The sequence below is a fragment of the Saccoglossus kowalevskii genome, chromosome 19 (assembly GCF_978046115.1).
Source record: "Saccoglossus kowalevskii chromosome 19, keSacKowa6.1, whole genome shotgun sequence".
Lineage (NCBI taxonomy): Eukaryota > Metazoa > Hemichordata > Enteropneusta > Harrimaniidae > Saccoglossus > Saccoglossus kowalevskii.
Window position 1 is genome coordinate 32,053,081 of NC_140659.1, and position 61,886 is coordinate 32,114,966.

At 36.6% G+C, this 61,886-nt stretch overlaps 1 protein-coding gene across 1 annotated transcript; it reads right to left on the reverse strand.

Moving 5' to 3' along the window:
- Positions 1–999: 999 nt before the first annotated feature.
- Positions 1,000–41,020, reverse strand: LOC100374272 (uncharacterized). The gene is made up of 18 exons (XM_002734970.4): positions 40,734–41,020; positions 39,711–40,001; positions 37,510–37,638; positions 36,815–36,981; positions 34,064–34,900; positions 28,467–28,622; positions 27,222–27,815; positions 25,471–25,723; positions 23,868–24,038; positions 22,328–22,629; positions 21,915–22,095; positions 18,150–19,414; positions 9,712–10,227; positions 8,933–9,098; positions 7,852–8,591; positions 5,782–6,619; positions 3,902–4,156; positions 1,000–2,557 (listed from the first exon to the last, which is right to left on the reverse strand). The coding sequence occupies exons 2-18, from the start codon at positions 39,967–39,969 to the stop codon at positions 2,478–2,480; spliced, it is 6,909 nt and encodes a 2,302-aa protein (XP_002735016.2). The 5' UTR covers positions 39,970–40,001; positions 40,734–41,020; the 3' UTR covers positions 1,000–2,477.
- Positions 41,021–61,886: the final 20,866 nt, after the last annotated feature.

Genomic DNA, 61,886 nt, shown 5'->3' on the forward strand with positions numbered 1-61,886 from the left:
GGACAAGCTGCAGAAACTTGCATGCAATGTAGACACATACCACAAATCAGTTCTAGGGACAAGCTACAGAAACTTGCATGCAATGTAGACATACCACAAATCAGTTCTAGGGACAAGCTACAGAAACTTGCATGGAATGTAGACATACCACAAATCAGTTCTAGGGACAAGCTACAGAAACTTGCATGCAATGTAGACATACCACAAATCAGTTCTAGAGACAAGCTATAGAAACTTGCATGGAATGTAGACATACCACAAATCAGTTCTAGGGACAAGCTACAGAAACTTGCATGGAATGTAGACATACCACAAATCAGTTCTAGGGACAAGCTGCAGAAACTTGTATGGAATGTAGAAATACCACAAATCAGTTCCAGGGACAAGCTACAGAAACTTGCATGCAATGTTGACATACCACAAATCAGTTCTAGGGACAAGCTACAGAAACTTGCATGCAATGTAGACACATACCACAAATCGGTTCTAGAGACAAGCTACAGAAACTTGCATGCAATGTAGACACATACCACAAATCAGTTCTAGGGACAAGCTGCAGAAACTTGCATGCAATGTAGACACATACCACAAATCAATTCTAGGGACAAGCTGCAGAAACTTGTATGGAATGTAGAAATACCACAAATCAGTTCTAGGGACAAGCTGCAGAAACGTGCATGCAATGTAGACACATACCACAAATCAGTTCCAGGGACAAGCTGCAGAAACTTGTATTGAATGTAGACACATACCACAAATCAGTTCTAGGGACAAGCTGCAGAAACTTGCATGCACTGTAGACACATACCACAAATCAGTTCTAGGGACAAGCTGCAGAAACTTGCATGCAATGTCGACACATACCACAAATCAGTTCTAGGGACAAGCTGCAGAAACTTGCATGGAATGTAGACATACCACAAATCAGTTCTAGGGACAAGCTGCAGAAACTTGCATGGAATGTAGACATACCACAAATCGCCAATAGAGAATATGATATTACTAGTAATACATTAAATTTTAACTATAAATGTACCAATTAATATAAACAAGTACACATATTTAGTTCTTCAGTACCATGCATGTCTGTTATATATAGGGTCCTAGTATTGTTAATAACATTTGCAACATAGTGCAAAAATCAAATCTATAAAAATATTGGAATTCATAAATTTTTGAATAAGTTGACAATAAAAAAATAGCCTCTCAGCTGAAATAGCTCTGCTGTTAGCAATGCATGTTGTAATCATAGAACTAAAGATATCATCATGAAATGAACGAATCTAAAAGAAGTCCATCTGAGGTACGTATAGTATCAAAGCATCAGACTTGCTGTTGTTAACAAGAAGTCAAAAATATCAAGTTTTATCAGAAATTATTATCATGAAATGAAGAAATCTAAGTCAGGTCTACCCAAGATACATATACACCAAGTATCAAAGCAGACTTCAAGAAGAAGTTAAAGAAAAAAAGGAAAAGTTTGATGCAAGCAAGGATGGAAAATCAGTAATATGATTAGCTCTGCTTGACGATGTACTGTAAAAGCACTTGTGCATTGAGACTAAATTTTCACCCAGTCTGGGGGTTTTATTAGCTAAATTGAATTTGAACTTGTGATATACCAAAGATTTATGAGATACAGATATGGTTACACAATCAAAGTATTCCAAAGGTCTAAAGTTAGAGGATTAGCATGATTGACTACTCAATCCTAACGCTGTTAGTTTTTTAATTTCTACATTACCTTAATTCCACATTTTGCTGAAAATACGTTGAGGGAGGGCATTTCAATTCCACATTTTGACTAAAAATATTAACAACATTTTGAATACATTGTAGCATAAAATCTCAACATTTTGGATACATTGTAGCGTAAAATCTAAACATTTTGAATACATTGTAGGGTAAAATCTAAACATTTTGAATACATTGTAGTGTAAAATCTAAACATTTTGGATACATTGTAGCGTAAAATCTCAACATTTTGAATACATAGTGTAAAATCTAAACATTTTGAATACATTGTAGCATAAAATCTCAACATTTTGGATACATTGTAGCGTAAAATCTCAACATTTTGAATACATTGTAGTGTAAAATCTCAACATTTTGAATACATTGTAGTGTAAAATCTAAACATTTTGAATACATTGTAGCATAAAATCTCAACATTTTGAATACATTGTAGTGTAAAATCTAAACATTTTGAATACATTGTAGTGTAAAATCTAAACATTTTGAATACATTGTAGTGTAAAATCTCAACATTTTGAAAACATTGTAGCGTAAAATCTCAACATTTTGAATACATTGTAGTGTAAAATCTCAACATTTTGAATACATTATAGCGCAAAATCTCAACAATTAGAATACATTGTAATGTAAAATCTCAACATTTCGCAAAAAATGTCAAAACCGGTTCATAAGATGGTTTATTTGTTGACTGCTTAGGATGTTCAGTTCAGTAATTTGTTTACTCAGAATGCTGTTGTAGTTTCTGATGACAGTTGTGGTCTTGAATCTTTCATCATCTCTGGAGCAGCATCTTCTGGAACATCTGAAAAAAGATGTAATTAAAAATAGGAATGTGTTGAAACACCACATTGATGGACTTATAGTGGAAACTATGGTTGCAAATATACTTATTTTTCCTCTCATATGTCTTAATATAACATCAATTCTGTATCATCAATGTACATAAAATTCTGTGCATATTTTATTTTGGTATTCCAGCCTAACTTAACTAAGCCACTCAAATTAATCCTTTTTCAAAGTAAAAATATACATAACGTATTTTTCAAAAAATTTGAAAATTAATGTTAATTTGATCCAAAATTTACATAAAATACATAAATATATGCATAATGCGTCACACGATGGTTGCCAAAATAATCAGAGTGCGTCACACGATGGTTACCAAAATAATCAGAGTGCGTCACACGATTGTTGCCAAAATAATCAGAGTGCGTCACACGATGGTTGCCAAAATAATAAGAGTGCGTCACACGATGGTTGCCAAAATAATCAGAGTGCGTCACACGATGGTTGCCAAAATAATCAGAGTGCGTCACACGATGGTTGCCAAAATAATCAGAGTGCGTCACACGATGGTTGCCAAAATAATCAGAGTGCGTCACACGATGGTTGCCAAAATAATCAGAGTGCGTCACACGATGGTTGCCAAAATAATCAGAGTGCGTCACACGATGGTTGCCAAAATAATCAGAGTGCGTCACACGATGGTTGCCAAAATAATCAGAGTGCGTCACACGATGGTTGCCAAAATAATCAGAGTGCGTCACACGATAGTTGCCAAAATAATCAGAGTGCGTCACACGATGGTTGCCAAAATAATCAGAGTGCGTCACACGATGGTTGCCAAAATAATCAGAGTGCGTCACACGATTGTTGCCAAAATAATCAGAGTGCGTCACACGATGGTTGCCAAAATAATCAGAGTGCGTCACACGATGGTTGCCAAAATAATCAGAGTGCGTCACACGATGGTTGCCAAAATAATCAGAGTGCGTCACACGATGGTTGCCAAAATAATCAGAGTGCGTCACACGATGGGTGCCAAAATAATCAGAGTGCGTCACACGATGGTTGCCAAAATAATCAGAGTGCGTCACACGATTGTTGCCAAAATAATCAGAGTGCGTCACACGATGGTTGCCAAAATAATCAGAGTGCGTCACACGATGGTTGCCAAAATAATCAGAGTGCGTCACACGATGGTTGCCAAAATAATTAGAGGGCATCATACGATGGTTGCCAAAATAATCAGAGTGCATCACACGATGGTTGCCAAAATAATCAGAGTGCGTCACACGATTGTTGCCAAAATAATCAGAGTGCATAACACGATGGTTGCCAAAATAATCAGAGTGCATATACGTACCACACTCCTCCCCATATACGTTATATGCAGGGTTTTGAAATTCACGAGATTTGTCAGCCGTCTTTGCATCAGAAGTCACAGATGCATTTTCAAAGAAGTCATGTTTGGATAAAATAAGCTTGATTTTTGGTAGGTACATGAGTATGAGAATAAGTACGCTATTGAGGAGTATTCCAAAACACAGGGCTGGTTTCTGATATTCTGTAGGTCCAACAGTCGCAGCAACCGCCCATACAATCATAGTTAAGATAGAACCTGAAATATACAAACCAAACAAACTTTAATGTGCTTATCAAGAATAAAATCAAATCAGGATTTTACATTACATTTATCAGGAAGTTGAGATGACAGGGAAATAGACATAATATGGCCGATCACATCAGGGTAGTTATACACAAAATTCTAAACTGGCCCAAACATGTCAATTTTTTTGTTTTAAAATAATAAGAATAATAACTTTATTGACATTATTCATTTTAAATAAAACATGGTTGAATGCTATTCTAAAATAGAATAAAGTAATTTTATATGATGACAATGAATGTCTTTTGAGAAAAAATATGTGAAATGTGTATCGATGATTTCCATGACTACCCGGTAGTTTATTCCGCGACCTAATTAGCAAACTAGATAACTGATTTGCAATAAGTTTGGCATGTACGCTTAGAAATTGTGGTGGTATAGTTATCTGAGAAGAGGAGGAAAACGAGCATAAATAAATAAACATGGTGTATTATGTTGACTATCACAAGAGAAACCCTGGAATTCAAAAGATAAACTTCTATTCAGTAGTTTTAGGTAGGCTTATAGCTGTAAAAATATCAGTAAAAATGGGTCTTGCAGAAAACGAGAAGGTGTGATTTCATTGTTCTCAAGTAAACAAAGTCTCACAAAATTGTGACATGATAAACATTTCTAAAACAACCACTGTTGCCGGTAATACAACAAACTATCAGAATCTAGCACACATGAGGTTTCTTCCACACCAAAGATGTCTGTCATCATATTTCACTGTAACTCAATCATCAGTGATTTGTGGAAGCTGAAATTATGAAATTTCTTACTTTAATACCAAGGGATGTTATCAGAATATACAGTGATTCGTGGAAGCTGAAATTATGAAATTTCTTACTTACCAAGGGATGTTATCAGAATATACAGTGATTCGTGGAAGCTGAAATTATGAAAATTCTTACTTATCAAAGGATGTTATCAGAATATACAGTGATTCGTGGAAGCTGAAATTATGAAATTTCTTACTTACCAAGGGATGTTATCAGAATATACAGTGATTCGTGGAAGCTGAAATTATGAAAATTCTTACTTACCAAGGGATGTTATCAGAATATACAGTGATTCGTGGAAGCTGAAATTATGAAAATTCTTACTTACCAAGGGATGTTATCAGAATATACAGTGATTCGTGGAAGCTGTAATTATGAAATTTCTTACTTACCAAGGGATGTTATCAGAATATACAGTGATTCGTGGAAGCTGAAATTATGAAATTTCTTACTTACCAAGGGATGTTATCAGAATATACAGTGATTCGTGGAAGCTGAAATTATGAAAATTCTTACTTACCAAGGGATGTTATCAGAATATACAGTGATTCGTGGAAGCTGAAATTATGAAAATTCTTACTTACCAAGGGATGTTATCAGAATATACAGTGATTCGTGGCAGCTGAAATTATGAAATTTCTTACTTACCAAGGGATGTTATCAGAATATACAGTGATTCGTGGAAGCTGAAATTTCTTACTTACCAAGGGATGTTATCAGAATATACAGTGATTCGTGGAAGCTGAAATTTCTTACTTACCAAGGGATGTTATCAGAATATACAGTGATTCGTGGAAGCTGAAATTTCTTACTTACCAAGGGATGTTATCAGAATATACAGTGATTCGTGGAAGACATTATGAAAGTTTCTAGCTTTGAAAGCTATCACAGTAGTTACTAATAACAGTAGATAAACGTAAAGTAACGACATCACCATCGCTTCCATTGGTTGGCCACACATCTGTTGTCCTTTCTCATCAATGTACGTAGCTGGTGGATCAATTAACAACCATTCAACAGCTAGAAGAAGTTCACTTAACATGACACCACAGTAAAAGATAGTCTGTGACATAGGACTGATAAATTTAGCCTTTGGTCCTGAAATACGCATTTGACGTTTTCCAATACGGTAGACACGCACTGCTTTGACAAACAATGCTGCATAACACATGGCATACAGAAATCCAAGTCCAAAACGTTGTATACCACAGATTACTGGAGTATTCTGTAGTACAAATGCAATGTTCAATGAAACCAAGAGGATAACACCAATAAGAAGTAGGATGTTAAGGCTGGATGATGAGTCTTGAAAGACGATATGTTTTATATGACATGAAACGAATATCAATGTTATTACAGCTAGGATGAAAACCACAATTGTTAGGCATAACACCAATATTCTCCATGTTTTATTCTCCCCACTAAAAGTCAAGAGTTTGCTACTCTTAGGGGTTATCAGTGGCTTGGTGGTCATTTTGTCTGAAGGCTCAGTTTTGCTGACAGTTGGAACTGAGATAGTGGTTGATTCCATCATTTGCATAACACAAAGTGGACAATCCACTTTGCTACAGTCAGCCCATGGTACATCTGGCGGTGTTAGTATTTGTAGCTTGTCTTGGTCAAAAGATAGAGCACCATTATTCCAGTCCCCAACCTAGGAGTAAACACATTATCTATAAGTGTCATCATACGTTTCAGAATAAGCTGTCATGTATTAGAAATTGAGAAGGGTAGACATACCCAACCCAAAATACCTTTAGAAGACAGAATCTGTAAGCAATGTTCCCAGGTCAAATTTGAAAACTAAGAACATTTCTTCATGGAATGTCTTAGGTACCAAACAGAAAGACAAAAGCTATTTAATAATATCAGTATTCCAGAAGAATTGAAAAGTGATAACCAGATATTTAAATATATTATGAGTTCAAGAGAAGACGTACTAATAAGACAAGTTGGTGAATACTTATACAAAATATTTGAAATCAGAAATAACTGACATTTTACTTTTACTTTAGTTTTATATGTATTGTACTTTATTACTAACATTTTATTGCTGTCAACCAAGGATTTCTAAGGATGCAATAAATTCATTATTATTATTATTATTATTATATTATTACGGATTTGAACCTTGAGTTATTCTTATGTTGTTACATTAATGCCTAACACAAGAAAAAATCCAATTTACAAAGTCCCGACGTTGAGTCATAATTGATCAAAACACTAATATTAGACCCTAGACTTGCAGACAGTCTTTTGTTCATTTTTGGCATAATGGCAAGGCAGCACTGAAGGTCCACTACAGATACTAGACTATACATCACTTGGAGAATACCAACAAGAGGTAGTTGAGGCATACACTTCTGACTGAGATGTTTGTGCGAATGTGCAACTGCCAACTCAACGGACAGTCATCTTCTGGCCAGCTTTGAACAGTCTTCTATGGTCATCTGATTTTTCTATATTCAACAACGCAAATGCATTCCTGAGTCTTCAGCGATGTATCAGTTGTGTGATACTTGTTTTTGTTGACATACTAGTGATCGCTATTCACGACCATCTTGAAAGAGTGTTAATTTATATGTATGTATGCTCCGCTCATCAAACCAGGTGATATCCAAATTACGCCAATTTGTGGCGGCATTGAAATTCTCATTAATAGTAACAGCAATGAAGCACTTGCATCACAAATCTCGGCTTTTGCGGTAACCCAGCTTTTGCGGTAACCCAGCTTTTGCGGTAACCCTGCTTCCTCAGTTATACACTCACATGATATTATACTTAAAAAGAACCAAATATTAAACAAGAGATTGTATGCAAGACTACATTCTAAGATTCTAATAATGACCACTTTATTAACATCATATACACAACTAATTATCTTACGTTTATAAACTGCAATCCATTATCTGTAGTCTGCTGATAGCTTTCCATCTTATAGCTGCCTGGTCCACTACCTTCACTGAACTGGAAGCTGGCACCTTCTAAAGTAAAGTTCACACTTTGGATTGCAGATATGAACTCTTCTGGAGTAGCTGAAACAAACTCAGTACACAACCCTTCTGACTGACCAACACATTTCTCATTGATCAAATTATGAATGCCATTTGCGATGGCATAAACAGAGTTAATGACATCCCCAACAAAATTACCAATTCCATTTTGCAATGGTCTCGGGAGAGTCAAAGTATTGGAACAGTTTCTGAGATATTTTGCATTGTTAGGTAGATTGCATTGGAAAGTCTCTTGCCAGTACTCTTGAAACCATGGGTTACGCACGTTATTGTCAGGATTTAAAGTAACAAAATAATTATCAAATGATGAAAGCTCAGCCGTTTTCCTGGAAATGATGATAAACCCACCAGCAACATTGTCCAGATTTGTTAGAGTGTCATTTTGTATCTTGCCATTGGTTAATACCCATTGATATGATTGGGAAGCTTGGAACGCGGCGTTAATCATCCCACGAGTGTCTTCAGGATCAGTAAAAAGTATGACTACACCTCGAGTACCAAATAGAGACAGTCTTTCACTGGCTTGTTGATAGTCAGCGGGTAAGTCAAGTCTCACAATAGTTGCTATACAGATCCCTCTACGTGGTGCCACATTTGTAAACGCCCTCATAGCTATAAAAAAAATAATTATATTTATATATTCATTGACTTAATAATAATAATCGTCAATCAATTGGGTAGAAGAAATTCATGAGTGAAAAAATAAAAATAACAATAACATAAACATAAGTGAAAATTACACATATCATTAACTTCATATAGTATTATAATATAGGGATTGGATATACGAGTAAAATGTTACCATGGAAACTCAATTTGGTAATATTATTATTCACCATTGAATTTGGTTCTACTGCTTGCAATAAAATAAAAGTACAATTGCAGACTTGAAATGCCAAAAGAAAAAATCTAGATCTGTAATTCTGCTGTTACCATGACAATGATCAACTCACCTGCTTTACTGAAACCATCTCGAGACACGACAACTGAAACATGTGTCCAGTGCAGTTGTTGTAAAAGGGCAAATAACGCCGCTGCTTGTTTATCGTCGCTTGGTACAGCACTTACAAAATAAGGATGTAAAATATTTATCAATGATGATGATGCTCCATAACTAACCTGAAATTCAAAGATACTGGTGATTATCCCATCATGCATTGCTGTAAGTATATCACATGATTTGCTTCAGCCAATTAGAGCCTAGCATTGGAGAAAAGGGCTGAATTAAAGTATAACTACAAATTTAGCTTTATTCGTCAACAAATTCAAGTAAAGTTAATCAAAAATATATTTTCAGTAATTTGAATATTTACGAATACAAATATTTTATACTTTATATACTTTAATTTAGCTGGAATTAATTTTCGCTGAAAAGGCTTTTTGGGTGTTTTGTATGGAATTTATTTTCACTGATTTTTGATGAGTTGAACGTGAGACATAAGAAAAAAAAGTATATTCGCTGGATTTTATTTTCACTGATACATTCCTTCAGTGAAAATAGCGAAAATAAATTCCAAGCGAAAATAAAGTATTCTACAGTATTCCATTTAAAATCAGCTGATTTTCCCATTACTTCAAAAACTGACTAAATTTCTGTATTTCAAATTTTTTTAACAATATTAGGATTGATATCAATTATAATAAATATAAATATAATGTCATTGAGAAAATTTTGAGTTAATAAATAATTTCACCATAACATTTTTTTAAAAATGAATAATAGTTTTATTACCAAGGTATATTTATATTGATTGGTCATAGTGATGACATCTGTGGTAATCACATCAGTTTCAGCTCCAATAACACCAGCAATAAGTGGAAAAGATGACGGTGAATACTTCTTATCCTTGTAAAATAATCCACTAAGTAGTTGTGATAAATCACGAACACCACGCATTCCACTCATACACGTATCAAACATCACTGTTCCCAGTTGAATGCCAGGTAGAAGTTTATCATCTTTGTTGATTTCATCAATTGCATACAACATAGCCTCAGTATAGACGAAACCGTTCTCTCGTAAATCACCACATTCAACCAAGTGGTTATTCTGATTATGCACTGAAAACAATGCAGGAATATGTATCTGTCCAGGTAACTCAATATATTGTTCATTTTTGAGTTTTACACACTCTTGACATCTGCCAAGGCATTCAGAATTCATCAAAGCTACAGGTTCATCATTATCATTGTATGACAGAATGTCCGTGGGATCTAAATCCAGGTTACCATTTTCCCACCCACCAATCTGAAATAACAAAATGTTATAATACTTTATTCACTCTATTTGAAACAAATATGCTTAATGTAAATAAGTAAACTCACAGTCAAAATAGCTCTGCTGTCTTTTTTGAAAAAAGTGTGTTCTGAACAAGATATTATCTACTAGTATTTGCCATGATTATGGTTCCCAAAATGTTCTTGCCTTCTGGTTACAAATCTCACCCTACTAAGTATCAAAGCAATGGAACTAGTAGTTTTCAAGAAGTCAAAAATAGAATTGCAATGTTGCTAGGACGATTAATAAAGAGATAGTGATTTTCTAGATCTGCTGTCAGCCCTATACAATATAAAATAAGTTTGCTGAAAGCCAATATTTGGTTTTGTTGAAATGTTGCATTGAGATTGTAGTCGACTCATATCTGTAGTATCTATTATATGCAATAAAACTTATTTGCAAATTACCGTTTAGATTTTGTTGAGAGCGAGAAAGTTATACCTAGTAAGGTGTTCCATTCTCTCTCATCATTGTGTGCACTGTTCCAAAAACCAGCAGAATTAAGAAAATGGAACACTGGGGACCAAAACAAGTCACATAAAATGGAACACTGGGGACCAAAACATGTCACATAAAATGAAACACTGGGGACCAAAACATGTCACATAAAATGGAACACTGGGGACCAAAACATGTCACATAAAATGGAACACTGGGGACCAAAACATGTCACATAAAATGAAACACTGGGGACCAAAACATGTCACATATGGAACACTGGGGACCAAAACAAGTAACATAAAATGAAACACTGGGGACCAAAACATGTCACATAAAATTGAACACTGGGGACCAAAACAAGTAACATAAAATGGAACACTGGGGACCAAAACATGTCACATAAAATGAAACACTGGGGACCAAAACATGTCACATAAAATGGAACACTGGGGACCAAAACAAGTCACATAAAATGGAACACTGGGGACCAAAACATGTCACATAAAATGAAACACTGGGGACCAAAACATGTCACATAAAATGAAACACTGGGGACCAAAACATGTCACATAAAATGGAACACTGAGGACCAAAACAAGTAACATAAAATGGAACACTGGGGACCAAAACAAGTAACATAAAATGGAACACAAGGGACCAAAACAAGTCACATAAAATGGAACACTGGGGACCAAAACAAGTCACATAAAATGGAACACTGGAGAGAAAAACAAGTCACATAAAATAGAACACTGGGGACCAAAACAAGTAACATAAAATGGAACACTAGGAACCAAAACCAGTAACATAAAATGGAACACTGGGGACCAAAACAAGTCACATAAAATGAAACACTGGGGACCAAAACAAGTCACATAAAATGGAACACAGGGGACCAAAACAAGTCACATAAAATGGAACACTGGGGACCAAAACAAGTCACATAAAATGGAACACTGGGGACCAAAACATGTCACATAAAATGGAACACTGGGGACCAAAACAAGTCACATAAAATGGAACACTGGGGACCAAAACAAGTCACATAAAATGGAACACTGGGGACCAAAACATGTCACATAAAATGGAACACTGGGGACCAAAACAAGTCACATAAAATGAAACACTGGGGACCAAAACAAGTCACATAAAATGGAACACAGGGGACCAAAACAAGTCACATAAAATGGAACACTGGGGACCAAAACAAGTCACATAAAATGGAACACAGGGGACCAAAACAAGTCACATAAAATGGAACACTGGGGACCAAAACATGTCACATAAAATGGAACACTGGGGACCAAAACAAGTCACATAAAATGAAACACTGGGGACCAAAACAAGTCACATGAAATAAAACACTGGGGACCAAAACAAGTCACATAAAATGGAACACAGGGGACCAAAACAAGTAACATAAAATGGAACACAGGGGACCAAAACAAGTCACATAAAATGGAACACTGGGGACCAAAACAAGTCACATAAAATGGAACACTGGGGACCAAAACAAGTCACATAAAATGGAACACAGGGGACCAAAACAAGTCACATAAAATGGAACACTGGGGACCAAAACATGTCACATAAAATGAAACACTGGGGACCAAAACAAGTCACATGAAATAAAACACTGGGGACCAAAACAAGTCACATAAAATGGAACACAGGGGACCAAAACAAGTAACATAAAATGGAACACTGGGGACCAAAACAAGTCACATAAAATGGAACACAGGGGACCAAAACAAGTAACATAAAATGGAACACTGAGAACCAAAACAAGTAACATAAAATGGAACACTGGGGACCAAAACAAGTCACATAAAATGGAACACAGGGGACCAAAACAAGTCACATAAAATGGAACACTGGGGACCAAAACATGTCACATAAAATGGAACACTGGGGACCAAAACAAGTCACATAAAATGAAACACTGGGGACCAAAACAAGTCACATGAAATAAAACACTGGGGACCAAAACAAGTCACATAAAATGGAACACAGGGGACCAAAACAAGTAACATAAAATGGAACACAGGGGACCAAAACAAGTCACATAAAATGGAACACTGGGGACCAAAACAAGTCACATAAAATGGAACACTGGAGAGAAAAACAAGTCACATAAAATAGAACACTGGGGACCAAAACAAGTAACATAAAATAGAACACTGGGGACCAAAACAAGTCACATAATATAGAACACTGAGAACCAAAACAAGTAACATAAAATAGAACACTGGGGACAAAAACAAGTAACATAAAATTGAACACTGGGGACCAAAACAAGTCACATAAAATAGAACACTGAGGACCAAAACAAGTCACATAAAATTGAACACTGAAAACCAAAACAAGTAACATAAAATAGAACACTGGGGACAAAAACAAGTAACATAAAATTGAACACTGAGAACCAAAACAAGTAACATAAAATAGAACACTGGGGACCAAAACAAGTCACATAAAATAGAACACTGGAGACGAAAACAAGTCACATAAAATTGAACACTGGGGACCAAAACAAGTCACATAAAATAGAACACTGAGGACCAAAACAAGTCACATAAAATTGAACACTGAGAACCAAAACAAGTCACATAATATAGAACACTGAGAACCAAAACAAGTAACATAAAATAGAACACTGGGGACAAAAACAAGTAACATAAAATTGAACACTGAGAACCAAAACAAGTAACATAAAATAGAACACTGGGGACCAAAACAAGTCACATAAAATTGAACACTGGGGACCAAAACAAGTCACATAAAATAGAACACTGAGAACCAAAACAAGTAACATAAAATAGAACACTGGGGACAAAAACAAGTAACATAAAATTGAACACTGAGAACCAAAACAAGTAACATAAAATAGAACACTGGGGACCAAAACAAGTCACATAAAATTGAACACTGAGGACCAAAACAAGTCACATAAAATAGAACACTGGGGATCAAAACAAGTCACATAAAATAGAACACTGGGAACAAAAACAAGTCACATAAAATGGAACACTGGGGACCAAAACAAGTAACATAAAATAGAACACTGAGGACCAAAACAAGTCACATAAAATTGAACACTGAGGATCAAAACAAGTCACATAAAATTGAACACTGAGGATCAAAACAAGTCACATAAAATGGAACACTGGGGACCAAAACAAGTCACATAAAATAGAACACTGGGGACCAAAACAAGTCACATAAAATAGAACACTGGGGACCAAAACAAGTCACATAAAATTGAACACTGAGGACCAAAACAAGTCACATAAAATGGAACACTGGGGACCAAAACATGTCACATAAAATGGAACACTGGGGACCAAAACATGTCACATAAAATGGAACACTGGGGACCAAAACATGTCACATAAAATGAAACACTGGGGACCAAAACATGTCACATATGGAACACTGGGGACCAAAACAAGTAACATAAAATGAAACACTGGGGACCAAAACATGTCACATAAAATTGAACACTGGGGACCAAAACAAGTAACATAAAATGGAACACTGGGGACCAAAACATGTCACATAAAATGAAACACTGGGGACCAAAACATGTCACATAAAATGGAACACTGGGGACCAAAACAAGTCACATAAAATGGAACACTGGGGACCAAAACATGTCACATAAAATGAAACACTGGGGACCAAAACATGTCACATAAAATGAAACACTGGGGACCAAAACATGTCACATAAAATGGAACACTGAGGACCAAAACAAGTAACATAAAATGGAACACTGGGGACCAAAACAAGTAACATAAAATGGAACACAAGGGACCAAAACAAGTCACATAAAATGGAACACTGGGGACCAAAACAAGTCACATAAAATGGAACACTGGAGAGAAAAACAAGTCACATAAAATAGAACACTGGGGACCAAAACAAGTAACATAAAATGGAACACTAGGAACCAAAACCAGTAACATAAAATGGAACACTGGGGACCAAAACAAGTCACATAAAATGAAACACTGGGGACCAAAACAAGTCACATAAAATGGAACACAGGGGACCAAAACAAGTCACATAAAATGGAACACTGGGGACCAAAACAAGTCACATAAAATGGAACACTGGGGACCAAAACATGTCACATAAAATGGAACACTGGGGACCAAAACAAGTCACATAAAATGGAACACTGGGGACCAAAACAAGTCACATAAAATGGAACACTGGGGACCAAAACATGTCACATAAAATGGAACACTGGGGACCAAAACAAGTCACATAAAATGAAACACTGGGGACCAAAACAAGTCACATAAAATGGAACACAGGGGACCAAAACAAGTCACATAAAATGGAACACTGGGGACCAAAACAAGTCACATAAAATGGAACACAGGGGACCAAAACAAGTCACATAAAATGGAACACTGGGGACCAAAACATGTCACATAAAATGGAACACTGGGGACCAAAACAAGTCACATAAAATGAAACACTGGGGACCAAAACAAGTCACATGAAATAAAACACTGGGGACCAAAACAAGTCACATAAAATGGAACACAGGGGACCAAAACAAGTAACATAAAATGGAACACAGGGGACCAAAACAAGTCACATAAAATGGAACACTGGGGACCAAAACAAGTCACATAAAATGGAACACTGGGGACCAAAACAAGTCACATAAAATGGAACACAGGGGACCAAAACAAGTCACATAAAATGGAACACTGGGGACCAAAACATGTCACATAAAATGAAACACTGGGGACCAAAACAAGTCACATGAAATAAAACACTGGGGACCAAAACAAGTCACATAAAATGGAACACAGGGGACCAAAACAAGTAACATAAAATGGAACACTGGGGACCAAAACAAGTCACATAAAATGGAACACAGGGGACCAAAACAAGTAACATAAAATGGAACACTGAGAACCAAAACAAGTAACATAAAATGGAACACTGGGGACCAAAACAAGTCACATAAAATGGAACACAGGGGACCAAAACAAGTCACATAAAATGGAACACTGGGGACCAAAACATGTCACATAAAATGGAACACTGGGGACCAAAACAAGTCACATAAAATGAAACACTGGGGACCAAAACAAGTCACATGAAATAAAACACTGGGGACCAAAACAAGTCACATAAAATGGAACACAGGGGACCAAAACAAGTAACATAAAATGGAACACAGGGGACCAAAACAAGTCACATAAAATGGAACACTGGGGACCAAAACAAGTCACATAAAATGGAACACTGGAGAGAAAAACAAGTCACATAAAATAGAACACTGGGGACCAAAACAAGTAACATAAAATAGAACACTGGGGACCAAAACAAGTCACATAATATAGAACACTGAGAACCAAAACAAGTAACATAAAATAGAACACTGGGGACAAAAACAAGTAACATAAAATTGAACACTGGGGACCAAAACAAGTCACATAAAATAGAACACTGAGGACCAAAACAAGTCACATAAAATTGAACACTGAAAACCAAAACAAGTAACATAAAATAGAACACTGGGGACAAAAACAAGTAACATAAAATTGAACACTGAGAACCAAAACAAGTAACATAAAATAGAACACTGGGGACCAAAACAAGTCACATAAAATAGAACACTGGAGACGAAAACAAGTCACATAAAATTGAACACTGGGGACCAAAACAAGTCACATAAAATAGAACACTGAGGACCAAAACAAGTCACATAAAATTGAACACTGAGAACCAAAACAAGTCACATAATATAGAACACTGAGAACCAAAACAAGTAACATAAAATAGAACACTGGGGACAAAAACAAGTAACATAAAATTGAACACTGAGAACCAAAACAAGTAACATAAAATAGAACACTGGGGACCAAAACAAGTCACATAAAATTGAACACTGGGGACCAAAACAAGTCACATAAAATAGAACACTGAGAACCAAAACAAGTAACATAAAATAGAACACTGGGGACAAAAACAAGTAACATAAAATTGAACACTGAGAACCAAAACAAGTAACATAAAATAGAACACTGGGGACCAAAACAAGTCACATAAAATTGAACACTGAGGACCAAAACAAGTCACATAAAATAGAACACTGGGGATCAAAACAAGTCACATAAAATAGAACACTGGGAACAAAAACAAGTCACATAAAATGGAACACTGGGGACCAAAACAAGTAACATAAAATAGAACACTGAGGACCAAAACAAGTCACATAAAATTGAACACTGAGGATCAAAACAAGTCACATAAAATTGAACACTGAGGATCAAAACAAGTCACATAAAATGGAACACTGGGGACCAAAACAAGTCACATAAAATAGAACACTGGGGACCAAAACAAGTCACATAAAATAGAACACTGGGGACCAAAACAAGTCACATAAAATTGAACACTGAGGACCAAAACAAGTCACATAAAATGGAACACTGGGGATCAAAACAAGTCACATAAAATAGAACACTGGGAACAAAAACAAGTCACATAAAATGGAACACTGGGGACCAAAACAAGTAACATAAAATAGAACACTGAGGACCAAAACAAGTCACATAAAATTGAACACTGAGGATCAAAACAAGTCACATAATATAGAACACTGAGAACCAAAACAAGTAACATAAAACAGAACACTGGGGACAAAAACAAGTAACATAAAATTGAACACTGAGAACCAAAACAAGTAACATAAAATAGAACACTGGGGACCAAAACAAGTCACATAAAATTGAACACTGGGGACCAAAACAAGTCACATAAAATAGAACACTGAGGACCAAAACAAGTCACATAAAATTGAACACTGAGGACCAAAACAAGTCACATAAAATGGAACACTGGGGATCAAAACAAGTCACATAAAATAGAACACTGGGAACAAAAACAAGTCACATAAAATGGAACACTGGGGACCAAAACAAGTAACATAAAATAGAACACTGAGGACCAAAACAAGTCACATAAAATTGAACACTGAGGATCAAAACAAGTCACATAAAATTGAACACTGAGGATCAAAACAAGTCACATAAAATGGAACACTGGGGACCAAAACAAGTCACATAAAATTGAACACTGAGAACCAAAACAAGTCACATAAAATTGAACACTGAGAACCAAAACAAGTCACATAAAATTGAACACTGGGGACCAAAACAAGTCACATAAAATGGAACACTGGGGATCAAAACAAGTCACATGACTTTCTCGCTCTCAATGAATTCTCAGGAACATTTGTAAAAAATATCTCTTATTTTTTTTATTGTGTTGTAGTTTTTAGTGACCCTACAGCTGTGTTGTGTTTTATAATTATAATGTTCAGTATGATCAAGAAAAAAATAATTATACATGAATATACAAGAAGTTGAGAGAATGTTCTACTTTGATGTAAAACAAGTTGTAAGAAGAAGATAACTTACTTTAATATACTTAAGTGTGTCACCAATTCTTTGTAAATTGAACACATCATAAGATGGTGGACCATTACCATTAGAATCAAAACTGAAGTCAACATCACCATGACCTTTAAATTGCACTTCCAAAATATTTCTATGAAGAATTTCAGGGTTCTCAACAACCTCAGGACACAGGTGATGTGTTTGATTCGGACAAAGATCATTCAATGTTGCATCCAAACCCTTTGCGAAAGCCCAGACTGCATCAACAATATAGCGAACATTGGCTTCTTCTTCAAAATCATTGGAAAGATCTAGTTCAACTGAACATATAGAATCGTAAATCTTGTCTAGATTCCAGACATTGAGATTACACAGAAAATGGTTCATCCACCATTCCTGCCACCACGGGTTACGATAATTTGAATACCCGTTTAACGATGTGAAATATTCTTCAAACTTTCTAGACGTTTTTTTCCTGAACTGCAATGTGATTGCTCCCTGGGAGGTGGATGTTGCGTTTTCTACGACAAACATTCTATCCCCCCATGTATCTGTACCAATCCAATGGGTTCTCTGAAGCTGCTTACGCTCTGCATTTTCCAACAGTTTCTGAGTTTGAAGATCACTTGTAAAAAGTATAGCAACTTTAGATTGAATTTGTGCATCAAGCGAATCAGTTACAAAGTCATAGTTTGTATCATAAAGATCTAGCATCAAAGTTGCAGCGATACAGATATTTGTGTGTCTGATTGCGTCAGTGAATTGTTTCATCATGTCCTGACCATATGCATTGTTGGTGTACACCACAGAAACATAGCTCCAACCGACGGATGAGATGATATCTATCAGAGCTGCAACTTGTGATACATCTGACGGGACTGTACGCATAAAGAAAGGATAAGTGTCTGTATCACTCAATTCTTCAGTCGTTGCTCCGTAACTTATCTGGTTGGTCATCAACGCACTGAGAATCGTGGCAACATGAACTGATGTATCACTGGTGCTTCCACCAATAATGGCACTCACACGTGGTCTTGCAGACGAATAGCCGGATCGATACTCGACAGAACCAGTTACAAAATTGGTAGTTTCTCTGACAGCACGTTCTGAAATACCACATGTATCAAAAGCAATGGCACCAAGTTTTAAATTTGGCAATGTTTCATTGTCAGCATTTATTTCGTCAACAGCAAACAGGAATGCTTCTACCTGCTGCATATTATACATAATAATATTGTCACCACAATCAAGTAATGTCTTCCCAGGCTCCCGAATTTCAAATAAACCTACAGATAAATCAAATAAACAGTTTAATTATTATGCAGATTAATTACTGCTAATTACTGTAAACTGCTTTGACTTCACGAGACAAATTTTAACGTACTTTTCGATTCAGTAAAAGATTCAGCAACTTTTACAAAATTCTGTGTTCACAAATGCTATAACATCATCAATTAGCGAAGTTAAGCGGTTTACAGTATAATCGTCTTTGTCAGTCAAGGAACGTTTGTTTCGGGTCATCCTTTCAAACTAACCCTTGGCACATTGAACCACTACAGTGTGTATTTAGGCACTCTTAACAACAAGACAGGGAGATGCGACACAAAAAAACAGCCAATCCGCTATGTTGTATCAAAATACAGTAGAGCGTTCACTGATCACCAAAACCATGCCATTGAGACATTACTAGCTGAAAAAAGATGAGTTTGTTAGAACAGGGAGGACAGAGTGGCAAATCAGAATTGTGCAACAATTTGCTGGAGTCGAGTTTCTAAGAATTTCTTTCAGAGTTGACAGTATCATGAGGGTCCCCTCGGCAAGGGGTATTTTTGTAAGCTGTAATCGATTGTTTTTATTTTCGTAATAATGTAATTTTAATAAATAATTTCCAATTTTGATTCTTAAACACAAATTATCAAATATATTATAAAAATGTAAAATGTAATTAGGAATCTGCTTTATCTGTAAACTGTAAAAACTTATTTTTACTGTAAATGGAATTTTCATTTTATTTTGTGTAAAAATGTAAAATGTCTTATTTCCTTTACTGTAACCAACCACCATGCTGTAACCTGTACCAGCTATCCCCCTTGCCCCCCCCCCCCCCCATTTCATTACAAAACATAGTCAACATAAATTTTTGTCACTTCACTGATGAAATATGCCACAAACAGTCTGTAATGTTGGCATAAAAAAATGTGGAAAACTGGGTGAACAAATTCAGCACCAGTTTTTGGGGTTTGGCAAACAACCTAAACACACTACATGTACGGTTACTAGAAGAATTTTGAAGTAACCATGCTACTTGCTGATTTCCAACATTAGTTCTTTAGCTTACTGCAATGTTACACAGCGTCTGAAATGTGTGATAATTCACATGCACACAACAAAATGTATGATAATTCACATATACACAACAAAATGTATGATGATTCACATACACACAACAAAATGTGTGATTATCCACATATACACAACAAAATGTGTGATAATTCACATACACACAACAAAATGTGTGATTATTCACATATACACAACAAAATGTGTGATTATCCACATATACACAACAAAATGTGTGATAATTCACATATACACAACAAAATGTGTGATTATCCACATATACACAACAAAATGTGTGATTATTCACATATACACAACAAAATGTATGATGATTCACATACACACAACAAAATGTGTGATTATCCACATATACACAACAAAATGTGTGATTATTCACATATACACAACAAAATGTGTGATTATTCACATATACACAACAAAATGTGTGATTATTCACATATACACAACAAAATGTGTGATTATCCACATATACACAACAAAATGTGTGATAATTCACATGCACACAACAAAATGTGTGATTATTCACATGCACACAACAAAATGTGTGATAATTCACATATACACAACAAAATGTGTGATAATTCACATATACACAACAAAATGTGTGATAATTCACATACACACAACAAAATGTGTGATTATTCACATGCACACAACAAAATGTGATAATTCACATACACACAACAAAATGTGTGATTATTCACATATACACAACAAAATGTGTGATTATTCACATATACACAACAAAATGTGTGATAATTCACATACACACAACAAAATGTGTGATTATTCACATATACACAACAAAATGTGTGATTACCTAAAACATATTTTTTTTATGAATCAATTTGTACATTTATGTAATTTGCTTTTATTGACAACTTCAAATCTTGACAGTCACAATATGATTTAGGTCATCTTTTATCGATGTTTCTGATAAACTATTAAGATAGTTGAAACTGAATTCAAATTTTACAACTTCAATAGTACTGCAGTGGAAATTTTGACTTGTTTTAACAATATTAGGAATCACATCACTAACATGATAAGAACAAGATGACATATAAACCTCAATTCAGACAGAACCGCTTAAGATGTTAGTCTCAACCTTTTTGGTATTTTTGACTGTGCTTTTCAGTACTGTGAATGTATTAATTATCAATGGTTCTTGATTTTGCTATTTTCATTGATAGGTAAAATTTGCTAAAATTGTGCTAATTGTTTCCCACCAAGTTTGTGAAATTGCTCAAACCATCAAAATAGTAAAATTAAATTTCAGTGAAAATAAATGGTTTTACAGTATTTGACACGTTTTAGCCTGTGGATTTTGAGTAGTTTTGGCTAAAATAAAAAATATCATGTAACAAAAGTAGGAATACAACTTTAAAAGATGAAAGTGAAAAAATAAATGAAAAGTGGTACAACCTCCTATCAAGACTTCTCCTCCAGCAACTTCAGCAACTTTCTTTGTTTCAATTGGAATACAATCGTCACATGGACCAATACATTCTGATTTTGGGGGTGTTTCCATCTCTTCACCATCTTTAGTATAAAACTTTATATCACTTGTCAAATTTAAGAGTATACTGTTGTCATAGTAACCAATCTAAGGACGAAAAAAACAAATTAGTTATTATACATATCACACTGCAATACATAATACTTGCATATATAACAATTCTCATTTGGGTATGCCCCTATTGAAGTTAAACAAAGAGATGAAAGTAATTAAAATTTAGGTGTTTGGATAAGTATAATTCTATTGACATGCATATCCAAACTGTTAATAGTGAATAGACTATACCATTCAATCAGAAAAGTAGAAGCATTCAAATTACCTTTTCATAGGAAAAAAGATTTCCAACTTTTTGATAATTATAGATATTGAATCCCATTTGTATATCGCCTTGGTAATTAAATGATATCTTTCTTCCATCTGCCAGACTATCAAACCTAGTGCTCAAAATCTCATCAGAGATGCCTTTCCCATTAACTTCACTCATTTCATGGCAAATTTTGTCGTCAGAGTAACAGTTAGTTTGATGAATGTTGTCCAGTGCATATGCATACGCAGTTATTGCATCTATGACATTAACCACAGTATTGATGGGAATATCAGCTTCTGATAGACTTTCAGTACCTGTAACCATAGAAACCAATATTACAATAAAATCAGTCTAATTAATTACTACCCTGCATATAGCATTCACATACACTAATGCAGCATTCAGTACTGACTATGGTGTCTAAGAAATCGTGTACAAACATGACTGACTAATACATTGGTAACGTGTAATTATATACCAGACAGTAAACTTTGCAAGATGAATTATATTCAATATATCTTTTGTAGCTTCCGGGCAGGCTAAAAAGGTAAAATCTGTGTGTTTTGTCTCATGCAGTCTTGGCTATAAAACTTCTCACAGAAAAATATTCCTATGCGCACTGTATTCTATGGGGGCGTAACAGTTTGTAGAAATTTGAGAATAAAATTGTAAATTAAAAATAATTGAAGAACATGTGGAACAACTGTAATGCCCAATGTATGTACAAAGTTTGAATGAAATCCATCCATCCGAATTTGGGTTCCGCAATTTTAAGCACAAGTCATATCAAGTCATGACAGAATCTTCGTAAGTGGAATAGTAAAAAAAACTGTAATGAGTCAGCCATTTTGAAACAGAACTTTAATCAAATAAATAAATGTAGTTGTAAAGTTTGATTGTGATCAATCAATGTATGTCAGAAACATGGCTTTAGAACAATGGGCATTTATTTTCGGCCATTTTTTAATCTGATCTGGGAAAAAACGTTATGGTCAATCCAGTTATATATGTATCTATAATTGTCCACGAATAACCAAGTTCAGGGTCTGGAATGGCAAAAATGCTTGATTTTGATGAATTTTTACATTAAAATGACTACCATTCAACCATCTTGAATCTGATGGTCAAACAAATATACATGATGTATCTGTAAAATTTAAACATGATTGGTCAAGGCATGTCAGAGATATACTCCAGAACAGCATTGTTGAAAAACAATGACCGCCAATTGGCCAATTTGAATTAAATTATAGGTATAAACATGACATGCGTATGTATCTCAGATGTATAATATATATATATATGTGAGAAGTTTTATTGTGATCATCTCGGGCATAAATCCATGTTTTTGGATTACCACCACATGAGTACTATAAAAATATTATCTTTTCATTTTCATAGAACAATGAACATTTAAAATATTTGAGATTGATAATCCAGAATGTTAGAAATGACCACAAATTGGCCATTTTAAATTGTTTTGTAAACTTATGAATATTGCACAATGAAATAGACCAATAGAAGGACACATAGAAGACAAGTATAAACTAACCTTGACACTCATTTGCATATTCTGCATCATATCCACTTAGTTTACATTGGAACTTATTCATCCAGAATTCCTCAAACCAAGGATTAACTGCATTATCATCAGGTTGTCTGTTAAGCATATAGGATACAAACCCTGGAGCCTGACGAGTAACAGTTGTTACAGTAATTGAACCTACATGGTAAAAATAAATGATCCATGATTACATAGTATTCAACGAGTAATGGTCGTTACAGTAATTGAACCTACATAGTAAAAATAAACAAGTCATTGAAAATGACACAGTCCCCGTTAAATTTTTGAAAGTTCCCTTTGTGCTCGTCATATTACAGCGGAGGGGTTGTCCCGAGCGTGTCCTTGAAACTTGAGTTCCAAGTGGCGTATACAACAGATTGTTTATTTACATCAAAATGCGTGTTATGTGTAGTAGTAATATGGCCAAAAATAAAAACAGCCGTTATTCTGCCATCTTTGATCTGATTATGAAACACACTGATATGTATGATGTATGTGCCAAATACGAATGAAAATGGTACATAAATTGTGGAAATATAGTAGTAAGGCCAAAAAGTCAGATGGCTGTCAATCGGCCATCCGTGACCAGATTTTGAAACAAATTGTCATGGACAAGCAACCTAACATGTACAAAGTACATGTATGTGCCAAATTTGAATGAAAACTGACAGAGCACGTCCAAGATACCGCATATAAAAAACAAGTTGCCAGTTGATCATCTTTGATCCAACTGCGAAATAAATTGTCATGGACATGTATCCTAACATGTATAATCTATGTACCAAGTTTGAATGACAACTGACACAGCATGTCCAAAATACAACATTTTCAAAATACAAGATGGCTGCCAGTCGGCCATCATTGATCTAATTGTGAAATAAATCATCATGGACAAGTATCCTAACATATATAATCAATGTACCAAGTTTGAATGAAAACTGACAAAGCATGCCCAAAATACAACATTTTCAAAAAACAAAATGGCTGCTAGTCGCCCATTTTGAATCGAATCGCTAAACCACTGCATGTGTATATGTCCCACATAAAGTACTAAAAACATGCAAAGAATGAACGGAATCGGTCCAAAGAATTCTGAGATTTGACTCCGGAAGCCCATTCATTAAAACAAAATCCGAATTCGATCTAAAAAAATAAAATAAGGTGCATCAGGAACCCGTAATGTCTAATGTATGTACCAAGTTTAAACAAAATGCTTGATATTTGATGATTTTTAGCACAAAAATGGCCACCATTCGGCAAATTTTTAATAGGATTGTCAAACCAATATATCTATATATCTATGACATGATGTATAATAAATATTTCAAATTTGAACATAATCAGTCACAGCAAGTCAGAGATATGGCACTAGAACCACATTCATTAAAACAAAATGGCCGCCAGTCATTTTAAATAACCCATGATTACATAGAATTCAAAGAGTAACAGTTTTTACAGTAACTGAATAATTTTAAGTACAGCTCACAGAAAAGTAATCAATATGGGAAGCATATGGGATTACCAAACAGCTTTTACACCTTTATTTTATGACAACAGTTGATAAAATTGTAAAAATGTCAAAATCACTCACCCATTGCTACATCTTCAAGTCCATTAACCACGGTTGGATCAGTACCCCATCTATCACAACCAATCAAAAAATACTTCCCTTGTAAATCATTTCTCTTAATCGTTTGAAGCACGGATCGTGCTAGTTCTTTTCCTCCCAATACAACAAGGCCTGGGGCATCAGGACGAGTATTGAACTTTGTGAATAATTCATCCATCTTATTTTCATCACTGGGATCCTGAACACCCAAATACTGAGTAACACAAATACCAGCCTAGTAACCAAATAAAATAAATTTATAAACCTTTATTTATAATGTCATTATTTTTTCTCAAAATATTTCAGTGCAACACTGTGAATGTATTTTTCCAGTAGCTTACTACAGACCTTGATTAAATTTTTCGAAAATAAAGAAATATGCATCAACAATACACAGCCCCATTTTGTATTTAATGCCAAATCCGGTCACTAGCAGTGAACCAGAAGTGTGCTAAATATGCTCTGACAAATCAGTTGTTGCTGATAATGGGCTGAGCAATTGGTTGAATCACAAAAAAAATTTAATGTGCAACCAAAATCCAATATGTAGAATCATTGTACTAAGTTTGTGTGAAATTATGCAAGTAGTCTCAGAGAAACAGTTGTTAAAATGGCACACATCTATAACCCAGCAGATCAAAGTAGAAAGCCCTGTTCTTCTGTAAAAAATTATTCTGAACACATTAAAAGACTGTGATTCTAGGATATTACACATAATTACTGTCAATTTAACAAACTCAATCATAACTATGAATAAAGTACTTGTGTTGGAACAGTGTAAAAAACACTATGATATGTACATGTAACCTGATGTGAATTATGAAATCCTATCATTTACCCACTATGCAATGCGATTTGTCAAATGGTAGTCAGTTGTCATTTTAATTTTATAAATCATAGATGTTTGCTTATATAAAAAAAATTTTTTACAGCTTTTTAAAAAAGATCTTTATTGTTAGTGAATGAATAACTGTTGGATACGCGGCAACACTCTGTGTATTAGGGATGACGTCAAAAGATCGATGTCGGATAAAAAACTTAATTCATTTAGTTTTTTTCCCAAAAAGCCCCCACCCCCCTCTTAAACTTAATTTATAAATATTGATCATGGCATCAGACTACATTCACCATTAAATACAAATTGATAATCGGACAGTAGTATGGCATAGGATTTGGTTGTAATAATGAAGGGGAATATACACATGGTACTTTTTTGGGTTCTGCGCATGTTCTAGGTCCATGCCCTGAAATTGACCTCATTTCATATTTACACTCAGACCAGGCCATTTTCTTGTCTTGGATGTGTGTTTTTTACATTTTCTGTTATTTTTGTCTATGATTGGATAGAAAAAAAAACGAACTACAAATACTTCAAGATATTTTGACTTCATTCAAAAACAAAATCGTTTTTGTAGGATGAAAACTTTTTGAGGTCAAAACCCCCTCACCCCCAATCAAATAATGATAAACAAATAAGTTTTTTATCCGACATTGATCTTTTGACGTCATCCCTTAGTTAATGGCATAGATTCATAAGCATATATGCAACTTTGATATCTATATGCGGTGATATTCGAAAAAGGTTTCCAGATCTCGGGTATGTCAAGTTTTAACCAATCGCACAGGATGTAGTGGATGCTTGAAATGTTCAATTAAGTAAGTGAGCAAAGATTATTGCAAAAATGCAGTTAATATGCAAGAACATAAGTGAAGTAAAGAAACGTAATATTTACCCTTGGGCCTTGCTGCCTTAGAACACTTGTACCATCCCAACCAAAGGAATCTTCACTGTGAATAATTTGTACTTTAGTCCAACCAATTGATACCATAGTTTGTATAATAGCGGCAACTTGAAATGTATTGGGAGGAACTGTTCGCAGAAAATTAGGATAGTTATATTGGTTACTCAGAGAAGCCTTTCCAGCATTGTAGCTTATTTCAGGAATGTTATACACTTGCAAGACTTTACTAACAGCAGCACAGACATCGTTATCCGATCCACCAACAATGCCAAAGATATGCTCGGTTTCTCCGGTTTCAACACTGAGTCTCGTACCAGATCCGCTACTACCAAAATCTGCCGTGCTTAAAAACTGAAGAACAGCATGTGAAGCTAAATTTTCACTTAAACATGAATCAAGCGATTCCATACCAATTGAGACCATTTGCAAATGTGTGTCATCATCATTTATTAACCCTAAGGTATAAATCATAGCTTCCAGAAGGACTACCGCATCGGTGTTAATGGAACCACATTCATGGTTAGTCTGTCCCTTCTCATGTATCGGAAACAAACCTCCAAGTAGTATGTCCCCGGCAATGTAGATCTATTTTGAGAGAAGACATAATCTTTTATACCACTCTATAATAACTTTGATCTGAAATACATTCTCCGTGTATTGATAATGCCATACTAAAAAAAACTTCAATAGATGTCATAATAAAAAAAATGATAAACATAACTCATTTTAATCAAGAAATTAAAATACCGTCTGATATGTAACAATTACTTTATCCTAATACCTACCTTTTTCCTTTTATAGTGCTATAGTTACCACAACTACCGGTAATCTTTATTGCTATTACCCGATAGAAACATTGTATTTCTTAGGAAGCAATAAAGTTATTATTATTACAACTTATTACCACCAAAATTGTGATGCAATTTGGTTTTACATTTACAATGTTGTGTCTCTATAAAAAATTAATAAATAATTTTTCACCAATTTAAATACATGTATTTTATTTATTTTATTTACTTATTGACTCTTACAAAATCCCTGAAGGGAAAGGAAATGGTCAAAGGTACAAGAACAAAAATATATAAAAACAATTTAGTATTAGTTTGACCCTTCATGAACAGGATTTGTTAATGTAATCTTAATAGTCTTGATGAAGAGTAACAATTAAACTGAAATGGGATGAACAAGTTTTCAAATTGACAAACTTTTGTGAAAACTAAACTCAACAATACATACCTTAATATCCTCTGGAGTTCCACAAGCTGGGTCCATGCATACTGGTGACTGACAGACAGATTTTGGAAGATTTTCACCACTTGTTTGCACATTGTTCACCCACATTTTTACATCATTAAGATCTAATGACAAATGACCGTCATTCCAGGAACCAACCTATAACAGATCACATTTTTACATCATTAAGATCTAATGACAAATGACCGTCATTCCAGGAACCAACCTATAACAGATCACATTTTTACATTAAGATCTAATGACCAAAGACCGTCATTCCAGGAACCAACCTATAACAGATCACATTTTTACATCATTACAATCTAATGACAAATGATCGTCATTCCAGGAACCAACCTATAACAGATCACATTTTACATCATTACAATCTAATGACAAATTACCGTCATTCCAGGAACTAAGCTATAACAGATCACATTTTATATCATTACAATCTAATGACAAATGATTGTCATTCCAGGAACTAACCTATAACAGATCACATTTTTACATCATTAAGATCTAATGACAAATGACCGTCATTCCAGGAACCAACCTATAACAGATCACATTATTACATTAAAATCTAATCCAGAATTCAATATATATTACTTTACTGAAAATTAGATTGGACCCTGAAACAACAAACTTGAACTGCAATTTATAAATTGTAAAGTCACATGGATATTTTAATTATGAAATGATGTCCTGAATGCAGTTTGGACTAACTTGTATCTTGTTGCTGCAAGTGTGTATGCAGCGCATTGCCTTGTCAAATCAAAGTTGTCAATACAAGGCCAGTAGAATGTGCAAGCACAATCATAGATTAAAATTCCAAAATGTCCAACACAAATTTTAGGAAATTAAATATCAAACAGGTGAATAAAGTTTTCAGAAACTCACATTAGTAACAGTGTGGAATCAGCACAGACATGAATAAAAACAAAATGGCTGACAGTCAGCTATTTTTAGTTGAATCTAAAAAAACATGAACCTGAAACCCAATATGCGTGATTATGATACAAAGTTTGAATAAAATTGACCTGTCCATCTCCGATAAATAGATCCAGACACGTTTACAGACTGTGATTATAGGATTTTAAACAAAATGCCCATAAATTCGTCAAATTTGATCAAATCACAAAATAACAAAACTTACAGTACTATCTGTGAGGATAGTTCTTGTGTGCAAACTTCAATCTGAATCAGATGATGTATTAGTCTGGAATCAGCACAGACATTAATAAAAACAAAATGGCTGCCAGTCTGCCATATTCGTTTGAATCTCAAATGACCACCAGTTGGCCATAATTGATCAAATGGTCATAAAAATTGACATGCATATGTAAGTCATTATACTATGAGGTTATTACAAGGATACCAACAAGTATGCACAAAGACATTACAGCAGTAGTAATGACGGCATACTTTCTGAGTTCATACTTTGTGGTATTCTCATAATAACCTTGTTATTATACATCTTTTCCTTCCAAGGATACATCATGTGAATGCCGAAATGCAAAAAGTTTAGAACAGATTTAGTGAACTTTTTTGTGTGGAGTCCGTCCGGTCAAACCTTTGGGGCTGCCATGTTTGTTTTTATTATTGGACGACGCTCATGTGGGTAATTGCTCCATATTTGGAATTTGCATTTCCTAATATGGTAGGATGAAAATACCCCGTAAAATATCACAAAATTATGGCACACTGTAAATTATGCCGTTGTGGTGACAAAAATGAAAAGAGCAAACTTAGGACATTTGCAGAATTTAAGGAGTTTATAGAATTTATTTGAATACAATAAAAAATAGGTTAGATATAATGAAGTTAAAATATTACAAATGAGTATATGAAATGGATAGTTCCTGGTGGGCAAAAATTATTTTTACACATGTTACCGGGTAATGTATGAGGCATTTTAAATGCAACATTATTTTCACTTAGGTGATTTTTTTTTTCACTTAAATCAAGATGGACTAAAATGGAACTGGCTGGAAAATTTAGATGTACAATGAAAAATATAAACATAAACAAAAATAAGGTTACAGAAAACTGATGCTAAATTAAAAACTCTTATTCAGACTTGTGATGAAACAGAATGGAAACAAATCCAATCTAATCCATTATAGGATGTTTAAAACCAACTTGAAATGTCCAGAAAAATATTTAACATTCCATACATGAATTTAAGGGAGCTCAACTCAAATTTTGAGCAAGATCATAAACTTTTGGAATTGCATATGAAAAAAGAAAATAGGGGGACAACACTGACACAATCTGTCCATGTTGCAAGGAGGAACAACAGACATTAGAACATTTTATTTTTAAATGTAGTTTTTTTGACACACAGAGAAACATTACGATGTGTGGAGTAAGAGAAATTCTCAAGGAAAAAATAGACAAATTTATTGCTAGAAATTAAAAAAGATTATAAGCTAATGTTCATTCTCTTAGGAGATCCATTAGGAAAGTTTGATTGAAATCTGTGTCAGGATATTGATAAAGATGTCAGCATTTATTTAGTTGACTCTATAGATAGCAGAGAGAATTTTCTAACCCAGTAATTATATTTGTATGAAATTGTTACTAACCTATACTAATACCAAATTTCATTTTAACTAATTTTATTAACTTAACTTAAACTTGAATCTATCTAGCTACATGTAATTCATTTAACAAGATTTGTATTCTGTTATTTACCAGATTTTGTATTTGTGTGCTGCCCCTATTATTGGTAGATTTATAGTGAGCCCCTGTTATAATGGGCAGCAACACATAAATAAATAATAATAATAATAATAATAATAATAATAATAATAATAATAATAATAATAATAAACTCTAGATTTGACAAGTTACTTGCATTGATGTGTGTTTTATTGAAAAACAAGTCACTGTTAATGACACAATCCCCGTCCAAAATTTTGTGATCTTACATATCAATTCGATGCTGATGAAGTCATTGAGATTATTAAGATTCCAATTACGAAAAATATATGGTGTTCACCTATAACCCAATGTATATGATCACCATACCAACTTCGATCAAAATTGGCCTAGCCATCTCTGAGAAACAGCTCCGACATGTAAAAATGACGATTTAGCACTTTTACATGAAAATTGGTGTCAATCAGCCATATTGAATCGAATCACAAAAATAATGTTGGTACAAATGTATTCTTTGGTATACTATTTTTGTACAAAATTTAAAAGAAACGTTCATTGCATTCAAGAGAAAGTAGCATGGGTACCATGAAAAACAAAATGAGAGCCAGTCAGCCATATTTGTTTGAATCACGGAAAAAGTATGACATGCACCTATAACCAAATATGTATGATCATCATACTGTATTCATATCATTCTGTATTCACCATTGGCTGCAAATTGTATTTTTTTGTTTTTGACTTGTTTTATTTTATTTTTTTTAGAAAAGTTTTTATTTTTTGTTTTCTTTTTTAGATTGTAGTTATTTTTTAATTTCTTTCTGTAAGACCCTTTTTATCCTTTCCTAAGGATTTTATGCGTCTAATAAAAAAAAATAAAAAAATAAAAAAAAAAATAAAAAATACCAAGTTTGATCCAAATCGGCCAAGTCATCTCTGAGAAACAGCTCCGGACATGTAAAAATGACTATTTAGCACTTTTACATGAAAATTTGGCGTCGGCCAGCCATATTGAATTGAATAAAAAAAATCATGTTGGTGCATATGTATCTCTTGGTATACTATCTTTGTACAAAATTTAAACCAAAACATTCATTGCATTCAAGATAAAGTAGCATGGGTACCATGAAAAACAAGATGAATCACGAAAAAAAGTATGACATGCACCTACAATATGTATGATCATACCAACTTTACTTTGATCCAAATCGGCCCAGTCATCTCCGAGAAACTGCTGTGGACACGTTTAGGTACAGTAAAACCTGTCAAAACCGACCCCTGGATAAACCGACCTACTGTCAGAACCGACCGATTTATATAGTCCCGAAATTTCTCCATAGACGCCTATGTTAAAACAACCTGTGAAATCCGACCACTGTCTACTCCGAACACCGACCGCATTGATCGGCCCCAAGTCCAATATTCACACTGAATACATCGACCATCCGACCAGTTGCACCACGTCCGCTGTCTAGTAATCCGGTCTGCCCGACCTAAAAAGTGTGCATTGTGTTGAATTTACCGTGAACGTCACAGAAACAATATCAAATCTCACACTACAAGTAACGTCCTGTGTAAAACAATAGCAACTGATTAAGTTTTTCACACCACACGCCATCGCATCGCGTGATGTCTGGACAGTGTAATGACCCCGGATATAAACAAATGATCGGGGTCATCAACTTCAATTGCGGTGAAGCACACTGCATTATCACTTCTTCAACGATCAAAACATTGAGTTTTCTTCTTTCCATAACGATTCTGATCGACAATTTTGTGCTTTCGAATGTTTCCGTAAAGGGGGCTTCAAGATTGAAATTTATGATGACGAAGAAGCAGACGATGACAAAGAATTCGGAAACCTTATTTAGCATGTTGCAGAGCCGCAAACACAGTGTAGCGTTGTAGAATACCTCCACTTTGATGAACGTATACCGACTGAAGCAATGTATGACGGCGAGTGGGAGCAACAGATTGTTGAGAATTTTATTGCAGACAAAGAAAACCATGAATCTACAGACAACGATGACAACGACAGTCAAATTATTGACCCCCACGATGACCGTGACTTGACGCATGGCGATGTGCTAGACATGTTGACAAGATTACAAAACTTCGCAATAAACAAAGACTCCAGCTACTTGACAGATATCCAAAATTTCATAATTCGAACGAACAAAATCGTTGAAAAAAGATGTTCTTTAAAGCGGTGAAAACTTGATGATTTTTTTACATCGTAATTTGATTCATTGACTTAACAGCAAAATCAACTGTCTGCATAAATTATAATAATTACATGTAGCTCACGTGAACTTACGTTGTGATGTCATTCAAAATGGACGCCTTCAGTTACGATACGCGATACTTACCCGGTCTGTTCCAACAGTTATTTTAATGTTTATTGATTTCATGTACATACCATAATATTCTTGTCTTGTTTGGTAAATTATTTTATTGAAACAATACAATAAATGTAAATACATGTATAATCACCGGAGGCAAACTCCGGTGTCTTTCATTTGTCCCGTGTTTACAGCACATGTAATTGTTGTTTCAATCGAAGTTATGCCCACCCTGAATAAACCGACTCCCTCTGAAAACCGACCATAGATCCCAGTCCCAGTCATGGTCGGTTTTGACAGGTTTTACTGTATCAGCAAATTTAACATCCAAAATGGCCGCCAGTCGGTCATTTTTTTCCGATCATAAAGTAACTTGACACTCATATGTAAGACATTATGTATTGTCTTCATGTAAAGTTTGAATGAAATCCGTTAATGGGTGTCCGAGATATAGCTCCGGACGTACGGACGGACGGGCGGACAGAACGAACCCAAATTAATAGTCCACGTTTTTGGACTTCGTCCGAACGGGGACTAATTACTGTAGATTATTAGCATACGTCGTTGCTATCGTAATCATAACCACATACTCACCAGATTGAATTCGGTTCCGTCATGATTTGCTATGTCGAAAGCCGCCTTAATGTCACCGTGTTGGTTGAAAGTAATAGACTCCCCGCTGTCGGTTTCATCGGCATTTAAGTTGAAAGACTGTAATAGTGACAGGTATTCATTAGGTGCGGCGTTGAACATATTCTGACATATCCCACTGAAGTTTGGCTGGCATTTGGAGTCGTGAAGCAGTTTTATTATACGGTAGAACACTGACACTGCATTCATCACCGGTGATACAAAACGATTTTGGTCAGAATCGTGCTGTTGAGTGCTATCGCACGCTGCTTGTCCGGTTTGACATCCATAGGTTTTCTCCACAAATTCTGAGAACCATGGATCGGCTTCTTCGTCGTGATCATTGTGCTTTATACTTCTAAAATACGTCATAAAATCATTGACTTCGTTTGTGAATGTCGAAGCTATAACTCCCATAATACCGCGTGTAACATCCGACACTTCTTGAACAAGGCTGTCTGGATCGGCCATTCCCTCAGCTGAAAACAACCACTGTTTCTCCCAGCCTTGTTGCAATTTAGTTTCCGCTGCTTTTAAAAGACCAACTCCGTGGTCTACAGTTACGTAGGCTACTATTGCATCAGATTTTACATCGTTCAAAATACTGTTGAAAACATCTCCCGCAGACGATGCGGTACCTACTTTAATATTAATCTCCCCTTCAGGGTGACTGGCCACACATATTCCAGCGTCGCTGGCTACTTCTTTGAAAGCGTCCACCTCTCTGATATGGGCCTCGTCGTTCGTGTAAATAATATCAATGTAAACCCAGCCAAGTCTTTTCAGTACTTCCACTATTGCCTGCATTTTTTAAAATTAAAAATATTAATAAAAATATTTGTTGAGATTATAACGACTTGTTTTATTTGTGGCCATAGTAGCCAGATTGGCCCAGCCGTCGCAATTTTGTAATTCTTCCTTGAATCTTGGTCCGATGCGAAATTACCATATAAAACAATAACATTGTCACGACTTGGCCAGTTTACGTAGTGGATTGTGTAATTTCACTCATTGCGCAATCTCTATGAATTATGCCGGTGGCATTATTTTCGTGTAACACACATTTCAGTTCAAGAATTATAAACCACCACGTAAATTGAACACCCTCATTTATAATTTATTGACACAACACTATTATGGTTCATACAGTAATAGTTCAAATTCATAGTAAATTATATCTATCATTTCCATTTATCCTACATTATATCAACACAACAAAAATACGATTCCTTTGATCTCCGACAAAATAGATACTTTGCCCCATTTTGAAACATAATTTACAGACCCCTTGGGTGCCTCGCATCCAAGTTGTTTCTAAGTTTCCCGCTAGAGACCCCCCCCCCCCGGAATTGAACACACCATGTCTCTATTAAAATACATGTCCTGTGGGACAAAATATAAAAAACGTAATACATAAGCCAAACATAGCAATGGTCAAACTGATCCTTGTTTAAGGTAGAAGCCTAGTCATAATTTTGGACAAAATTGGTCACAAATCGCATGACAATGTTCATTAGTTTATTATGTACAAACATGAAGCTAATGTCTCATGATACAATGAAATACACTGTAGCATTATTTTGTGTGTTACAGTTATTCTTTTTGAGAAACGTGTCCTAATATTTCTTGAAAATTGCTATTTTTAGATGGAACGATTCCATAGAACACAATGTTAAAGAAAAATTGCATTTTTTGACACCTTTCAAAACCCAGATTTTTTAAATAATTCAGAACAACAAGTACTCCATCATTAACAATATATGATTTTTTCAGCCTATGTCACCAGGCTAAATTTTGAGATATTGCATAATATCTCTGCCATAGAAACCTATGGTAAAAGTTTTATAATAGTGTCAAAATGGCGACTTTCCACTAAAATACAACCATCATTTTCTGGAAAAAAGGCTGGTGACCCCCAACTTTTTTTAGGTCAATATCCTTATATTGCCTTGGGAGTACATTTTATTACAAAATGAATAAATTCTGGGTTTTTTTAATTTATGAGTAGGCTACTACCTTAAGTCATTTCTTATTTCAACTTGAAGGCGATGGGGGGAGTTATAATAATAGATTGCGATGAATTAAATTGAATTTACTTCTGAAAGTGTCGAAGAATGGACAAATTAAAACAAAAAGATGTTCGTCTTCAATATCTTGTGAATCACACAGTAAACATATACGTCCGTTTCTATGCGCAATGCATGACGGGAGCCACTCAGACGTCACAACAATAATACGATGGACAAGAGTAATAACAAATGTAACGTATCGTTATGGATATGAGTTTGTTTTTAAACTTCAAGTTCTATATTACAGTTAATGTATCAGGAATGAGATTTTACCATACCGTTAAGAATACAGAAAAAATTAAATCAAAATATAAATGTAAATTTTAAATTTAACTTCATAAAGATATGGATACTTCAAAGTTGTTGTAAATCCTAATCACCATGGTGATAATTACATAAATACAACATTTGTTTGACTTCATATGCCCAAGTGTGTTTTAAAAGCATTGTGTGTCACAGTGAGTTAACATACTAATGTCGCACAATATACGATAAATTGTTTTGCTGTTGATAAATAACTTGGGTAATAACTGCATAATTTTTAGTGTTTTTTTTCAATAAAATAAAATACGGGAGTGTGTATGTGGCGATGAATTTACTTTTGAAAGTGTCAAATCGAACCCAAAACACAATCCCGTTCACTTACCTTGGCTTCCTCCATGTCCGATGGCACAGTACGGAAGAGATAAGGATATCGTGTTTCATCAGCGAAGTCAGTAGCCGTTGCACCATAACTGATTTGAGGTACCGACACATCATTTAAGATATTCGCAACTGATCTGGTTGTATCGCTCTCTCTGTCAGCCAACATTCCTTAAAATAAACTTTTGCATTGTAACTATCCACACAAACAGACATTTGAACAGAACTGAAATCGCTAGAATTACATTTTATACTATAGAATGTTTTATTTGACACGAAGTCGCGTAGTGAATACATAATTTATGGTCAACTGAACGTAACAGGATTGTTAATATCAATAATATCAATATATATTAATGTAGATCTGAGTTTTGTGAAATCTAGTGTAAAAGATCTGACTATTATATAACATCGGGTTTTTTGGATGGGTTTATGGAAACTAAATAGACATTTCATATGCGCATGTGACGTCATTTCCGAATGAGCTGACATACACAAGGTAACCGTCACGATGCATAATACTATTTTTAGCCGGTGTGATCGAAATAATGGAATAATGATAAACATTGGAAAATAAGTAGATTTCAAGGGGTAATTATAACTAAATATACGGTGGATTTCAAGGGGTAATTATAACTAAATATACGGTAGATTTCAAGGGGTAATTATAACTAAATATACAAATGAAAAATTTCTTACCAATCCGAAGTTTGCTATTGGGACAAACACTTCCCTGTGCGTCTATCATTTTGATTTTGTCGTTAAGATACCGCAAAGAGCGATCCATAGCAACTGACTCAAGACCGCAGCTATCCCATGCTTCAAACCCTGGTATAGAAATATGTAATTATATATAGTATTTAATTTATAATTATTCACTGTATTCAACAACTGCAAGTATACATCAAATACCAGTGTTATTTATAGTATACACGACGCGTCGTATGGGTCCCATGCTACGTATACGCGTGTAAAATTTCCTTTGTTATGGGTCAAAGATGATTTATAAGCACTTTCTCACTCTCTGCAATGAATAATACTTGAAAAGATTATAATTTGTCAGGTGATTTGTGAATTTCAAGTTTATGGAATTATTGCGATGATTTTTCATATGTTAAAAATTAATGTTTCTTTCTCTCACGTGTTTTGTAATTGTGTAGAGATAAGTAGTCTAAGCGTTACACAAATGCGTGAACGCCTTTTATTGACATTATTTACACAAGTTTTATGTAAATACTGATGGCTGTTGTACGCACCGAACTGACTCTTGCATCCTCTGGGCACTTCTTATGTATTCAAAACAAGTAAGTTCGACTCAGGTGACCGAGTTACATTTATTTACAGCAAGTTTCAGAAGTATTTGGGCAATTTTACTAGCATTTGGTGGTGATAGAATAAAGGGTAATATTCGAATTGTAGGTCATCTGCTTACACAAAACCAAAGTGGTTGGTGGATTAGTGAGCAAGTTTTCTATCTTTAAAACTAAAATAAATTAAGAATATAATTTGACTGAACGTGGTCCTGGCGTGTTCATGGATCATGCATCTCTGTAAAATATTTGCACATGATTTCAGGATTTTAATATGTATAATAGTCACTACATAGAATGTCGTCAATGCCACAATTATTCTGGGTAAAGTATCGTTTTATGATTGGTAAATTATCACCCAAATTAAAAAAAACATGCAATATAGAAAACATCATTTTCATAAAAGCAGTTTGGTGGTTGCACCCACATACACACTTTTACATATATCTTAGCTTGAAATTATGGCACATACTGAATCTCAAGTAAAATAAAATTAATGTTGTATTAAAATACTGCAAGCATTCAGTATATGTGTGCAAATAGACAAGGAATGAAAGCTCCAGCGATTTCAAATTTTTCGAACCAGCACAGTTGGAGGCGTGGTATATTCAACATTTTCAATCACCAATCACAAGCCTGGTTACTAACCAGAACACGAGGCTAACTGAATAATTAAGCTCAGAATTCGTAAATAGAGTTATTCTATTAATTACAGTAAAGTGATGGTAAGGCGTTGGCGAAATTTGAAAGAGCAAATAATATTGTCCAAATTGATATTTTTAATGATTTTTTTTCGTCTGTTTGTTCTCCAGTTTTCTCATATTCCATTTTCTATATTTATACACTATATACCAGCCAATAATTCACTATACAGGCTATAAGCGTATAGTTTATTATAGTTCCTGATCTTCCTCTGCAATAACGCGTTGTTTTGATTTGTTTTTAGCATAGTCTGTTGATGAAGCCACATACACAGGTGGAAGTAGATTGTATCATGTAACTCAATGATTTTACAAAGTGGAACAGCGATTATGTTAGCATTTGTATTTGGGTCAGGCAGTGTCACGACTGTCACGATGTTCGCCCTGGTGAGAGTTTAATAAACATATGTGGTAGTTTCGATGGTGCGATATGTGAAATTAACGTACTTTCACCGATTATTTGCGATATCGTTTGGCGTCGCACTTTTGTGTTACGCAAGGGACTACAGATCTTCTGTGTCGATAAAATCCTAATATCTAGAAACAACAACTTCACTGAATGTATAAGAAATGACTAAAATACCGTCACACTCTAAAGACCGACACAAGATGAGTCATCGACGAGGTACACAATCTGTCAGCCGAAAACGATCTTCTGGCGTTTGTTTTGTGTGACAATTTTTCGATTTGTTAGTTTCATTTTTATGACATTTGATAATAAAATAATACTATGCACTTTATGTTAATTAATGGATTTAGCTTAAAGGATTCTTCAAACCAATGTTATGAATTCATATATTTAACCAAGGACGTAAAATCAGCTTGGTAATTGTGTATATTCGAAATAACTAAATAGACAAAATGTAGCTGAACCATGTGGATAGCTTACCGACATGTAGTCCTGAAATTGGGTTTAGACTATTACGGCGCTCTAGAGTAAACTTCACTGCTTCCAATATTTGAATAGCACCAGGGTCGACGTCGCTGGTACATGACTGACCGTCAGCCGATGGCTTATGGAATGGAAACAACACTCCTATTACCGCTTCACCGCTAACAGTGCCCTTCGTTGGCTCTACGCATGATGTAAGATTCTGGGCTTCAGTGAGACACCACACTAAAGACAATACGAGTATTAAATGTGCCATGTTGGTGATCTCCGTAGTCTTTATTTCGATACCTGCCAAAAATATGTCATTTTAAAGTAAAAAAGAATTATTGTGTCTTCGACGCTGACAATGTGAAAAAGCTATACGATAAGGTAATGTCGACGTCCATACAAAGCAATAATCTGATTTTTAAAAAGGCAAAAAATATTAAAAAAAATAACCATAGCCTAGGTGCAGTGTCATAAACATCTACAGAGAAATTTACAAATCCACACATGAAAGTGAAAAACAAATGTTCAGCGTCGTGAAAAAAATGAGAGAATGTAAAAATATATGTTGCACTGCAGTTCCAACCAGTGTTCCTAATGGCCAACCCCTAGAAGTGTACTCGTAATTATATTCTCACTAAGGTATTTCTTGCATTCGTCGAACTATCTGGAATACCTGTGTCATATGTATGTATTATGTATGTAATGGGGTGGTGGCTTTCACGCCACGACGGCATGACGCAGTAAACCTAGTCCACAAATAATGTCGGGAACACAAATACTTATACACGAAGTACCCTTTGTTTGGTAATATTCATTCCAGGTAAACTCGAGAATCGACCCGTGGGTCGAATTTACTTGTTGGTTGCATTTATCTATGGGGCTAATCGAATTGTGGCGAATGTGACTTGAAGTCCAGCGTTGTTTGTGGGACACTCATGGATGACTAAATGTTATGGTCAATCTGGTATGCACGCGGTATATGGTAGCTATCGCGGGACTGGAAACACATTTAAAGTTCATTAAATATCTTACCTTTCTAGTGCACTACAATTACAACCAATATTCACAATTTTTTGTCGATTATCACCAAGCGACAAAACCTTCCGTCCGATATCTAATGTGAAGCTTATCAAACCGACACTTACGAAAGACCCGAATTGTGACGTAGCTACTAATAACCGCATCTACAGGTACTGCCTCGGCACGCTTGCTCGACAAGTCGAGGTGTCGTTAATGAATTATATGTGTCTTTGATTGAAATCGTGTCGTGTCGTGATGCATGGATATGACGCGGTCACTCCGCCATGTTGGATGGCCAAACTATGTGATTATCCTTATTCTATTACTATCGGTTTTACATATGAATCGCTCAGCCCCGGTTTAGTACCCGTACCATGCCTTCTATTATTTTGTGACCTATAACGAACTCCACTGTATTGTTTATTTTTAAGTGTTAGGCAACCAATTGTAACAGAGAATACACCGTTCGTGTCTCAATGGCAATTCCCTGGGACGCTGGTAAAACTTTCAATTTTTGACCAGGCGTGTTACACGATTAAAAAATATATATTGACTTCCTCCAGGAAAGTCTATGACAGCATTTGACGGAAAGGGATATGGTATGCACTATGGAAGAATGGAAATTTGTGGCGTTCCATAAAACTTTTTTATGTCCGTTCTGGTGTAGCTGGTCACCGTGATCGTCACCGACACCAGCACACGTTTGTACACTGTCGCTGAACAAAATAGAATTTGACGTCGGAATTATCTCGTTATTTAGCAGGTTACTAGGCACGTCACTACACTGTTGTATTTCATCGATCGTCTGAGTAAAACTTTCAAAATTAAAATAAAAGAGAACATATTCTGACATTCTAAACATTAGACTATAGTGATCAATATAAAATAATTAAAAAAACGACACATCACAGTTACTAAATAAATGACAGCCGCGTGGAAATAAATTGACTTTTTGTTGAAATAGGTGAACGCGTCGGGTCACGACGAGGGCAAGTGCGTTAAAAGCGGCGTTTAATTGGATAACAAAAATACTGGTAATCGAGATCGACACACATACAGATAAATTCAGAGTGGATTCGAGCATGGAGCTAAGCTCTATGATTCGAGTTAGAGTGATCCATTACGTGATTGTCATAATTATAACATCACATTAAAACTTCATTTGGTGGAAACACATTGACCAAGCCCGAATTCTTATTTCATAAATTATTACGCAGATCAAGCTGCAAGCATGGAGGTAAAAAAAGAACAGAGGTGTGAATTCGACATTCAACACCAATCACCAAACAATTCAGAAACTTTCAGCCTTCGAAAATGAAAACAATTAGAAGTGTGTAAGAGCTGTGTAATTTCCAGTTTGTCCGACGCTTCGTTTTCGCGTCACTGTCAAAATTATTGCTACCTTTTACCTAACAGGGACTAAACGATAAAACGATAATCACGATCGCAAAAAAAGTCAACTCATTTGAAACACTTGCCGGACGTCTCTCTCTCTCTCTTAAAATCCGCCTCGGTGATCATGGTCTGGTCCGGAATCTATTTCTTTCAAAAGTGTTGCGCTAGGTTTACGTTAAGTGGCTTTCGTCCACTGATGTCGCACCTTCAAGTTCGGATCGATTAGAAACGTGTGAATACTTACACTATGACTATATGTTTCACTGCAACTGCCCACAACACAACAACTAAAAACTCTCTCTCAAAAAAAAAAAAAAAAAAAAAATAGACAAAAAAAAAGATATAAAAGGCCGACCGTAAAATGTATATCGTTTAAAACTATACTGAATGACCAGTGTTATTACGGCTCGGGGGTATGACTTCCTCTCACATGTTTGTCATTTGGTGGCGCACTTTCGGCGAGAGTCGGAAACAGTCGACCGTTTCAGGATAGGTGGGCGTGGCTACAACACGAGAAATATCACAAAATTACTTGGATACGAGTAATCATTTTCAGCAAAAAAAAATCAATAACTGCCCATTTCAGTGGGACACAGATCTAAAACGGGAAACGTGAGGGTGGGCATTGCACTTTAAAGCCTCAGACAAGGTTGTGTTTTGGCGCCAACATTTTTTCTAATTATACATTTAGTGAATCTGTTGGATGAGTTGAGAAGTATTTATTAATGGTTAATTGTTTTGCTGATGGTGTAGTGCTCATTGCACCAAACGAACAACAGTTAAAATAAATGTCACATATAACCAATACGTTTTTGTAACTATGGAAAATGACAACTACTGGATTACCATAACCTATCTAAGCATACCCAGTCTATCACGGTATCTGGATTACCCTAACCTGTCTAAGCATACCCAGTCTATCACGGTATCTGGATTACCCTAACCTGTATAAGCATACCCACTCTATCACGGCTACTGGATTACCCTAACCTGTCTAAGCATACCTACTCTATCACAGTATCTGGATTACCCTAACCTGTCTAAGCATACCCACTCTATCACGGTATCTGAATTACCCTAACATGTCTAAGCATACCTACTCTATCACGGTATCTGGATTACCCTAACCTGTCTAAGCATACCCACTCTATCGCAGTATCTGGATTACCCTAACCTGTCTAAGCATGCCCACTCTATCACGGTATCTGGATTACCCTAACCTGTCTAAGCATACGCACTCTATCGCAGTATCTGGATTACCCTAACCTGTCTAAGCATGCCCACTCTATCACGGTATATGGATTACCCTAACCTGTCTAAGCATACCCAGTCTATCACGGTATCTGGATTACGCTTCGTTTTCGCGTCACTGTCAAAATTATTGCTACCTTTTACCTAACAGGGACTAAACGATAAAACGATAATCACGATCGCAAAAAAAGTCAACTCATTTGAAACACTTGCCGGACGTCTCTCTCTCTCTCTTAAAATCCGCCTCGGTGATCATGGTCTGGTCCGGAATCTATTTCTTTCAAAAGTGTTGCGCTAGGTTTACGTTAAGTGGCTTTCGTCCACTGATGTCGCACCTTCAAGTTCGGATCGATTAGAAACGTGTGAATACTTACACTATGACTATATTATTGCTATATTATTGCTTAGATAGGTTATGGTAATCCAGTAGTTGTCATTTTCCATAGTTACAAAAACGTATTGGTTATATGTGACATTTATTTTAACTGTTGTTCGTTTGGTGCAATGAGCACTACACCATCAAAATTATTGCTACCTTTTACCTAACAGGGACTAAACGATAAAACGATAATCACGATCGCAAAAAAAGTCAACTCATTTGAAACACTTGCCGGACGTCTCTCTCTCTCTCTTAAAATCCGCCTCGGTGATCATGGTCTGGTCCGGAATCTATTTCTTTCAAAAGTGTTGCGCTAGGTTTACGTTAAGTGGCTTTCGTCCACTGATGTCGCACCTTAACCTGTCTAAGCATACCCACTCTATCACTTGTCTAAGCATACCCACTCTATCACGGTATATGGATTACCCTAACCTGTCTAAGCATACCCACTCTATCACGGTATCTGGATTACCCTAACCTGTCTAAGCATACCCAGTCTATCACGATATCTGGATTACCCTAACCTGTCTAAGCATACCCAGTCTATCACGATATCTGGATTACCCTAACCTGTCTAAGCATACCTACTCTATCACGGCATCTGGATACCCTAACCTGTCTAAGCATACCCATTCCATCGCGGTATATGGATTATCCTAACCTGTCTAAGCACACCCACTCTATCACAGTATCTGAATTACCCTAACCTGTCTAAGCATACCCACTCTATCACGTGACGGTATCTGAGAAATTTGACAAATTAGTTCCAGTCTCACTAAACCATGGTAACATGGTGTATTATTGTTTATCACTATGTAATAGTGTAGTATGACCGTCACTATATATAAACTACGCCGGTGAGCTTAGTTATTCAGATTTAGTAAAAATGCAAAGAACAGAAATGAAATTTATTCTAAAATCTTAGGGAAATAATGCTAATGAAACTGTTCTTAGCGTTTCTGGGTAGAACACAATGGAAAGTAGATTGAAAACAATGAAATACATTTCTTTTAATTAACTTGAGCGAAAGCAGGATGGGCAAAAATAATATTTTATTTATTTATTTATTTATTTATTTATTTATTTATTTATTTATTAATACCCCGACTCACAAGAACAAACAAACTGAATTATGGAAATGACATAAAGACATAGACAATATAATAACACAAGTACAATTCGACAAAAACAGTTACCATTGTTAATATCACTGTTAACAAAATTATATGTTATGTTCTGAAACACGATGAAGCAAAGTAGAGGGGGAAATATAAAAGGTAAGTCTATCTCAGTCTACTATAAGAAGTTCACACGCTTGGGTTTGAATATGAAACATGTAATGAGGAAATAACATTACTGTACTTACTGTACATACCCATGTTGTAAGGGCGTAACAAAACCCTGAAAAATTTCGTTGCAAATGTTTTGCAGATGGATGATCTAGAGGGGGGTCAAAAATATCTTACTGAATAGGGGGGAAACAACATTTGTACATCATTGACAAATTAGTCAAACAATTTGTTATCAGTGCTATAGAGTCCAGACAAATGTTTTGCACATGGATGATCTAGTGGGGGAGGGGGTCAAAACAATTTGTTATCAGTGCTATAGAGTCCAGACAAATGTTTTGCACATGGATGATCTAGTGGGGGAGGGGTCAAAACAATTTGTTATCAGTGCTATATAGTCCAGACAAATGTTTTGCACATGGATGATCTAGTGGGGGAGGGGGTCAAAACAATTTGTTATCAGTGCTATAGAGTCCAGACAAATGTTTTGCACATGGATGATGTAGTGGGGGAGGGGGTCAAAACAATTTGTTATCAGTGCTATAGAGTCCAGACAAATGTTTTGCACATGGATGATCTAGTGGGGGAGGGGGTCAAAACAATTTGTTATCAGTGCTATAGAGTCCAGACAAATGTTTTGCACATGGATGATCTAGTGGGGGAGGGGGTCAAAACAATTTGTTATCAGTGCTATAGAGTCCAGACAAATGTTTTGCACATGGATGATCTAGTGGGGGAGGGGGTCAAAACAATTTGTTATCAGTGCTATAGAGTCCAGACAAATGTTTTGCACATTGATGATCTAGTGGGGGAGGGGGTCAAAACAATTTGTTATCAGTGCTTTAGAGTCCAGACAAATGTTTTGCACATGGATGATCTAGTGGGGGAGGGGGTCAAAACAATTTGTTATCAGTGCTATAGAGTCCAGACAAATGTTTTGCACATGGATGATCTAGTGGGGGAGGGGGTCAAAACAATTTGTTATCAGTGCTATAGAGTCCAGACAAATGTTTTGCACATTGATGATCTAGTGGGGGAGGGGGTCAAAACAATTTGTTATCAGTGCTTTAGAGTCCAGACAAATGTTTTGCACATGGATGATCTAGTGGGGGAGGGGATCAAAACAATTTGTTATCAGTGCTATAGATTCCAAACAAATGTTTTGCACATGGATGATGTAGTGGGGGAGGGGTCAAAACAATTTGTTATCAGTGCTATAGAGTCCAGACAAATGTTTTGCACATTGATGATCTAGTGGGGGAGGGGGTCAAAACAATTTGTTATCAGTGCTTTAGAGTCCAGACAAATGTTTTGCACATGGATGATCTAGTGGGGGAGGGGATCAAAACAATTTGTTATCAGTGCTATAGAGTCCAGACAAATGTTTTGCACATGGATGATCTAGTGGGGGAGGGGGTCAAAACAATTTGTTATCAGTGCTATAGAGTCCAGACAAATGTTTTGCACATGGATGATCTAGTGGGGGAGGGGTCAAAACAATTTGTTATCAGTGCTATAGAGTCCAGACAAATGTTTTGCACATGGATGATCTAGTGGGGGAGGGGGTCAAAACAATTTGTTATCAGTGCTATAGAGTCCAGACAAATGTTTTGCACATGGATGATGTAGTGGGGGAGGGGGTCAAAACAATTTGTTATCAGTGCTATAGAGTCCAGACAAATGTTTTGCACATGGATGATCTAGTGGGGGAGGGGGTCAAAACAATTTGTTATCAGTGCTATAGAGTCCAGACAAATGTTTTGCACATGGATGATCTAGTGGGGGAGGGGGTCAAAACAATTTGTTATCAGTGCTATAGAGTCCAGACAAATGTTTTGCACATGGATGATCTAGTGGGGGAGGGGGTCAAAACAATTTGTTATCAGTGCTATAGAGTCCAGACAAATGTTTTGCACATTGATGATCTAGTGGGGGAGGGGGTCAAAACAATTTGTTATCAGTGCTTTAGAGTCCAGACAAATGTTTTGCACATGGATGATCTAGTGGGGGAGGGGATCAAAACAATTTGTTATCAGTGCTATAGAGTCCAGACAAATGTTTTGCACATGGATGATCTAGTGGGGGAGGGGGTCAAAACAATTTGTTATCATTGCTATAGATTCCAAACAAATGTTTTGCACATGGATGATGTAGTGGGGGAGAGGGTCAAAACAATTTGTTATCATTGCTATAGATTCCAAACAAATGTTTTGCACATGGATGATTTAGTGGGGGAGGGGGTCAAAACAATTTGTTATCAGTGCTATAGAGTCCAGACAAATGTTTTGCACATGGATGATCTAGTGGGGGAGGGGGTCAAAACAATTTGTTATCATTGCTATAGATTCCAAACAAATGTTTTGCACATGGATGATGTAGTGGGGGAGGGGTCAAAACAATTTGTTATCAGTGCTATAGAGTCCAGACAAATGTTTTGCACATTGATGATCTAGTGGGGGAGGGGGTCAAAACAATTTGTTATCAGTGCTTTAGAGTCCAGACAAATGTTTTGCACATGGATGATCTAGTGGGGGAGGGGATCAAAACAATTTGTTATCAGTGCTATAGAGTCCAGACAAATGTTTTGCACATGGATGATCTAGTGGGGGAGGGGGTCAAAACAATTTGTTATCAGTGCTTTAGAGTCCAGACAAATGTTTTAGACTAACCTAAAACAGTGTTTGTTGTTTACATTTCCCCTTTAATACCGTTATTTAATATTGAATTTGTTTTCTGTAATTCTAACATTTGATGCATTTTTCTGATTCATTTGTAATGTAATACCGCATTAAGTTTGTAATTTATGCAGGTTTTAATAATTTATTCAAATAGTGAGCACCTAGAGATTGTCGAACCCAGAGATAAGTATTACTTCTATTTATTTTTTCTATTTTTTTTTAAAAACAAAAACAAATTAGAAAATAATTTGACTTAACGTAGTCCCGGTGTGTATATGGATCATGCATATGGTTTCAGCATCGTAATATGTGCATATAGAATGTCATAAATGTCACAATTACTCTTGCAAAAGTATCGTTTTGTGATTGGTAAGTTTCAAAACACGCAATATAGGAAATACTCAACAATAATAGATCATACGATCACCAGTAGCTAATATTGCGGGTTGATATTATGAAAATAACGCAAAGATTGTCACAAAAATACACCTGGTCAGTTCTGTAATAATGACGTTTATTTCTTACAACGTTTCGCCCTAGAATTAGGGCTTCTTCAGGAAAACTGTTGTAAAACAAATAGATACAGTGTGTAAATGACTGTGATTGAAAAATGGTACAGTGAAAATAACCATGATTACAAGTATAATGTATTTACAAAAATGATAATAATACAAAGACTTACCTCTGTTGGGATGCCATGAGATGTAAATTGGCATAACCCCAATGGTTGGCTTAATTGTTTTTTTATATAATTACTATAATTATTATTTATTTTAATTATTTACTATAATTATTATCTCCCGGTGACTTTCACGAACAAAACCATTCTTGCAGCAAAATAATTGTAACGTCAAAAAATAATTAAAATAAATAATAATTATAGTAAATAATTAAAATAAATAATAATTATATAAAAAAAATTAAAAAAATTAAGCCAACCAGGATCTTATTATAATCAGATTGGCATAACCTATACAGAGGGTGGACACCTATTTATAGGTGTAATAGGTGGCGCTGTTAGATAAATGCGTCCTCACAATTTCATAAAAGCAGTTTGGTGGTTTCTGTCATGAATTAGTTTTCGCGTATTTGTTGACCGACTTGGTTAGCTAGTTACTAGTGAATGGCTGTGTTAATATCTGTCATCGTTTAGGCTCATGCGAAGTCCTGGACGGAACTTGACTCAGTGATTTGGAACTAATTACGATATAACCGTTGCCATCCGGACCGCTATTTCTGACAGTTGGGTATTCGCAGTTAGTAATATAGTAAACGATTAATCAAAAGATATGACGTGTAAAGTACTTAGTGTGATTGGCTGTATGTGTGAAGGCCACGCCTTAGAGTCTCTTAACTGCTTTGTAATTGGTTAAGGTTTTGAAAGTGAATAAAGAAGTTTTAGTTGGTCTTGTCGAGAACACTACGAGAGACGCAGTCTTGGGTCAGCCTTGCGATAGTCTTGGGGACTTTTTCCCAGGGCGTTGTGTCTTATAGAGTGCTCGACTGACCGACTAAAGACGAGAGTTGATACGTATTTCGTTGTGTGTGTCTTATAGAGTACTCGACTGACCGACTAAAGACGAGAGTTGATACGTATTTTGTTGTGTGTGTCTTATAGAGTACTCGACTGACCGACTAAAGACGAGAGTTGAAACATATTTCGTTGTGTGTGTCTTATAGAGTACTCGACTGACCGACTAAAGACGAGAGTTGATACGTATTTTGTTGTGTGTGTCTTATAGAGTACTCGACTGACCGACTAAAGACGAGAGTTGAAACATATTTCGTTGTGTGTGTCTTATAGAGTACTCGACTGACCGACTAAAGACGAGAGTTGAAACATATTTCGTTGTGTGCGTCTTATAGAGTACTCGACTGACCGACTAAAGACGAGAGTTGAAACATATTTCGTTGTGTGTGTCTTATAGAGTACTCGACTGACCGACTAAAGACGAGAGTTGAAACATATTTCGTTGTGTGCGTCTTATAGAGTACTCGACTGATCGACTAAGACGAAAGTTGAAACGTATTTCGTTGTGTGTGTCTTATAGAGTACTCGACTGACCGACTAAAGACGAGAGTTGATACGTATTTCGTTGTGTGTGTCTTATAGAGTACTCGACTGACCGACTAAAGACGAAAGTTGAAACATATTTCGTTGTGTGTGTCTTATAGAGTACTCGACTGACTGACTAAAGACGAGAGTTGATACGTATTTCGTTGTGTGTGTCTTATAGAGTGCTCGACTGACCGACTAAAGACGAGAGTTGATACGTATTTCGTTGTGTGTGTCTTATAGAGTACTCGACTGACCGACTAAAGACGAGAGTTGAAACATATTTCGTTGTGTGTGTCTTATAGAGTACTCGACTGACCGACTAAAGACGAAAGTTGAAACATATTTCGTTGTGTGTGTCTTATAGAGTACTCGACTGACTGACTAAAGACGAGAGTTGATACGTATTTCGTTGTGTGTGTCTTATAGAGTACTCGACTGACCGACTAAAGACGAGAGTTGATACGTATTTCGTTGTGTGTGTCTTATAGAGTACTCGACTGACTGACTAAAGACGAGAGTTGATACGTATTTCGTTGTGTGTGTCTTATAGAGTACTCGACTGACTGACTAAAGACGAGAGTTGATACGTATTTCGTTGTGTGTGTCTTATAGAGTACTCGACTGACCGACTAAAGACGAGAGTTGATACGTATTTCGTTGTGTGTGTCTTATAGAGTACTCGACTGACTGACTAAAGACGAGAGTTGATACGTATTTCGTTGTGTGTGTCTTATAGAGTACTCGACTGACCGACTAAAGACGAGAGTTGAAACATATTTCGTTGTGTGTGTCTTATAGAGTACTCGACTGACCGACTAAAGACGAGAGTTGATACGTATTTCGTTGTGTGTGTCTTATAGAGTGCTCGACTGACCGACTAAAGACGAGAGTTGATACGTATTTCGTTGTGTGTGTCTTATAGAGTGCTCGACTGACCGACTAAAGACGAGAGTTGAAACGTATTTCGTTGTGTGTGTCTTATAGAGTGCTCGACTGACCGACTAAAGACGAGAGTTGAAACGTATTTTGTTGTGTGTGTCTTATAGAGTACTCGACTGACCGACTAAAGACGAGAGTTGAAACGTATTTTGTTGTGTGTGTCTTATAGAGTACTCGACTGACCGACTAAAGACGAGAGTTGAAACGTATTTTGTTGTGTGTGTCTTATAGAGTACTCGACTGACCGACTAAAGACGAGAGTTGAAACGTATTTTGTTGTGTGTGTCTTATAGAGTACTCGACTGACCGACTAAAGACGAGAGTTGAAACGTATTTCGTTGTGTGTGTCTTATAGAGTACTCGACTGACCGACTAAAGACGAGAGTTGATACGTATTTCGTTGTGTGCGTCTTATAGAGTACTCGACTGACCGACTAAAGACGAGAGTTGATACGTATTTCGTTGTGTGCGTCTTATAGAGTACTCGACTGACCGACTAAAGACGAGAGTTGAAACATATTTCGTTGTGTGTGTCTTATAGAGTACTCGACTGACCGACTAAAGACGAGAGTTGATACGTATTTCGTTGTGTGCGTCTTATAGAGTACTCGACTGACCGACTAAAGACGAGAGTTGATACGTATTTCGTTGTGTGTGTCTTATAGAGTACTCGACTGACCGACTAAAGACGAGAGTTGAAACGTATTTTGTTGTGTGCGTCTTATAGAGTACTCGACTGACCGACTAAAGACGAGAGTTGATACGTATTTCGTTGTGTGTGTCTTATAGAGTACTCGACTGACCGACTAAGACGAGAGTTGAAACGTATTTTGTTGTGTGTGTCTTATAGAGTACTCGACTGACCGACTAAAGACGAGAGTTGAAACGTATTTTGTTGTGTGTGTCTTATAGAGTACTCGACTGACCGACTAAAGACGAGAGTTGAAACGTATTTTGTTGTGTGCGTCTTATAGAGTACTCGACTGACCGACTAAAGACGAGAGTTGATACGTATTTCGTTGTGTGTGTCTTATAGAGTACTCGACTGACCGACTAAGACGAGAGTTGAAACGTATTTTGTTGTGTGTGTCTTATAGAGTACTCGACTGACCGACTAAAGACGAGAGTTGAAACGTATTTTGTTGTGTGTGTCTTATAGAGTGCTCGACTGACCGACTAAAGACGAGAGTTGAAACGTATTTTGTTGTGTGTGTCTTATAGAGTACTCGACTGACCGACTAAAGACGAGAGTTGAAACGTATTTTGTTGTGTGCGTCTTATAGAGTACTCGACTGACCGACTAAAGACGAGAGTTGATACGTATTTCGTTGTGTGTGTCTTATAGAGTGCTCGACTGACCGACTAAAGACGAGAGTTGAAACGTATTTTGTTGTGTGTGTCTTATAGAGTACTCGACTGACCGACTAAAGACGAGAGTTGAAACGTATTTTGTTGTGTGTGTCTTATAGAGTACTCGACTGACCGACTAAAGACGAGAGTTGAAACGTATTTTGTTGTGTGTGTCTTATAGAGTACTCGACTGACCGACTAAAGACGAGAGTTGAAACGTATTTCGTTGTGTGTGTCTTATAGAGTACTCGACTGACTGACTAAAGACGAGAGTTGATACGTATTTCGTTGTGTGCGTCTTATAGAGTACTCGACTGACCGACTAAAGACGAGAGTTGATACGTATTTCGTTGTGTGCGTCTTATAGAGTACTCGACTGACCGACTAAAGACGAGAGTTGAAACATATTTCGTTGTGTGTGTCTTATAGAGTACTCGACTGACCGACTAAAGACGAGAGTTGATACGTATTTCGTTGTGTGCGTCTTATAGAGTACTCGACTGACCGACTAAAGACGAGAGTTGATACGTATTTCGTTGTGTGTGTCTTATAGAGTACTCGACTGACCGACTAAAGACGAGAGTTGAAACGTATTTTGTTGTGTGCGTCTTATAGAGTACTCGACTGACCGACTAAAGACGAGAGTTGATACGTATTTCGTTGTGTGTGTCTTATAGAGTACTCGACTGACCGACTAAGACGAGAGTTGAAACGTATTTTGTTGTGTGTGTCTTATAGAGTACTCGACTGACCGACTAAAGACGAGAGTTGAAACGTATTTTGTTGTGTGTGTCTTATAGAGTGCTCGACTGACCGACTAAAGACGAGAGTTGAAACGTATTTTGTTGTGTGTGTCTTATAGAGTGCTCGACTGACCGACTAAAGACGAGAGTTGATACGTATTTTGTTGTGTGTGTCTTATAGAGTACTCGACTGACCGACTAAAGACGAGAGTTGATACGTATTTCGTTGTGTGTGTCTTATAGAGTACTCGACTGACCGACTAAAGACGAGAGTTGAAACGTATTTTGTTGTGTGTGTCTTATAGAGTACTCGACTGACCGACTAAAGACGAGAGTTGAAACGTATTTCGTTGTGTGTGTCTTATAGAGTACTCGACTGACCGACTAAAGACGAGAGTTGATACGTATTTTGTTGTGTGTGTCTTATAGAGTACTCGACTGACCGACTAAAGACGAGAGTTGATACGTATTTCGTTGTGTGTGTCTTATAGAGTACTCGACTGACCGACTAAAGACGAGAGTTGAAACGTATTTTGTTGTGTGTGTCTTATAGAGTACTCGACTGACCGACTAAAGACGAGAGTTGAAACGTATTTCGTTGTGTGTGTCTTATAGAGTACTCGACTGACCGACTAAAGACGAGAGTTGAAACGTATTTCGTTGTGTGTGTCTTATAGAGTACTCGACTGACCGACTAAAGACGAGAGTTGAAACGTATTTTGTTGTGTGTGTCTTATAGAGTACTCGACTGACCGACTAAGACGAGAGTTGATACGTATTTCGTTGTGTGCGTCTTATAGAGTGCTCGACTGACCGACTAAAGACGAGAGTTGATACGTATTTCGTTGTGTGTGTCTTATAGAGTACTCGACTGACCGACTAAGACGAGAGTTGATACGTATTTTGTTGTGTGTGTCTTATAGAGTACTCGACTGACCGACTAAGACGAGAGTTGATACGTATTTCGTTGTGTGTGTCTTATAGAGTGCTCGACTGACCGACTAAAGACGAGAGTTGATACGTATTTTGTTGTGTGCGTCTTATAGAGTACTCGACTGACCGACTAAAGACGAGAGTTGAAACGTATTTTGTTGTGTGTGTCTTATAGAGTACTCGACTGACCGACTAAAGACGAGAGTTGAAACGTATTTCGTTGTGTGTGTCTTATAGAGTACTCGACTGACCGACTAAAGACGAGAGTTGAAACGTATTTCGTTGTGTGTGTCTTATAGAGTACTCGACTGACCGACTAAAGACGAGAGTTGAAACGTATTTTGTTGTGTGTGTCTTATAGAGTACTCGACTGACCGACTAAGACGAGAGTTGATACGTATTTCGTTGTGTGCGTCTTATAGAGTGCTCGACTGACCGACTAAAGACGAGAGTTGATACGTATTTCGTTGTGTGTGTCTTATAGAGTACTCGACTGACCGACTAAGACGAGAGTTGATACGTATTTTGTTGTGTGTGTCTTATAGAGTACTCGACTGACCGACTAAGACGAGAGTTGATACGTATTTCGTTGTGTGTGTCTTATAGAGTGCTCGACTGACCGACTAAAGACGAGAGTTGATACGTATTTTGTTGTGTGCGTCTTATAGAGTACTCGACTGACCGACTAAAGACGAGAGTTGAAACGTATTTTGTTGTGTGTGTCTTATAGAGTACTCGACTGACCGACTAAAGACGAGAGTTGAAACGTATTTCGTTGTGTGTGTCTTATAGAGTACTCGACTGACCGACTAAAGACGAGAGTTGAAACGTATTTCGTTGTGTGTGTCTTATAGAGTACTCGACTGACCGACTAAAGACGAGAGTTGAAACGTATTTTGTTGTGTGTGTCTTATAGAGTACTCGACTGACCGACTAAGACGAGAGTTGATACGTATTTCGTTGTGTGCGTCTTATAGAGTGCTCGACTGACCGACTAAAGACGAGAGTTGATACGTATTTCGTTGTGTGTGTCTTATAGAGTACTCGACTGACCGACTAAGACGAGAGTTGATACGTATTTTGTTGTGTGTGTCTTATAGAGTACTCGACTGACCGACTAAGACGAGAGTTGATACGTATTTCGTTGTGTGTGTCTTATAGAGTGCTCGACTGACCGACTAAAGACGAGAGTTGATACGTATTTCGTTGTGTGTGTCTTATAGAGTACTCGACTGACCGACTAAAGACGAGAGTTGATACGTATTTTGTTGTGTGTGTCTTATAGAGTACTCGACTGACCGACTAAAGACGAGAGTTGATACGTATTTTGTTGTGTGCGTCTTATAGAGTACTCGACTGACCGACTAAAGACGAGAGTTGAAACGTATTTTGTTGTGTGTGTCTTATAGAGTACTCGACTGACCGACTAAAGACGAGAGTTGATACGTATTTTGTTGTGTGCGTCTTATAGAGTACTCGACTGACCGACTAAAGACGAGAGTTGATACGTATTTTGTTGTGTGTGTCTTATAGAGTACTCGACTGACCGACTAAGACGAGAGTTGATACGTATTTCGTTGTGTGTGTCTTATAGAGTGCTCGACTGACCGACTAAATACGAGAGTTGATACGTATTTTGTTGTGTGCGTCTTATAGAGTGCTCGACTGACCGACTAAATACGAGAGTTGATACGTATTTCGTTGTGTGTGTCTTATAGAGTGCTCGACTGACCGACTAAAGACGAGAGTTGATACGTATTTCGTTGTGTGTGTCTTATAGAGTACTCGACTGACCGACTAAAGACGAGAGTTGATACGTATTTTGTTGTGTGTGTCTTATAGAGTACTCGACTGACCGACTAAGACGAGAGTTGATACGTATTTCGTTGTGTGTGTCTTATAGAGTGCTCGACTGACCGACTAAATACGAGAGTTGATACGTATTTTGTTGTGTGCGTCTTATAGAGTGCTCGACTGACCGACTAAATACGAGAGTTGATACGTATTTTGTTGTGTGCGTCTTATAGAGTGCTCGACTGACCGACTAAATACGAGAGTTGATACGTATTTCGTTGTGTGTGTCTTATAGAGTGCTCGACTGACCGACTAAAGACGAGAGTTGATACGTATTTTGTTGTGTGTGTCTTATAGAGTACTCGACTGACCGACTAAAGACGAGAGTTGATACGTATTTCGTTGTGTGTGTCTTATAGAGTACTCGACTGACCGACTAAAGACGAGAGTTGATACGTATTTCGTTGTGTGTGTCTTATAGAGTACTCGACTGACCGACTAAAGACGAGAGTTGAAACGTATTTTGTTGTGTGCGTCTTATAGAGTACTCGACTGACCGACTAAAGACGAGAGTTGATACGTATTTTGTTGTGTGCGTCTTATAGAGTACTCGACTGACCGACTAAAGACGAGAGTTGAAACGTATTTTGTTGTGTGCGTCTTATAGAGTACTCGACTGACCGACTAAGACGAGAGTTGATACGTATTTTGTTGTGTGCGTCTTATAGAGTACTCGACTGACCGACTAAAGACGAGAGTTGATACGTATTTTGTTGTGTGCGTCTTATAGAGTACTCGACTGACCGACTAAGACGAGAGTTGATACGTATTTTGTTGTGTGCGTCTTATAGAGTACTCGACTGACCGACTAAAGACGAGAGTTGATACGTATTTTGTTGTGTGCGTCTTATAGAGTACTCGACTGACCGACTAAGACGAGAGTTGATACGTATTTTGTTGTGTGCGTCTTATAGAGTGCTCGACTGACCGACTAAATACGAGAGTTGATACGTATTTTGTTGTGTGCGTCTTATAGAGTGCTCGACTGACCGACTAAATACGAGAGTTGATACGTATTTCGTTGTGTGTGTCTTATAGAGTGCTCGACTGACCGACTAAAGACGAGAGTTGATACGTATTTTGTTGTGTGTGTCTTATAGAGTACTCGACTGACCGACTAAAGACGAGAGTTGATACGTATTTCGTTGTGTGTGTCTTATAGAGTACTCGACTGACCGACTAAAGACGAGAGTTGATACGTATTTCGTTGTGTGTGTCTTATAGAGTACTCGACTGACCGACTAAAGACGAGAGTTGAAACGTATTTTGTTGTGTGCGTCTTATAGAGTACTCGACTGACCGACTAAAGACGAGAGTTGAAACGTATTTTGTTGTGTGCGTCTATTTGACTGTAAAGCTTAAGTGACGTTCCCGATCCCGCACCTCGAGGGGACGCGATATAGAGACGAGACAAGATTTCCCCCTGATACGTTGTGGAGAAGATTTCCCCCGTGATATTTCACCCACAAACACACATTTACATATATTTCAGCTTGAAATTATGACACATACATGATACAGAATTTCAACTCCTAAAATAGACAGAAAAATCACCTATAAAGTAAATATTAACATATTAGAACCCTTAGGCAGCCAATTAAAAGGGATGTACTAAAAATAGAACCCTTAGACAGCCAATTACAAGAAATTTACTGAAAATAGAACCTTTAGCCAGCCAATTACAAGAGATGTACTGAAAATAGAACCCTTAGGCAGCCAATTACAAGGGATGTACTGAAAATAGAACCCTTAGGCAGTCAATAACAAGAGATGTACTGAGAATAGAACCTTAGGAAGCCAATTTCAAGGGATGTACTGAGAATATAACCCTTAGGGGGTGTACCAAAAATAAAACCCTTAGAACCCTTGGACAGTCAATTACAAAGAATGTACTGAAAATAGAACCCTTAGACAGCCAATTACAAGAAATGTACTGAAAATAGAACCCTTAGCCCGCCAATTACAGGAGATGTAATGAAAATAGAACCCTTAGGCAGCCAATTACACGAGATGTACTGAAAATAGACCCTTAGACAGCCAATTACAAGAAATGTACTGAAAATAGAACCCTTAGCCCGCCAATTACAGGAGATGTAATGAAAATAGAACACTTAGGCAGCCAATTACAAGGGATGTACTGAAAATAGAACCCCCTAGGCAGTCAATAACAAGAGATGTACTGAGAATAGAACTTCTAGACAGCCAATTACAAGGGATGTACTGAAAATATAATCCTTAGGCAGCCAATTACAAGTGATGTACTGAAAATAGAACTTCTAGACAACCAATTACAAGGGATGTACTGAAAATAGAACCTATGGGCAGCCAACTAAAAGGAATGTATTGAAAATAGAACCCTTAGACAGCCAATTACGAGGGATGTACTAAAAATAGAACCCTTAGACAGCCAAAAACAAGGGATGTACTAAAAATAGAACCTTTGGGCAGCCAATTAAAAGGAATGTACTGAAAATAGAACCCCAAGGCAGCCAATTACGAGGGATGTACTAAAAATAGAACCCTTAGGCAGCCAATAACAAGGGATGTGGTGGAATGATACAATGAACTCGTGCACTGCACGATATTTCCCGCCCATCGACTTTTGTACGGACAGTAGTGTACAATATATATGTATCTTGCTCCAGAGGCTTGATGTTGTCATGCTCAAATTTTCATCATAATTGGCAAGAACATGGTACTTCAAAAAGAGGGACAGCATTTTTATTTGGGTCAGCCAGTCACAGGACTGACATATACAGAGCGTCTACGAAAGAAATTCCGGTCAGTAGATGTTGAGACTGCCGGTGGTTAATAGCTGACAACCTGGTTGTACCACAGTCCTATCAGGGGGAAATTCTTTTCTCTCGGGTTCTCCACACTTGTCAGGGGGGAAACTCGTCTCGTCTCTCTATCTCGTCCCCTTGAGGTGCGGGATAGGGAAAATCACTTTAACTTTTCAGTCAAATAAGACACACACAACGAAATACGTTTCAACTCTCGTCTTAGTCGGTCAATCGAGCACTCTATAAGACACAGCGCCCTGGGGAAAAGTCCCCAAGACTATCACAAGGCTGACCCAAGACTCTCTTAGACTGCGTCCAGGCTGGCCCCAAGTCTCTCCCGGACTCCCCTCTCTCTACTGCGTCTATCGTGCTGTGCTCCCCAAGACCAACTCAAACTCTCTTTATTCATTTTCAAAACTCTAACCAATTACAAAGCAGTAAAAATAGTCTAGGGCGTAACCTTCAATCATAAAGCCAATCACACTAAGTACTGAATACGTCATATCTTTTGATTAATCGTTCACTACATTAAAGTGTAACTGAATTGGGACAATTGACTTTCTTTGTGTGCAAAATTTATTTATAAACAACATTATGAAAAAAAAAACAAGTGAAAAATGTACATAAATTAAATAAACGAGCAATAATAATGTTCTGGATAAGGAAACGCTCACGTCCAATTTCTTGGCCGACTCAGAACGAGGCTTCAGCTAGAGAACCTAATTAGCATGCAAGGGTGATTTGTGACGTCACGGGGGGAACTTGTCATCGTTTCACAATGGCCGCTATACGCATGCAGTGCTCGGAAAGCGACACGGAATTTATCTTATCATCGTCTGACGAGAGTTATGAGATCGAGGAATATGATGACAACGAGAGATGTCACGATTTTGTTTTACAGTGCCAGGGACAAAGTGGCCCATACAGGTTTGAACCTGCGAGAAAATACGCGATGTGGGTGATCGTGTACCTCCCCAAAATGACCATGACGATTCAGGCACCTGGTTAAGGCACAGGCACAGAGTTTGAACATCGTGACCGAAAATCTTAACGTTGTTATTTTTATTAAACTCCACCTGAACAATGTATCAATAATGTTAGAAAATCTGCACTCTAAAATGTAAATTTGTGTGCGTCCGGTAGGATGCGAATACCTACAACTGCAAGATCGAAACAAATGAAATTGTACTGATAAATGATTCGGGCGTAAATGATACGTACTGATAAATGATTCGGACACTGCAGATAACGTTATGAAGAGAAGGTCCATTCCAATATTTCCTGGTGTTCTTGACGGCTTTGGTCCACTGAATTATTGTTGTTCCCCCCCCCCAAGGAGAAGACAAGCCGAAGGACCATAAAAGCATAATATTACACGTCTTTGTGTATTTGTCAATTTTGCATATATTTGGTATATATATGTTCGTATATATCTAGAAAAATCTCGTCTTTCGTTAATAATTTCATTTGTTTGAAAGGTCCACCGACCGTGTCCCAATAATTTGTTTGGATTATCGATCCCCGTTGGTTTCTCCAAACGGTCCCGACGTCCGCCATTCAACACAATCAGCATTTATTTATAGCAATTCACCGGGATCATGTTCCGTAATTTGCTGTAAAACCAAATAATGAAACAAGTACTATTTATTATATATTTTTTTACCTCTCGAAACTACAACAGTGCGTAGAGTTATTGCAGTGGAATAGTCGCCTTGAAATCGATGGAACTTCAACTATCCATTTCTCACCTTGAAATAAAAAAAAATCGAAGAGCATCGGGGCATATATTATTAACCAGTCTTGCCAATCGCTAGCTTTATTTTATTCGAATCCATAAAATTCATGAGTTTTTCGACATTTGTTGGCAACTTCCGCGCTAAAAATGGATGAAAATGTGGGTGTGGTTCTCTCGCAAAGTTCTGTCGATAATACGGACAAATATGGTTCTGTGACCCAGGTCGTGCCCCGATCAGGTGACTCTCATCCAATCAATGGTGTTGTAACAAAGCTTATTTGATGCAAATTGAAGGGTCGTCGTACCATCCAATCTCCGGCGTCGATTCACTAAGTTTTTTTGCGCTGTGACAGGCTTCACAATTATTCACTGAAAAAACATCGGCATATTTTGACCATGGAGCTCCATGTTTTGACAAACGGATGGGATTTGACCTCAGTTCAAAAAAAGAAAAAAAAACAGGGCTGAGATACAAATCAGTTTTGTGAGTTGGGAAATAAGATAAACCAGACTAGGCTGGGGTCGACGATTTTCAGTATCGAAGGACTTGCGTGTGAATCATAATTTTCAAATTGTTCATCGGCTGGTCACCAAATACGTCCATGCTGATCGTGACTTAATTTTGAAAATTGGATGTCAAATTTTATCAAAGACCGACGCCATCACAACCATCCAATCATAGGTGGGAATGTACGCACTTGTTTTGGAACTTTGTATCAAGATGACTGGCGACAACGCCGACGCACCAGGCAGCGTACGTGGGTTTTGCATGTATTAATAGTCCGGGCATGGGATCGGTTCTCTTACCAGCAAATGAAATGAGTGAAAAAATGGTAATTTTATAACAAGAACAGTTTCATTTCGTATATAGCAAATTTTGTTGTATCCGAACGACGATTGCATCGTGTGATTTAAATTTATCACAATTTTCCTTGCAGCCAATACGACACTCGTCACCTTGCCGATTGTAATTTACTTCACAAAGTTGTTGGTGCCCAATACTCGCAACACTAAAATAATTCAACAAGATATCTTTTTAGTAAAATGTCATTTTACTCTTGATTATTTTATTTTATTATTTTATTCCCCTTACCGCCTTGAATTTCAAATCGATTATATATCGAACTTCTTTACATGTGTTTTCCTTTACTGTGTGCAAATAATGAGGTCACACTCATGTCACAATACTTTGAAGCTGATGCCATGTTGATGCCATGAGACTGCGAACCTGAGGCCACGATGATGCCACAAAATAAGCGAGGCGAGCACAGCTTCAATTTTCAATGACGCGAAGCTGATGCCACGATGATGCGATGCTGGGGCGACAATGAAGCCATGCGTAGGCGACAATGATGCCACAAAGGCCAAAGCTTTCGCGAGAACTGTACTGTATGCTGGTTTACTAAACGCTTGCGTATGGAAAATGGTTAACAATCTTGTCTGCGAGCAATCTCCTGCTTTATGGTCCCCGTTGGTGGCGCCATTTCGGCAACACTCGTAATGCCGAAAAAACTCGAAGGTGACGGGAGAGGGGGGCGTGGCCCGGTTTTGGAATATCGTTGACTGTTTACCCAATTTATATACCATTTTCACTTGATTTTTTTTCATAATGTTGTTTATAAATATTTTTTGCACACAAAAAAGTCAATTGGCCCAATTCAGTTACACTTTAATAACTATGGAATACCAACTGTCAGAATCTTAGTCAGAATAGCGACGGATATCTGGTAATTAGTTTCAAATCACTGAGCCAAGTTCCGTCCAAAACTTCAAATAG

Bases quoted from the DNA above. Each gene is read 5' to 3' on its own strand.
- LOC100374272 (XM_002734970.4), bottom strand. From the start codon at position 39,969: ATGGCACATTTAATACTCGTATTGTCTTTAGTGTGGTGTCTCACTGAA. The intron at 24,039-25,470 runs GTGAGTGATTTT...TTTACCATGTAG, and splicing joins ACTTGAAGATGTAGCAATGG to GTTCAATTACTGTAACAACT. The intron at 4,157-5,781 runs GTAAGTAAGAAA...TGTATATTTCAG, and splicing joins TATTCTGATAACATCCCTTG to GTTCTATCTTAACTATGATT.